Source organism: Cyphomyrmex costatus, unplaced genomic scaffold (assembly GCF_001594065.2).
Source record: "Cyphomyrmex costatus isolate MS0001 unplaced genomic scaffold, Ccosl1.0 scaffold123, whole genome shotgun sequence".
Classification (NCBI taxonomy): domain Eukaryota; kingdom Metazoa; phylum Arthropoda; class Insecta; order Hymenoptera; family Formicidae; genus Cyphomyrmex; species Cyphomyrmex costatus.
This window is the reverse complement of record NW_017275207.1, coordinates 5,938,108-6,003,090: the sequence shown is the minus strand read 5'-3', so window position 1 is coordinate 6,003,090 and position 64,983 is coordinate 5,938,108. Positions and strand designations below refer to the sequence as shown.

The window sequence follows — 64,983 nt, the reverse complement described above, 5'->3', positions numbered from 1 at the left end:
AGAGAGAGAGAGAGAGAGAGAGAGAGAGAGAGAGAGAGAGAGAGAGAGAGAGAGAGACGGGGTGGAGGAGGTTGGAGCGTGAAAAGGACACGGCGAGAAGGAGGAAAAGCAGGGAGGGAGGCAGGAGAGGGCGACTGCGAGGGAAGGGGAAGAGAGGAGCGAGGAGGGCGGGCTGGTGGAAGTCGAGGGGTCATCGGGAAACATAACCTCCGTGCTGTCGGAGTCACACGGAGTGAACGGGCCTTAATGTATGTTACACCCCGTCGCTGCTTTTTATCCTTTTTTCCAAAACAAACACACGGGAAACGCGCTCTTACCTCGTTCAACGCGCCTCGGCGCTCTTTCTCTCCTTTATCCGGCTGTGTGTGTACGTGTCTCTCTCTCTCTCTCTCTCTCTCTCTCTCTTGCTCGCTCCGTTCGGGATCTCGTGACGGGGATGGTGAACGTGTTCGTTTAGCCGTACGACACGTTGACAAATAATTCTCAATGGGGAAAGAAGTTAGTAAGGCACTCCTGACAGTCTTTTTCACGATGACGTTACGCGCGGCACCTATTCTGTCGCGCGCGGCACAGCGAAGGGCGATCCGCGAGTGAGAACGTATCACGTCGCACTGGTCGCACTGTACCGATCACACTCGCGTGTACGGGATAGAGAGAGAGAGAAAGAGGGAGAGAAGGTACGGAGGAACGGAGAACGAGAGGAAGAGGGAAAGAGGCAAAGAGAGCGAGAGAGCGCGCGCGCGCGCGAGAAAAAGGAGAACGAGAGGAGCGAGGATAGAGAGAGAGAGAGAGAGAGAGAGAGAGAGAGAGAGCAGCGGAGCACCTCGCGCCGTGTTGCTCCCGGTGGAGGCGGCTCACGACGGAGGTAGAACACGACCGGGCGAACGAACTCGCTCTGCGGGTTCGCGTATACGCGTCGCACGCACGCACGCACGCACCTCTTCACCGCACGCGTCACGTTACAACGGCGACGAGTTACAGCTCGGAGCCACGGGCGGTCACGGGTAGCCACAGGCACGGGCCACCTCCGACTCTCCGCTGTTACTCCGGCTGGTGGCACCTCCGCGCACACCACGAGTTCGCGCTCGGCCGTCTCTCTCTTTCTTTCTTTTTTCCCTCTCTCCCTCACCTCCTCTTCGTCTCGCTCTCTCGCCGCGGACCTTCCGTGTGTGTGGCCCCTCGTACCTGCGTCTCTCTCTCTCTCTCTCTCTCTCTCTCTCCCTTTCCTCCTTTCCTTCTCCCTCCCTCTCGCTCGCTCGTTCGCGAGTGCGTTCTCCCCCGTCTTCTTTCACCACCTCTTCTCGTTCTTTCTCGCTCCATCTTTCTTTCTCATGGGTGACCGTGCGCCGCGAAGCCAATGCCGATATAGTACAGTACACCGTCGCACGATGCCGACACCGCCGACGGCCGTTCCTTCCGAGTTCCGACGCGTCGACGTTGTCGACGTCGCCTTCGGCCGCTCGCCGGCCGACATGGCGGTCGGCTGGTTGCGGCGGTTAACGACTGGGGCTCCTACGCTGGAATGTTACCGGTTACGTATGTATCATACATTCCGCGTAACAAAGCGGCCACGTGAAGAAAAATGGAAAGTTTTCGCGATAACGCGCGCCGCGTCGCACGTTCGCGATAAATTCGAGCCGTATCGAATCGCGTGTATGATAATAATAAACGATAACGCGTGCAGTTTCCATTGAAAATTGTTACGGCGAATTGTAAAACCGTTTCGCGCCGCGAAACGTGGGGGGCTCGCGGCGTTTTTACCGTATACACCGCAAAAAGGGAAGCACCGTATCGCGCGCGATACTTCAATTATTTGATTCTCGGAAATTCTAGATTTGACAAAGCGCGAGTTTCATTTCCGAGAGAATTTCTCGTCGAATAGAGCGCCTACGAAGTTGATATGGATCAGTGTCGTCCAAAATTTGTAACTGTGCGCTGAAGAAAAACTAAATTTTCATATTCGTCTTTTTGCCAATAGTTTTAAATAAATATTTACTAAATGTAAACATTTATTTGTTTTAAATAAAAATCATTGATTTAACTATCATTTTCATTGAGTAAATACGTATTTATTTATTGCAAGTAAATGTTTACTTAATATACTATTCAAAGAAATATATATAATATTACGATTTAGTAAATTTTTTTTCAATATGTGCATGATGTGTAACGATGTTCCTATATTTATGTACCTTCCTTTTTTATACCTTTATTAAGGAAAAGAAGAGCAATAGAAATTTGACAACATATTTAATGTCCACGATTACAAATTTTAAATAGTACTGAGCCACGTATTATTGAACTGTTCGGAATAGATTTCAGTGTCGGAATTATATTTTGCTTCTCCTAGAAAATATGATAGAGATCTAGGCAATAATTAAGCGCAATTTCGATTGGAATTATTCCAAATCCTTTTTGAATAATTTTGTAATACGTACTATGAGAGATATGAATTACTAGGTTTGTTTCTTTCAGCTGAATTTCTTGTACAGTTTATCTTTCCTCTTTTTCCTTTAACATATTGAAGTAAAAGGAGGAAAGATGAGGACTGCAAAAAGAGTTCAGCTAAAAAGAACAGCCCTACAAGTTCCAATCGAGAGTGGTACTCGACTGCCTGCATTTTTCTTTTTTTGCGCGAAGCTCAAAGGCGCCCAATCCTCAAATGTAGGTTCGATGCAGCCGTAATCCGACTGCCAGTGAACTCTTGCAACGGAAAACACGTATTAAACAAACGAAAATCGCGTCACGGTTCAATGCTCGAGTTTGACCGGGGTCGCCGCGTAACATGCTTCCTCAAGCCACGATCGGCTTTTCGATTCGCACGAATCGATCGCGCGTCGAATTTATCGATGAAGAAAAAAAAGTTTAGAATCGACGATGGTCCTCGTGATGCAAACCCTTGATTTCTTCTCTCGATGACTTCCTCTTTATTTTTATATTTTCGAAAATACGAAAATTCAATGAGATTCTTATCAATTTGATACGTGATGTAATATTACTCCAATTCTATTCGTGTTTGCGCTTTAAACGTGAGAAAGGTTTTAGGTGTGCAAAATTACATGTGCATGTAAATTGAGACCGAAATATTTAAGCACTGAGATCCACTTTGACCGAAAATAACATTTCTCTTACTTAATTAGAAGATATGAAAATTAGATGCAATCTCATCGCGACGATCCCAAGAGAAAAAGGATATATTTTTATGTTTCTCTCACAAAGGACTACGTACTAATTATATAGAAAATTGGATCTCGGTGAAATGAGTTAATTTTCATATGTTAGCTCTGCTTTTCCTTTAGGAGACACAAGTGTCCCCCTATCTTTGTTATTCATTGAATGCAAAAAAGGATAGAATGACGTCTGTGTCTCCTAAAGCATTCATTATGTAGCTTATGTGATGAATAAAAAATGTCATAAACACAAGATTGAATAATGGCTAACTTTTGAACTATGGTATATCAAAAGTATACAACTTGTGCTTTAATACACCATAGCGCAAAAACTATACATCATTGAATTTTTTGTCCATTTTTGTTTATCTCATTATAAGCTATATTTTATGTGAAAAACTAACTCATTCAATTTTCCAAATATCTAGTTAATACGTAGTCCTCTAATTTTTCAGAAAATTTATACTATCGTGAACTTTGATGCAATACATAAAATGCGATTATACAATCACTCATATTATCGTTATCGAATCTAGATGTAACAATATGAAGTTAAGTTTTAAGTGAAGTTTATTTTAAGGAGTAATGATTCATCCAGCTGACACAACAGATCATATAGACATATATTTATAAAATATACGTGAAACAATCAAATTAGTTTGTCAAACAATGGATAAATACAATCTTAAATTTCTAGACTGAATAGTGTTCAATAGATGGATAGAGAAGGCGCGAGAAGTATTGAAAAAATACTGCTTATCGTTTTCGATGGAAATGCAACGGTAACATATATACTTTATTCGTTACTTTGTATTATATACACATGACGCGTAAACATCGACACTCATGTCGGAATAATTATGTTATATATCTCTTATTAAATAAAAATAAGTCCGGATGTGTGTAGCGTAGCCTGACGGTCTTAATCATCGGGGATCGATCAACCGTGCACAATCATCTTCGACAACATTCTCCGTGTGCCTCTTCTTTACATTCGAAGAAACGCGTGATTCATCGAGCTGACGCGCATCCGAAAAATGCCCTTTTTTACGTATTAAGTGCATGTTTAGTTTCCAGGTCAAGTCGTTAGAAATATTTTCGGCCATTGACCATTACAGTCGTTTGCCTGAATCTTATTGTTTAAAATTGGTTGAAACAATGATAGAAACTACACAATGTCATTTAGAACAGATTCAGAAGTAATTAGTATTGAAAATTCTCCTTATCACGCTATTAAGTTCCTAATTATGAACGACGCGAAATGAAATTTTAATTTAATACAGAGAATGGATATCTTGCGAGATATTTCTACGAATTCGGAGACTCTTGTTTTATGTATCGTACTATATATAGAAAAAAAATTAAAAGAAAAATCTAGCGAGATAAGAGGATCACCGTAGGACGCGAATTTGTTATCAAAATATTCGCAATTGTCTTTCTTAAAACAATTTGCATTTTAAACTTTTTTTTTTGTATTACATGAACTTGAGAACAAATAGAAACGTCACAACAAAGCGTTATTAAAATAACGCTTTGTAAGCGTTGTTAAAATAACAATAGCAGAATATCTAAATAAAGACATAAGAAGCGGAGAAAAATAATTATTATGTGACAGACTTCTCTGTAATTGAGACACTAATATGTCTTTGTCAAAATCTATACCAAACAATAACTCGTATGCGCGGTCGCACTTACATTCAAGTTATACAGCAGCACGACGCGCGCTAATAGCATAACAATGACAAAAAATTTCCGTGTGTTCTCTCGTACGAGGACAAGAGAAATCAGGTACGTGCGGTCGGTTTCTTTTTCTTTTTTAATCGATCCTGTTGAGATCACAATTAATGCAATCGATTGCCAGCAAGCGTCAAGAACTACGGTGTCTACTTTTTACATGGCGATGGCAAATTCGTGGTCGGTGTAGGTGTAGGACTGCTGCTGCAGGACCTGCTGTGTACACGTTGAGGTTCGACGCTCAGGAAGGTTCTGTCGGAGGTCGGTGGTGCGGAAACGATTTCCGGCTCCGCGGGACTCGGACATCTCCTCTGACTGCAGTTGGACGCCGTGCTTCTCGACAGTGTCTGCAGTGGTATCCGGTAGATCCTTATCGGCTTCCAATCACCTTGACTGTCTGCGAAAGGAAGATCCCCCACAAGATTTGGGGAGGATTGACCTCAATACGTTTGTCAAGCATTCAGAGATAGCGATCGGATCGATGAGGATTTCGAGGTTTAACGGAGGCAAAGGTATTAAAGATCACGTACTTTGACCACTGGATCGAGAGGAGGACGAAGACTGCGCGGTCAATGGTGGACTGCAAGGCATTTCCTCCTTCTCGAGAGGTTTCGAGTCCAATCGGATTCGCTCACATTTTCCTGGAAAAAATTCCGGCGCCGTGGTCGCGAAGAAGATGTCCCGTTTCGAGGTGATCAAGTTGAGGCTGGGCATGGCGATCGTGTGAACCAGGTTGCCGTTTATTATCAATCGAATTTCCATCGTGTCGTTAGTGAAGGCGATCACGTATGGAAAGGCACAGGCTGTTATAAACGAATGTAACATCTGTTTAGAAAGACGTCGATATCTGCTATTTAAGTAATGAAAAGATTAATGCACAATAGATTATTGCTGTTTTATTTTATTGTGATTATATTATGATATAGATTTTGTTAATAATATTTTAATTGTCTCACCTACGATTGTCGGCATCGAATTCCAAGTAAAATCGAATTCGGTTGCCGCAGTGTTCTCTTCTGCCAGCTTTTGAAAGTGACATGTATCTAAGGAAAGAAAAGAATATCGATTGGCATCTATAATATAATATATTAGATCATCTTTATATGCGTACATATTTATATTACATATATACTTACAGAAAAAGTATGAAGAGAAGGAAGTACAATGAAATTAATCTCAATTTAATTCTTTACAACACAAAAGTCGTATATAAAATATTTAAATATATTTATATAATTATACACTTTTAAATAATAAAAACAGATATATATGTTGGCAGTTCTATAGTGTTAAAAGTAAATGTTCTCTGAAATCTCTTAATGCATTTCTTGCAAACCAGTTATGAATCATCATTGAACTTGAGAGGCCGATGTCTCGGATTAAGCATTAAAATGGAACGTGACCTACTGTTGTAACAAAGTAACAGTTCCGGCTCCTCGTCCTCGCGAAGATCCAACGCCGCTACCAAGTGTGGCTTAGGCGTCGCTTCCATGTGGACTATCCTCGAAGTACCGGAAGCGGAGATCAATTCAAAGTGATGACGGGCACCGCAACACAGTGTCCACTCGTTCGACGGATCGACGCTCTCGATCATCGTTACTAATGAGGGCGTCTCGCTCGCGGTAAATTCCTTCACTAATAGAAAACCGTCGACGGTGTCGGTATCGGCTGACGAGCACCAGATGGTCCAGGCAGCATTGTGCTTCCATTGAAGGACCGTGAGTCGGCGACCGACGACCACGCACTGTTTCGTGCCATAATCATAGACTTGTCTCATAGATATAAATTTAAAATAGTAATAAAATAGAGGATAAAAAAGAAACGCGTGGACATTTAAGTGCGTTGCATGCGAGGAAAAATCGTGATAAATCGCGTTTGTCAGATTTTAATTTTCCGTACCAATTGCATGACTCAGTCTTCTTACCATGCGTAAATGCGATCCTCCGGGTCTCGTGATGCTGTACAAGTGGCATCCCCGGGTACGCCGCAGCTTCCTCTCCTTGATATGCGCTCGGCTTCGAACGGCCGGGGCGCGAACGCGCATCCGCGCTCGCGGACGTCCTACCGGCTGAAACTTGGCGGTGGCACGTGTGAAATTGTCACACTCCTCGGCGTCGTCCTCGTCGCAATCGTCATCGTCGTCTTCGACATCCTCGTCGTCGTCTTCTTCCTCCTTCCCTCGATCGCCGTTCTCGCGATCGTTGAACAGCTCAGCGCATCTCACGGAAGCGTCGCTTTCGAACTCTCGTAGCCGGAAAACGTAGACGCTACTCTCCTTACCTTTGTCGCCAGCACGGAATAGGAGTATACCGTGCTGCTCGATCACGTCCAGTTGCTTGATCTGCACTGACTCGTCGAAGAGCAATCTGTGCGAAACCCCATCTGGGAAAGAAATAAAAAAAAGGCAAATGTATATCTCGAATTGAAATTATGTGAATTTAAACCTTGAAATATTCGAAAATTATTAGAATTTATTTGGAAATTCTCGTAGCATTTTCGATAATAGCTTTTGTTATAATAATTTCATTCTTCGATAAATTATTAATTGCTACATTGAGAGAAAAGAGTGTTTGACACTTATAATTGAATGGTAAAATAATTATGGAATAAAATATTAGAAGCTCCATTTTTATAGTTATTACTGCTAATATTAATAATAATAGAAGAATGAATTCCCCGATCCTCAAGATTCAAAAGTGCAAATATTGTATTTAAGAATATAGGGCAAGTGAGAGTAACTCCACAGTAATTTTTGTGTAATCCTTTTACAGTATGTTCATATATTCCTTGCTTACCTGAGTTCGCAATGCTTACACAAACTTATGTAAGCACTACAAGAAATATGTGAACATACTGTAGGGATTACACAAAAATTACTATGGAGCTACGCTCAGTTGATCCGTGTGAAGCTGGCCTCCCAATATTAAAAAATCGATTTTTTTCTTCATGCATTCGTTTGCTCATCGTTTGCTCACAAATCTTTTGAACTAAGGGTGAGCAAACGAAAATTCCAACGGAGCATTCGTGAGCAAACGATGAGCAAACGATCGAATGCATGAAGAAAAAAATCGATTTTTTAATATTGGGGGGCCAGCTTCACACGGGTGCTCAGTTGCTCGATATTTTTTAAGTATTTGCACACTTTTAATAATAATTATTATATTTATTAGTATAATATAGTTGCATTTATAGTTCTATATATAAAAAATATATATGTTATCCAATAATTGATATCGAAAAGTGTTATATTCATCTAATATTAATAATATGTTAATGTGTTAATAATGTTACAGCCATCTAATGATGACTATAAAGCAGTAATAAAAAATAAAGCTCCTCTTACCATAATTATTTTATCATATTATAGTCAATTATAGTCACAGATACCAACTACTTTTCTCTCAATGGGCTTTTAATTACATTTTATTTTGCCATTATTTAGTACAAGAATCGAACTTTTCGATTATTCGACCGAAAGAGAAAATTGTGTCTCTCGGATAATCAAAATTGTGTTAGATCTCGAACAATTAGATTTTGAGATAATCTACGTCGTGCAGGATTACCTTCGATGAGAAACGTTCCATTGTCCGAGGCGAGGATCAGCCTGTTCTCCAGCCAGACATCACCGCAAACGACCTCGTGGGGAAAGTCGGGATAGATGCATCTCGGTTCCCATGGCCTGGGCTTCAAAGGACCGACAGTGGCGAGAGAGGTGGGTGCGAGGCCACGCATGATAGCTTCCAATTTCAGGGCTTGTCCGACTCGCACCATTTCGACAGCGCGTGTCTCTTCTCGCCGTCGACCTGGTGTCTCCACGACATCCGAGAGTGCTCGGCGATTTAGCATGCTCTGTCACGAAATCAAGTTGATTATTTTCTTTAACATGTCCTTTTCGCTATTAGACTATATACTTAAATAGAGGAATTATTTCTTCTTGCAACTTTTGAAAAGAGATATCATTTGAATATATTATGTATTTTAATTTTGTTCTTATTATATTATATTTTTTAAATATTGAATATTGATATTAATAATTATTACATTATTCCCTCGTAGAAATCTAACATTGGCCAATTTAATGTTGAAAGATAGTAATTATAATGATTTATTTGGAGTATTAAAAGCACTGTACAACTTTTAGTACTTAAAATATAAGTAATTAATTATACTGTCTTCCAGTATTAAATTGGCCAGTATTAAATTTCCTTAAGGGTTACGGCTTATCGAGATTATTGTAAGTAAAAATTAATGGAGCGCAGGAGAAATACAAACGAGAATAAGTGCTAGTCCGTGTAAAGCAGCTTACGTTGCTCTTGCTGTCTTGCGAGTGTTCCTGGTACATGTCTCGCAACAGGGCGTCGAGAGTTCTTTCCCTCTTTCTGGAGAATGTCGGCGTGTCAAAAGTAGCTTTCTCACCATTGATCAATTTAACAAGGAGAAATTCGCGAAGATTATACGGGTCCTCGAAAACTGGCGGGCAGGGAAGGCTCGGTCCGAACAAGGGTACGGTCTCGTCGCAATAAATAGCGACCCGCCAACCCTTACCGTCCGCCTCGGTCGTCACCACGGCAAACACGTCTAAGTAATAGGAATTAAACTGATATTGATCTAATGACTCTCTTAATTTATTTTAACTCTATAATATCATAATTTTTATATTAGCAGTTTTTTTTTACTGTACTTTTTTTTATGATTAATTTGTTACTAGTAATTAACAAAGGACGATCGATGGAAACTATGGAGAAATGATTTTAAAAGTAATATCTGAAATTATATTTGTATGGTAATCGGCGATATATAATGGAAATAGGCCAAGTGCGTGATATAACGTGTTAAAGTTTAAAAGAACGTGAACAAAATCTGTAGGCGTAACAAAAAGATTACAAGGAGATTGAGAATTACTACGTTACATCTTATTTTAACTCGAGTGCTCTTTATGTAAACAACGCAATGGACGAGGTTCAGTTCAATATATCGTTCGTGACCTTATCATGATATTTTTCTTAACTTACGGGTAAACTGGCTTCTTATACAGTTCGGATTGAAAGTATCTATGGCTGATGGATCGTCCGTGTAAATGATGTTAACAATATCGTTGCCAATGTGTCTTTTCCTTTCGAGCTGTTGCGGATTGTCTTTTGAATACGGTAGCATCGTGCTAACATGATACATAACTTCGTGACCTGCATAAACTGTGTAATAACTTTCCTTTCCCGTCATATCTCCTGAAAAACGACAGAACGTGCGAGTAGAAACGTGGACGTAAGAGAAAGATTTCCTCTGGGTTAGTACGAGTTTATTCAAGTCGTGAATGTAGTACAGAAAATCAAAGAAACAACAAAAAATTGAAAGAAAGGTTTGTTCAATCGGCAATGTGTTTATCGATACTTTAATAAATTTTCTGTAAATGTATCGATATAAGTTACAGTGATAAAAAATATGATAATGAAAAATAATCAAATTTTCGTTAATTGAAATTCGTCAGTTGGAAGAATTGGAGAGAGAGCGGAACATTGTTAAATTCTGGCAGAGTGTAACAATCTGAAGAGACAAGTGACGATTGCAGACCTTTTCTGATTGCAGATCTCGAGTTTGCACTGCCAATATTCATGTCATCAACGTACCTTTCACATCCAAGCCGCCCCTATATTTGTCCCAACCTTTGAGCCGTATTCTCTCACCCAGGATCTCCAAGAAGCTCTCGAAACCCGGGCTACCTCTTTCTACGAGCAATGAGAAACGTTTCTCAGAAATCGATAGCACATCTATTATCACTTAATTTCCCACCCCATCTAGACTTGTCTTTTGTTCTCAGCAATACTTCCGGGCTTACCATTAGACAACATTTCGTCGTCGGTGATCTGACCCTCTCTCGCGTAGATTACGCCAAACTTAAAGTTCACCGAGCCTTCTTGTTCCTCTAACAGTAATAGATCCTACGAAGGATTATTGAATTAATCCGTATCTCTTTTACAACTCCATATAGTTGAGTGGGTAAATGAGATCTTTGTAAATGTACCTTTTGCAGTTCGGGTGTGAAAACTTCACGGGGCGCTTTATCGAGTTTTTCCAGACTGAAGAAGTTGCTGAAACGTCAATAATAGATTGCACTCGTGTTTCTTTTAGTTTGTGGATATAGAGATAGTTACCTGAGAATTTGTCTGATAGTCATTGTTTTGTTCGCCGAATACGGCAACGATATTTTCTGCGCGCCCTACATAAAACATTTCTTAATTTATCACGATTAATTTCGTAACTAATAATTTTATCATTCGAGGTACGAGACTATCAAGGGATCGGTATATCAAATATATTACAATAAAAGTGGGAGTTGAGTTAAGTAAAATGTAAAATCTTATATCTCGTAATTGCATGTCATGTGCAAAATAATAACTGGGTATTACAAAGAGATATATAGATATCGATTCAACATGATACCTAAGTAAATTGCAGCAATAAATATTTCGTTTGTAAAATAAATTGAAGCTGAGTTTAACATAAGGGAACTTTCCAAAGGACCGATGTACATGAGGAAAAAAGAAGGGGAAAAAAAAGGAAAAGTTAGGAACATAAATAATTTCATGAATTTGTCTCTGGAGGGATCTTCCCTACTAAATAATACATTATCTACTCACAGTTCGCCTCCATAGAATAACTCTATAGTGTGGTACGCATTGATCACCGACTTCGCTCGTGACTACCGAGAGGAAGAGAGGATTTCTCTCTTGATCAGAAGCGATATAATTTTGATGCACTGTACATAAATAAAATTAATAGCCTTTTTATTTGACATCCTTGACTACATTAAATCGCATATTGTGAGTAACTCTTGCAGTAATTCTTACATCTAAGAGCTACTGCAAAAAATGCACAAAATATAATATTCTATGCATAAATTTTCATTAAACTTAACAATGATTAACTCGGTCGAGTGAATAAAGAACGTAAACCGATTTACATAAATGGAACGCTAATAAAATGTTCCATCATGTTTCCGCAATATTATGTGTATGAAAAGAAAATATGATTCAAAAATGTATATATGAGCAGAAATATTTTTAATATTACAAAATAATACATTATTACCTATATAATTGTTCTAATTACGATGGCAATATTGTGTTACAGATATACTCAACGTTCAACTTACGTTTGCCTAAGAAGTATTTAAAGTACCAACGCGTTTGGTATTCTGGATTTTCTAATATCGGCGTACTCGGCGAACCGAACATCTGTTAATGTAAAAATCGTTCATCGTTACAAACATAATCCGTGGCAGAAAGTGGGATACGATGAAAGAACGAAATGAGGTAAGAACGAGCAATTACGCGAAACGGGACGAATCTTTCGAGTGGTAGAAGAAAGAAGTTGATCGTTTGATCATTAAGCAACGCTTCCTCACCTCTTCTTTTTCCCCGAGAGAGTCTCCGTTCTCCACTCGAAATCTTCTTCCATTGTCGGCACCGTCCTGCTCGATCTGCGGCAGCTAGAAAGACATTTTTGAGTGTCGCAATTATCAAGTACATACATATAACATAAAATGTCAGTGTGAGTCAACATGCTCCAGTTTCAAATTTGCGAATTGTAATTCGTTTCGAACATGCGATTGAAATGGTAAAAATTGAATCTTAAATCTTTTCATGTAGATTTTATATAAATAATCTATTTCGAGAACTCGATTTCATTTCTACGAAATTCAGCGCAATCAAATTCTATTGAAAAATATTTACTCTTTCTTTTTCCCTTTCTCGCTTTATAAACCATTTCTAAAAAAAATTTAGGAGCTTTCCATTTGTGTTTGAAAGTTGCGACGGAATTGAAGGTAGACTGAACGTACGTTTCTTGAAATAGAAAAGTTGGATAATTAAGTAATAAAATTCGAATCCTTGAAAGAGAATTTTATGAAATAATTTAATAATTTAATAATTTCTTATTAAAATACACAAAGTATATAGTATATAATATATGCTTCACCCACGGATTTATCAAAGACGTACATTACATTTTCGATTGAAATTCTATTTGACAGACTTTTCACGCGATTTCGAAGAATTTTTCCTCCATATATCTTCCTATTTTAAACTGCCAGTTTTAAAACTGTGTCGCGTCCGAACATATTGTGACATGTCGTATATTAACACGAGCCAAGCACTGTCCGGATGCACCTTCGTCGAACTATACGATAAGCAAATCAATAGATAAACAGCAAGATAGAGGGAAACAATATAATCAGCTTACAGGACGTGTCATGAATTATCATAGGGCACTCATTCGTTTTATCGGAGTGATTAGCGTTTACCTTGCACAAGTACTTGTGCATACGGCTAAGAAGACCCTCGTAACAAGTAGAGCGAGGCTCTTACCTAGATATATATGTATATCTACTTTTCATTGTTTCCTTACCATTTCGACACTGCCGTAACATCGTCTCGATAGGACGCCTCGCCTCGCTATTGCGTCCGTGGTGGATCTGGAAATATAGTATGAAGCATGTTCAGATTTAACCCGAGCTTGTATACCGCGAGGATATATATTTTATCTTGAGAGATTTTTCACAAGACTTAATTAAACTTTACTCGTTCATATTCGCTGAAGACGTAGTTCCATAAATACGTTTGATTTTCTACGTGGTTTTTTTCTTTACGAAATGATTCGCACTATTCAGAAACAAATGTCCTCACTGCGCGCGTAAACATTTTTTAACAGTTCCTTTTTCTTACTTCTGTGTATACGCATTCTTACGGAATCGTTCTCACCAGGAAAGATACGCCTCGCGAGGAACAGCAATCTCGACCGAGAACACGTACCTATGTTTTTTTTCTAACAGCTTTATCGTGTCTCTTTTTGACGGTGCTTTCAACACGCGTCGTTTGCTATTTAAAAACTACACAGACTAAAAAAGAAAAACTGTTGAAATGTTTCTTAAATTGTCTACCTCCGAAATTAATCCTACGTTGCGAATTGATTTCTGTACTCATAGAGTGACCCACAATTTTGCCTTTAATTTTAATGACAGCGACTGACTGTTTTGTTCAATCTAAACTCCATTTTTCTTTAACTAAAATTATCGTGACGTAGATAAAAGTCTTTGCTCTCATTTTAAATCAAACAATTTTTTTTTTTAATTTTAATTTAAGAATAGAATTTAATTATCGAGAGAGGTTTAATATGGAAAAGTTAAAACAAAAAGATGATGTTTCCCTAGAAATTTCCCCTAAAACGCATTAATTACATTGGGCAAATAATCTATCATATTAAACGGTTGTGGAACCACGTTCCTCGATATTCTCTCTCGCGGATAGGAAGATTAAACGGTAAAATGCTATCGGCAGGATAATTATCATTGATTCACTAAATGTATCTCGATCAAATACAATCATCCCCCGGTAAGCGAATCGTATCTATCTCGTAGTGTGAACGTAATATACGATGGCACCCTTCGTCCACCGGCTCAATCCCTCTCTCGCGCTTCTCATTTTTCACGACATGAATATCTAGGTTAACGAGAAGCTACGTCGAGGTCGAATTGGCCGGGTAATCGGGAGAGGCCGTTACATGAAAGAGACAAAGAGAAACGGTTACTGTTCAAGATTCGGGATTCGCATGGGTCGCGAGTTTCGCACAGCGTTGCCCGTTAGATGTGTCGTTTCAGTGACAAGGTTTTATTGGTTCCTGAGTGAAGCAAATGGAAAAAGGTCAAGCAACAAGCAGCGTATTACTCGTTTTTTTTTTTTTTTTTTTTTTTTTTTCAATAAAAGGCAATAAATAAAAGGTAATAAAAAAACGAGAGTAAATTGGTATGGCATTTCACGCGGCAAATAGGAACGATAAGTCGAACAGCGAGAGAATAACGTGTTACATCTTCGAGGAAGACAGTAACGGGAATATAATTGATAGGCTAAATCAGTAACTTATTACTTGACTCGCAATTTTGGCTTCGCGTGATATCGTCGCTATAGAGTAGCAGAGATCACGCGTTAGAGTATAACGTACACATGACTGGCACGGCGATGTAGCTGCCTGAGCTGCGAAGAAGGCATGAGCGCCGCCACGCATACCGATCTGGATCTGTTCCTGCGTATCATCTCCTGGATATTCGAACTGGGTCGCAACGATTCCTCCTCGCTGTCGCTGGTCGTGGCCGAGCTGGCGACCTCGCCGCTCTCGTGGCGTTTCACTTTGCGGAACATGCTTTTCTCCGCGAAGCTCGTCCAGGATGACGAGGCTGAGGCCGTCGTCGTCGGATGCGTTGATGACGCGGTTGACGAGGCAGTCCCGGAGGAGACACCCCGCAGTCGCGAAACGAGTTTGATATCCAAGCATAGCATTTTCGCTGTCTTTTTTTTCTTCTTCTTTTTTTCTCTTTTGAATTGCGTGGCGATGTCTCTCTACGTATTATGTACAATTTAACAGTATGACTATGCACAACTACGCGATTTTATTTCACATACAGCATGCGCCACTAGCTTGGTATGTTCCCCTTTTGGTAGCATCATCATCATCATCATAATGTCGTTGAACAGCCGGCGAGTGTCGGCACCCGCATCGCTGTGCGACTTGTGCAAAACCAAATTGCCGCACGTTGCAACGCGGTGAGGGTCGGCCAGAAGAAACTGCAGCAGGTATCGTAAGATTATTTGACGAATCTCGATTATGCGGCGTGGCTCGTTGTTTTTGGATACCGTTATGCACCGCGGCTGATGCTTTATATCTCAACGTAGCTGAGGAATACCAATTACGGTGAACGCCTCTTGTGCCATGTGGTAATTTGAATTCTCTCTCTCTCTCTCTCTCTCAACGTTCGGGTCGATGTTGGGCGATGTCGAATAGGAGATCACCGGTATATACAGAACGAGAGGAATGAAATGCGATCTAACGTGGCTTACGTGTGTACGTTATTTATGCGCCACTTCTGTGATCCTTTAAATGCTTCGATAACGTAACGCTAGATGCACTTAATGCCTTACAATAAATACGTCGCAATTTGTAGATAATTATCGCATACACCTGTAGAAATAATTATATGTCACCGCAGATAATTGTATGTACATATCGCAATATTAAAAAGTCAAATAGATACGATAAACAAATGACAAAACATCTTTTTTAAGATATAATATATATATATATATATATAATGTTTTTTTAAAATAAAGTAAAAAATTGGAAAACTATTTTTAATTCTATAACTCTGAATAAAATAAGTAGTTTATTTCTTCAATTATTTGTTTTAAAATAAGTAGCTCTTTCGTAACAATTTTTTTTAATTGTGTATTATTTTTTAGTTGTATTTCTTAATTTTATTTAATTTCTTAATTTTATTTAATGACAACTCTCGGATCTGCGCTTTACATTATTTTTATTAATGTATTATTTTATTGTTATTCTTTACTCTCTAATAAGATAAAGCATTTTTTAATCATTAATTCAAAGTTTTTCAATTAAAGTCGAAATGTTTTAATTAATTACGGAGCGGTGTGTAAATTAGTGCACAGAAAGAACAGTTTTACTGAAGTATCAAAAATTTAGTTAATACAGATCTAAAAATAATTTTATTGAACTATCAAAATAATTATATAGGACGCTTAAGCTGGTTGTTAGAATGTTAAAATTTTTTGCAGTGCTGCTCATCACGCTTGAGTTTTTTACATAATTATTTTGATGGTTCGATAAATTTTCAGATCTATATTTAATTTTAGATACTTCAGCATAATTGTTTTTTCCATGTATAATTTTTATTTAACACAGTACTAATCCAATATTTATACACGAAAAAATCCGCTAATTAATAACATTATCTAATTTTATACGTTTATTTGTTAAGAATTTTTTTATATTGGTAGATATTTTTTTTCTGCACAAGAGCGTTAATAAAAGATTAATAAACCTACGTATATGCAGGATATATTTTTATCGGACGATATTAATGAAAAACTTTCACGTTCTTTAATTAAGCAAATTTAACCAAGAAAAACGCGTAGAATCATCCCGTATTAAAATTATTCTCAGGATAATGACATTGACATAAGTAATAATGACAACTCATTTCGAACTTCAAGATATACTTTTTTGCTAACACGGCAGAAAAGCGTGATACATACGGCACGACCTTTACTTGAAGTTTTTACTTCGAATGCAAAAGATGAATTCAACAACTCCGAAATCTAATTAAAATTCTACTGACAGAATCGGATTCAAAATAACAGGATAAAATGAGTTGAGGAACTAGCATTTCTTAACAGTTGAAACAAGTATCGAACACTGGTATAACATGATAACAAGAAAGATTTGTACTGAAAATGAGGTAAGAGAATGAAGCGCCTACGCCAAGAATAGCATAAATGGCTAGATGTGATGAATGAATAACTGAATTGAGTTCATGGATAGACGACTCTACGCGTGCACGGTCGTTCGTCTCATAGATACTTTATCGGACATTGGACGAAGACATCGATACCATTGAAACGACCTTTTACCTTGCCGAAGCGTCCAATATCCGTGATATCAGAGGCCTTCGTGATAAGCGATGCGTGTCAAAGATACGTCCCGACACGTATTCAAGTAGGTCTTATTACTGTTAAATTCGTAATGTCAAATTATACCCAATTTGAGTTACTTTTAATTATTTCTGCGGGTCGCCATTATTCCTACTCAATATATCGTTAATTTAACTAAACCAATGGACTATTAGATATCAAAATAACAATGGTAACCCAATCTCTTAAGTTAAATAACATTTTGTTATTTTTAATTTCCATGTGTGTTAAAATGTAAATTAATCCATTTTTTGTGGTTAGTTTTAAAGCAAAGCATGTCCATATTAATGTACGCACTTAATAATAAATTCAAATTTAATACATCTTCTTCAGTTAAATTTTCGAATTAATTTCGGGACAAAATTTTTAATTCATGCAGACAAATTCAAATTTATCGGAGACGAGTCATTGACTTAAAAATACGGTGTTTTATATCTATTTCTACTAATTTAGATTAACTTTTATTTTCGTTTAATTTTTCTCTCTTTTTCTAATCTTAAAACTGCAAAAAGTTAAAAAGTATAATAAATTAAACTAATGCTGCTAAATTCACAATGCCAAATTATATCCTATTTGAGTTACTTTGGTTAATTATTTTTATAGGTCACCACTGCTTTTATTCAATATGTTAATTCAACTACGAAGTTAAATAATTTAACTCGAGGAAATGTATTAAATTTAATTCAAATTTAGTTTACTATTTACTAAATGCGTTAATATACATTGTTTATTTTGGAGCTGAAAAAATGGATTGATACACCTTTTCATACACACAGAAATTAAAAATAACAAAATGTTATTTTACTCAAGGAATTGGGTTACCATTGCTATTTAGATATATAATAGTCCTATCTTCGACAAACAGCAGTATGGATTTCTTTCTATCAATTTTTCGGCTCTATCGAAGAGTCGTTCGTATGGCCGATATTTCACATTTATGTATTCACGATATCGGCGATAACGATAGAAAAATGGCAGCTATCGATTATTTTTCTTTGATCTCACGGATCTTGCGAATCTCCAGCTGAGGGACAACGGATGTTGTCGGACGGATACGGTGATTCGATAACCGAGCCTGTGAAGTGTACTGTTGTGTATATAGACAAGACATGTAGAGAAGTTACGCTAACACGAGTCTTGCATTCTGTAAATTCTACGGGCAAGTGTCGGGTCGTGGAACATTCGCGTGGGAAATATCTAAGGTGTATCCAATACGCTTTCTTTTGCTCCTGCATTGAATCGCAAATTTTTCGAGAAAATCCACAAGCGAGCGGAGATGCTCTTTCGAGACGCGCGTTATCGCGCGGAAAAAGCGGATATTTAAATCTATTTCATAAATTAAATCAAGATTTGTTTAGGAACCGATTTGCTAGCTCAGAAGGAAAATCTTTTGTCGCGTGTAAATAGTGAAAATATATGAGAATGTCATCGAGCTTCTATTCTTCTTAACAGCGATTCCATAGAGACTTGAGATTTACGGAACCGTAGATATACGTATAAGAATAAGATATGTTCGCGTGTCACGTTCTCGAACAAGATCAGCCCTTTTTCGCTTCCGAGTGCGAAAAGAAGCGTTTCACTATTCTCAAAACGAATCAGAAGTTTCTTCAGAAACAACCTCGCTATTCAAGCCAAAGTCTTCTCTAGCATCAACTTTCTATAAACTTAACTTCCCTCCTTCTAAAAGGGAGTTAGAAGATAAAAACTTCACTTCGTAAAACACTTAGCTTAATTATAGTTTAACCTTTCTTAGAATAATTTACTGCACTAGTGCGATATTAAATTATGATTAACGTCAAACAGACGTTCCTTGAATGAATTGCTTTTGATATTTCTCTGTTTTCCTCAAAAGTTGTGTTTTCAAGTCTTCTGAGCAAAGTTAACTGAATACGTAAATTTTGTTTTATACAATAAATCTTAATTAAAAAATTAATTTGCTAAGTAAAAATTGGATCCTATCGATACTTTACTCTGCGAAGCGTCGATGTCGTTGATAGATGATACTTCTTCTCTTTTTTTTTTTATTTTACAGTTATGATTAAGTTGTTACCAACGTTTTATGTAGCATTTTAAATAGCGAGCCAATTAAATGTTGTGCATTTAGTCATTGAAAAAATCAAATTACTCCGATCGCGAGACCATATCATACTTTTTTAATGTAGCTTCACAATGCCATTGTGAGGCTACACAGTTAACTTGATTACGAATTACTGCCATGTACATACAATAATTGTTGACAAGTTACATCTATTTAAAGAATGAAGATTGTGAAGATTTAGATTTAGACAGTCACATGCAGTCGTTAGTTTTCTAAATTAAGTCCCTGCGACACTGGAAATACAACGGACTGCTTGGTCGGTCCGGACGCGAGGAATACCACTTGCGGAACTCTATACAGCACTGAACTACTTCGCGTCTTGGGTCTGCAACCCCTACTGGCCGTATTGCCGCCGCCGCCACCGCCGTCGCCGCCGCCGCCGTCACCACCGCCACCGTCCCGTGGCAAACCTTTACAACCCGGCGCGTAGCGCAGCAGCCCCCGCGAGATAGTGGCAAGTTCCTCGCAGTGACATGGCGACTCGACGACTGGCGCCGCGTCGACGAGTTCGTCGGTCCCCACGTCCACCTTCGTCTCTTGCTCCCCTGTCTCCTTCTATTTGTCGTCGTCCACTGTCTCTCCTTCTCCTCTGTTACCATATATCCCTCCCTCTTATCCACCACCACCTCTTCCTCTTCCTCACTTCTCGTTCATTTATCTATTTGTTCCTCCGTGTATGTACGCGTATACGGGGTCCGAGTGCCTTATCGCGGCACACGGTGACGTATGTCACCGCCGTTATTCGTGCCCGGCATAGCATATCGATGCGCGACCCTTCGCCACGATTCGGTATATAGGGTCTCGCGGTACGGTGACCCGTATTCTCGCCGGCACCAGGTCGACGCGGCGCTCCTTCAATCTCCATCGTTGTCCTGGCGACACCTCCCCCTCCCCGCTCCCTCTCTCGCTCCCTCTCTCGCACACCACCATCAAATTTTGGCACTCGAACGCCCGTTCGAACGGGGTGAGATTAGGGCGCGACTGTGCGTATCGGACCGACGAATTAGCACAGCCCGAACGTTAATCAGATTCTCTTACCGCCATCGGCAACGTCCTCGTGAATTGTAAATAGCCAGAGAATTAACCTGGATTTTTTTACATGAGATAACGCGATAAACCCTACGCGGCGTTTCCTACATAGAGAATGTTTGAGAATTGCTAAACTCATGGGAAAGTATCCCTTTTTTTTTTATGAACTCAAAACATTTCGAAAATTTTACGACAGAACTGTTTAACGTAGTCGGTGGCGAGTTAAACGGTATTGTCAACTTCAAAGGCTTGAATTAATGTAAAGAGAAAACTTTTTCCCCTCAATTTAATTGGAATGAATATTACTTTGATAGAATTTTAATTTAAAATGTTTTATATTAAATTATGTATATACATTGTTAAATTCATGTCAATAGAATGTCATGTCAACTCAATCTGAATTATTTTTTTATTATTTTTATACGTCGCCGCTACTCCTATATTATTTTTTTTAATACATCTTTAATTTAATTAAAACAATCGTGTTCAATAATTTAACTCGAAAAAATGTATTTATTAAATTTGATTTATATATATATATAATAAATTAAAGTATTAATTATTAAATAATTAAAGTTTAATTTATTATTTACTAAGTGTAATATACGTTAATATAACATAACGTACATACGTATATACATATTATAACTTAACATACGTTAATATAATGTTGTTTATGCTGAAACTAACCACAGAAATGAAAAGATTTATATTTTGATACATATGAAAGTTAAAAATAACAAAATATTTAACTCAAGGAAGATTAAGAAGAGACGAAAAACAGAGAGAGAGAGAGAGAAAGAGAGAAACTAAAAGATGTTCATAAATTTTTTCTTATTTTTACAAGAACTCCACAAATTTAAACAATTTACAACATTTATCATTTACTTTATAGAGTAAAATACGTATACCATTAATCACCATTTAAGTGTCGAGAAACAGAAACCTCGTAAATCAGTATATCATTCTGATATTAAATATTATTAATAAATTTTTATTTTAATATAATATTTGAAATTGTATACATAAACAATAAAAGTAATAAATAAGTGTGTTATAAATATATTAACAAATATTAAAATCTTTTTACGACCGTACATGTGATAGACACAAACAAGAAGAAGACATCCTATAACGGTCAAAACTAGATCACAGTGCTTATTGTAATTATGTGTGAATTTTATATACTGCGTATGCAGTCCTCCCAAAAATTGCGGTAGCAAGTATGCGTCAATGCTGAAATTTAACAGCGTCGCAATTTTTGGGGGGACTACATACGCAGTATATAAAATTCACACATAATTACAATAAACACTGTTATCTAGCTTTGATCGTTATAGGATAAATATATTGATTATATGATATATTATTTATCACACATTTATTTTTGTAAATACTTACATTTCTTATAGCTTCGTAATATATTATACATACATTACAAATTTGCGTCATTACATGAGAAATTTAAAGCGAAGTTTCTGAAAATTAAAGAATAAAAGTCCTTTGATAAACATATTCTTTTCTAGTGTAAAAAGCCCTACAAGAAGCAACCATTACTTGTTAAGAAACAAAACGTTAATCAAAATTTATTCAGTAGTTAAATATTTTATTAAGAAGCTAAATATATTTTATCTTCTTTTCGTGTGGCAGTGCAGCGGCTGAATTTGTATCGTCCACAGAGTGCTGACGTATTTACTCTTGTTTCTTTTGCTCAACTTTGCATTCTACATTGCAGCTGTCCTGCTTTCTGCATTGTTCGCATTCGAAACCTGCATGTGGTTCTTGCATGCGCATGTGTGCGATATTTCGTATTCAAACTTGCATGCAGTTCTTGCATTGTGAGATTACGTTAATATCGAAGTTGAAATGTATAAATATTTTCATTGTGTGTATTTTAGTTAGCGATAACGCGTTATTTTATTGTAATATCAATTATCGCTCCGATTTCATTTTGATAGGTTTTAGCATTACTGGATGCTCCACCAATTGTGTATTCATACGTTTTTGCGTGTATCCCTCTGTGTGTATAATTTAACTGAATGAATTAAATTAAATTAATAATTTCTAATAGAAATTATTTATATCGCTAAAGGTCGATTGTTTGTTGCCGGATAAAATATAATGCAGTAATTTGTTTAATGGACAAAAAAGAACGAAAGAGAGAAAAAGGAAAAAAGCGGGTGATTGAATAAACTGAAATTTATCAAAAGGTGGAACACGTACACAACCCAGTCTAAAGAAAAAGTATGCAATATATTTAAAAATAATATCGTAAAATATATCTTTGTATATCAATCTATTTTTTATCTCATACACATTACATATATATCTACGTTAATAGCGTGAAATGATGCATAATTGAATTATATCGTAATAATTTTTCTTCGCGATCGCCACAACTTATTGTGACTTTTATCAGTCGCTGATCTTATTTTTTGCTTTATGGAAAAGCAAATTGGATTGCCTATAGTATGGCAAAACGCCAAAAAATATAATATTTTCTCTATGATATACATTCTCGTACATTCCGTTTTATACGCCACACACGTGTATAGTGAAAAGATATTTTTGCATCAATTCATAAATTTAACTCGAAAATTTATACATAAATGTCGATAAAAGTTAACGAACGTTTTTTCGATCAGTTGTATGAAGAATAAATGACGGACGTGTAGGTAATGACAGGCTCATCCAATGTTTTCTCTCATCAGAGAACGAGTTTTCCGAGATGCGTGTACCAAGTCTTTCGCTGTAATAATGGTTTATCGACTCCCGATAAACTCTCCCAGGTGGCTCGTCCAGCCGGTGCATTCTTATCGACGACTACAAAGATGGTATAGGATTTCATCTCGCACAACCACAAAGCGGTAACCGATAAGCTTGCACCAAACTGGTGCGCGAGACAGTTTAAAATTGAAAATTCGCTCGTATAAGATTTGCGAATAGGATGAATGGACTTTATTTATCAAGTTTGTATTCGTCGTTTACCATTCAGGCTAATTCGCCAATGGTTCTTTAGACGAAATCAAAGAGTACGAATCACTCATGAAAAAATCATTTGATTTTAATATTGATTTTAATCGCGCTGAAATACGTCGGCGACGCTGCGAGATGCGCGCGCTGCGTATTTTAAGTGTGGAAAAGAAATCGAGAGTGACAGATGATCGGCATTATAGTTATCGCGTAGAATCCACAGACTGGCGCTACAAAAAAAAAAAAAGGGAAAAGCGATTAAAGTCGCTGCTTCCACGGCGCTATAAATAATAGAAATGGATAGAGCGATTATTGATTGCATGAACATAACTGCGCTTTCTATGAAGGGGTTGCACGAACGAGTGGATCGCTATATGTATACAGAATGTTCTTGAAAGTTGACGGTACATATTTTTAAAGTACTCGGATTTATTTTTAACTCATCGTAAAAAACGTTCGTGAAAACGTATGTGTACTTATACTCGTAAAGCCAAAGGAACAGCCGCACAGAATTCACCGCTGCATAGTGTATAATATATATAATTACAATACTATATATACTATTTTCATAAAGAGAGCTTTTAAACTGTGCGACGATCATTAAAGCAAAAGCCTTTTTAAATCAAAGGCGAGAGAGGAGGAAATTGTGCTCATTACAATGATGGCCGCTCATTAAAATAGCGAAGATTGTGCGATTTTTTGCAGGCGCGTCCTGTGCATTAATTGCATGCAATTTTGACTTCGTATCGATCTTTTCCATTGAATTTATTATAAGCACACAGCTCAGTTCAAACAAGGAGCCTTATTCTTTTCATGCGATAGTTCGTGCAAAACATGCAACAAATAGACCCATTTTCCGACAGTGATGCAATTGTAAAATTTGTTAAGAGAATTCTTTTAATACACATTGCTCAACACATGTAATGCCACTCTGTTATCTAACTTGAAACGCAATAATCTAACACAACTAATAATAGATATACCTATGCAGGCAGTCGTCTCGTGTTGTATAATTATAAAATGTTTCAGAGACAACTGTTGCATTACACTCGTAGAAAGTAACATCGAAACACTTTTAACTTAATAGCTGGATGTGTGTTGCAAACATTTACGTATACAATATATTTTTATCATAATTAGCGATTGCAAAGTACGCATCTTTCCGTTTGCGGAAAGAATACAGAGAGAAGGTTTATATACAGAAAGAGAATGATTTAGATAGATATATTCTGAAAATCATTTCGTTCACTATCAGATATCAGAGGAGCAATAGAGATCCCAATCCCTTGAGGTAAATAACACATTTTGTTATTTTTAACTTCCACACTGAAAGAAAAGATTGGCTGTTGCAGCCAATTTTTGGTTACATTAACCTAAACACTGTTAAATCTATAGTGTGCCAAATTTAACCTAGTATGAGTCGTCACTGCTCCTACTAAATTATTATGTATCGTTATTTTGTACTAAAACATTGGTTATATTTGACACTATGTAGTCAAATCAGACACGATATATTGTCAACTTTAATTATCGTTTTAATTAGTATATAATAACGATATATTTAGTAGCAACAGCGAGACTCACATTTAGTTAAATTTGACATTATACATTTAATAATATATTCGCAATATCAATATAGAATTTCGATAAGCTAATGCAACCAAAAATTAATTGCTGCAACTAATTAAAAATGCTATGCCATATTCAACCAATCTTTTTTTTTCATATGAGTGCATATGTATGTCACTCAATTCATTTTTACGTTTAGTTTCAACTTAAAACAACGTCTATATTAATATATGCTTAGTAAATAAACTTTTAAAAGTTTAAAAAAGAAGGTGTATAAAATTTTAGTCAAATTTAATGCACTTTCTTGAATTAAAGTGTATAATTATAAATTGTTTTAATTAAATTAATGACATATTGAATAGAAGTAGTGATAATCTATAGAAATGATTAAAAATAAGTCTAACTTGACATTATGAATTTAACAACGTTGGACTATCAAAATAATTATGCAGGATGATGAACAATACTATATAAAGTTTTAACATTCTAGCAACCAGCTTGAGCATCCTACATAATTATTTTAACGGTTCAACAAAATTACTTCCAGATACTTCTGTATGTAGTTAAATTTTTAGACATTTCAGCAAAACTATTTTTTCCGTGTAATTCTATTAAATTTGATTAATTTCGCGGTACATCCTAGATTTCACTCGAATAATACTAAATTTCAAGAACACTTCAATTTATAGAGAAAGAACAAACAGAATTCTCAGAGATGATTTTCATTATATCTTATCCAAATGAACAGTTGATATTAAACTCATTTCCTCAAATTTTCCGTATCAAATATGGTACATATCGACACGGCTGATTTCCACGAAAATACCGATATATTACCGAGAGATTTAATCGAGTACCGCGAAAATATTGATATAGTTAATAGATTTACACGATTTCCACGAAAACGGTGAAGAGGACACATATTTACATATATTGCGCAGTTACGAATTAAAAACAGATGGCGTGCCAAAAAGGTAGAGTAATCCGCAGTTAACGCGATTATACATATTTAACACACGCGGCAAACTCGTTCAGTATACGAAGCAATGTTTTCCGACGATTAAGTTAACAGACATCATTTTCGCTAATTATAGAATATTTAGGAGTCTCGGAAACTTTTCATCAGATTTCAGTCATCGATCATTTGCGCTCGAGTTTGGAACATTATTCACGCACGAAAAGTACGGTAAAGCCAAATGTGTGTCGCTGATTACGTAAATTGAAACCCGTATACGGTTACAGAGATACTTGCGAAAGGAGGACGCATCTCGAGTGCGCATGGCCAGTTTGCGGCGATAACAGCGCTGACCAATGTGGTTTCGCGGATAATGCGTGTGTAAAAATAGACATAGCAAGGTTTGTATGACTTGGAAACTATTAGTAATTTATATAGCAATTCTCTCTTTCTTTGTATACTTCGGTACGTCGTTATAGTTACCTTTAGTAGATGTACAGTGCTTCGTTAATTAAATCAGTTATTTTGGAAAAAAGATACAGATTGTAAAATCGAATTTATTTAACTAAGACATTGCGAATAAGAGGAAGAATCCTATTTTCGGTCAAAGCAGATGGTGTTTGATAACAATCGTATATGAATTAATTCGTATTCAAACACATTTAATTTTTCAGTTCTATAAACTGCGCGTCGATTCAGTTTGTCTGGGATGTCAAATGCAAATATAAACCGAAACTAGAAATAACATCACAAATTATATTGGTCATCGAAATTTAATAATTATATTAATAAGCATTTTTAAAACAAGCAACTACAAAATTGGAATTTTCATAACATTGCAGTTATATTTGCAAAAGAAACGCGAGCAACAATCGAATGTCTTTCGCATTGAAAAATATAAGACGATGGAGAATATTATCGTTGGGATGGAACGACTTTGTGAAGAAGACAGGAGAGTAACAAAGGTGTCCTCTATACACGTCCATCTTAATCAGGCTGACAAATGAAAAACATACGCGGAACTTTCCTCCACAAAGAAAGGAGCAGAGGCGGTGTCTTTATGACATACCGTCGTAGTTTTGCAGCTTTGCACAAACGTATACTGTTGCGTTAGACGCAACAGTATAGTATTTTCGCATTATTACGACTGAGAAAAAGCGCGCGATATAGGTGGAAAGTACGTTTTTAGGAAGTGGTATATACGACCGCAGCGGTTTTTTTTTTTGCGCATAAAGATGATTAGTGCATATATGTACATGTATACGTTAAACAAACTCACGAGGAACCACGGCGCACTGGTTAACGCGTATTACACACTCGTTTCGGTACAGAAACCAGTCGAGTCTTTCGACGTTAGCGCGAAAAGACTGCGATTTCGCTTCCCTCAGGGTTGATAAAAAAAAAAAAAAAAGAGAGAGAATTACTTACATCATCGAGAATTAACCTCGATATTTCGTTCTTGAGGTTGACATTAATGTAAAGAAAAAGTAGTAAAAACAAAAGGAAAATTTAGAGCAAACGCGTACAATCTTCAATGATAAAATAAAGTGTATAATAAAAATTTTTTAATTTTGTTTTGTAATCGGTCAGCTGAAAACTGTATTCGATTATCAATTTTTTGTAGGTACTTATTTCTGATATTATTCCTTCGCAAAGAAAGTAGTATAAATAAAAAATTCATACTACATGTATGATAAAATAAAATGTAAAAAAACTTTCAACATTTTTTTCGTAGTCTGTTATTAAGATGTTGGATTATCAACTTCGATATATATTTTTTCATAAATAATTAATTCTGATATTATTTCTTAAATATTATGTTCTTTATTTTTTATATTTAAATGCTACTTTTAAATTAAAGTTTTATATATATATATATATATATATATTAATTCTTGAGAGCTGCAATTTTAATATTTTTATATTCGTTTCGTATTTATTTACTTGTTGTTTACTCTGTAAATTATGTTATCCATATCTGGAATACTTGTAACATATATTATACGTTGTATATTATATATCTAGCAGGCTCGCGTGTAAAACCTATATTTACAGCCGCAGTACAGCCCCGTGAGAAGCGCGACAAATTCTGACGTATAAATATTTACCTTCGACATCAAACACACATCTATCGGCCGAAAGGGTTAACGACCCTGAGAGTCATTGAAGCTACTGAAGTAGCAAAGGGCATATTAGCTCGCGTGTCAAAGCATCGGCATTTCTCAGTATCCTCCGTCCGCGACGGTCAGGATGGCGCGTCGCCGCTACCTACGAAAGTCTTGTTATGCATCGACAAAATCGATATACCGTGCTTTCGAATGCGGGCCACCAGCGCGCGGTGACGTAATTGAACGATATACTCGCGGACATCGAAAACGCCCGAGTTCTTCCGCGACCATAATGCCATCGGCTTAACACCCGATACCGACTATCCACCTGGCTAACCGTGTAATGCCGTTTTTCCTCGCGGATTTTTCCCCCCCTCTCTCACCCCGCATCCCTTTACCGCCGTCTCATCTCGTCTCCCTTATGTGCTCCATATTTCCACCTCGCCCCGGTGCCCCTACGCTCGCCATCGAGATGCCTCGGTCGACTTCCACTCGATCGAGCGTGATCGAGATTGATCGGCTTGACACAAAAGAGCGGCAACGAACACTCGGTCCAGAGTCCAATAGCAAAAGGGTTAATTATAAAGAGCGAGGCACCGAAATCCGATATCGCGGAGCCACTCGCCGCGTTGTTGCTGCTGATATAATTCCTCTTGGATTAATATCAGTAATGGAATTGCCTCCAGACTGGTCTCTTTTATAACTATAGTATACTTTATGGACTGCTGACGTGTCTCGCGAGTACGTGGTTCTGCGAAGATTTTCACTGCAAGCTATCAATATTCTCACAGTTTTAGGGTTATTCAAATGAAATGAATTCGCGTGTGTTTAAACATTGCAATTGTTAAGATAATAATATTAGAAAAAAATAAACACACATACTGAGATTTTTTTAATTTAACTTTGTCCTTCTCTCATCTTTTTACTATGCTTTACAACAAAGCGTATAAGCAAAGTATTCTTAAAGTAGACTAAGAAATATTCCTCTAGATAATAATACCACAAATCGATGTCTCGAGAAACATTTCCGAAGCTCTATCGATTAAGGGTAATATCAACGGAATTTCGATGAGTCGAGTTTTTCGCAATATCTTCGCACAAATTATCAGAAATATGTGATAAGAATAGATGTAATGATATATACAGAATAGCTGTATATATAGACTGGGCATTCCATGATCTATAACATCTATGCTCCATTAGAAAGAATTGAACAGCGTCTCTTTTCAACTCGATATTTAAGAGAGAGAAAGAGATCGACAAAGAGAAGAAAGGAGGTGGGTGGAGAGAGAGAGAGAGAGAGAGAGAGAGAGAGAAAAGGATTCATGCTTCAGCACTTGACCCTTTTTAAATCGATAGACAACTTCATTGAAATGGCTGTTTTTATTGGATCTATGATGATAAGCGCACGTATGCGAAAGGAATTTTTTCCGATGACATTATATAATAGCATCGTGACGCCAGGAGGAACCTTTTATGGCGAAACATACCTGCTTTCGGTAGTTCATGCGTCTTTGCAGGGGAGGTTAATCTCATTATCCAGTAGAGAAACGAAGTGGATCATAAAGAAGGCAGTGTCTCGCTTGAACGCTCCGTTGCCAGATAAAGCAATTAAATTTCGAACGATTCAAATACGATACTATCCTCTGTGCAACATAGTGATCGAAAATATAATAGAATTTGTTGGAACACAAGCGAGGGAATATCTTGTCACTGCGATCTCGTAACGTGATATCCTAATTGTAATGTACATCCAGACGTAATTGAATAAACATGAATCATAAAACGTTATTGTGTAAATAATGTAAATTATAGCTAATTACATCAACGGGACCGCAGTAACGTCGCTGTTGAATATTCATACGTTTGTTTAATAACAAAATTTATTAATAATATCTCTTTTCATACTATATCTGTTTGTTATATGGAACTGTATATACATTTCTCCAATGTGTTCGAAAATTAGTGTTTAACTTTGTGGATATCTCTTCACCCCCGAAATACAGCATTGCGCACAATTTTCTCTTTCCTTTGTTTTCCATTTAACTGCGAGACTTCCTTTCCACTTGAGAGATAAATCGAAGATTATGTGACACATAAAATATAACAGCCGAACGCGACGTCGCTGTTCGATTACATCACGAAAACCATCCGACGCGGAATTAATTCAGCTACGCTTGAGTCGTTAAGAGGAGCTAATTAACGCGCTTGTAGCTAACGTATTAAAAATCGATGTCGGAGATGCGAACGCTCCAACGCCGCGCGACCTCGCGTTGGACTCGAACGATAACGCGACAGTCTTTGCATGTTAACTTTGCAAATTGATCTGAAATAATGGGGTGGATCCCCCCGAGGGAAGAGGTCGTCTATCGTTTCGGTATATCTTTACGGTACACTGTATCTGGCACGTGCCTGCTCGACCGCGTGCAGTCGAACGATACGCCAAGAATAATAATTTGCACAATGCCACGTATCGTTCTCGTTTTCTCTCTTTGTCTCTTTTCTCCAAGATGCAAGACCCCCTTTCAGATTGTTTTGAAATATTTTCAACCAGCTGCTCGTAAATTGTATGGGCATTATATGGGCATAAGTTCGCGTTCGCAATCATTTAATACCGTTTAATGTATCGCAGATTTACGTACGTTGTTCGGGAGATTAAAGAGCGTCCGCCTCGATTTTTGCATGCTGCAATCTGCGCGCTCATTGCCGATTATCGCAGTCGGCTTTATCGTGCACTGATCGCATTCGCACGATCGGCTGACTTTGACTCAATTAATTAAGAAGCACGGTTAACATCCCATTCGATACTCCTCAATCGAGATTACGAAACTAATTAAGTTCTAAAGTCATCACTCGCTTGAATGCTCACTAATTAAAAGTTTCCGCCGAATTCCTTTCGAGACATTGTTTATCAAACAGTGTTATCGCACGAATGCACGATGACGTTTTGGGAGCGGAAACAAGTAACAACCGACACTGCTCGCAAAAGTTGAGCAAAGTAGAAATGTATGATGCATTATGTAATTTTTTTTAGTAAAATAAAACGTAATATTGAGCATATATTATTATCGGCAATTCCAGCAACTCTCTATTAAACTTCCAAGCAAACTCCAGTCACTGACAATATATACGTTCTTATTACGAGAAAAAATAAATCGGTAAGTTTCTTAGCGGGACAATAATATTACGATTGAACGTACTTCCGTAATTCGAATGCAAGCTTTTATTCACATTATATGATTATATCGATTATATTAAGTTTAACATGTAAATAATTAAATAAAGTAATCCAAACAAAATTTAAAAATCTGATAAAAGCGTCTTATCGGTTAACACGAATAACAAATTTATTTGGTATAGTTGCAATACAGTTAATATTATACAATAATCATAAATATCTAAGGAGAGCACAATAAAAATTATATCGCTAAAGAAACATTGTTTCAATGACGAGAATGTGACATGATAAAAGTTGCAAAATAAATTTCACATTCTCGACTCAAGTAATAATGTAAATGTTTAATGTTACTTTGATGATCAACAATTAATATACAATTTACAATTCTGGAGCGGAGGGCTTGGAAATTTGTCTCTACGATTAAATAATTAAGCGGAAGCGGACTTGTATGTATCGCTCACTGGGGATCGAAACCTTCTTGCTCATCAATCAATATCAGCGAGCGACAGCGGCGGTCGCGGTAAACCAATTGCAAAGACCGCGATTGTTCGGCTTTATACTGGATTGATTGGTTCGCTTGTGGCTTGGTGCTGTCTTTAATGCCCTAATCTCAGAACCATTAAATTCTCAAGTCGCAGCAGTATCTGTTCCGAATACAAGGCAACTCAAGGTGAAGCACACAAAATTGATTTCGCTGAAGAGACTATTATACGATACACACGCTTCTGCGAACTCACGCTGTATAGACGACTGCATCAAGCGAGCCAGTTCTTTGGATTAAGACTGAAAGTTTCAATCTCTTATTCTTCGAAGTTTTTCTCCGTCGTAAGCTGTTTTTTTACTCTTGAATAACTCACGGATAAGATTTATCAAGAGCAACAACTTATTTTCTCCTTGATCGTACAAATTACGTTTAAAAAAAAAAAAAAAACTTCTGATGTTGTATCTATTTTTTTTATATCATGTCGTGTTTTTTTTTCTAAAATGTTAAAACTTTTTACAGCATTGTCATCAACATTTAAGAATGTTCTACATTATATTTTAATAGCCTAAAAAAAATTATTTTCGAGTCTGTGAATATGTTCTATATTCACAGACAGTATTTAAGAAAATTGATGAATCATACGCTTACCTTGCAGTCCATGGTAGCACCTTGTTGCCCTCCAAACTGATACTCCGCAACTCGTATTTGGTCCTGTATCGCATTGGCGAAGCGGGCACCGCGTTAGTATGAGCGACGTTTTTCATGCTCTTGGTGGTGGGTCCGGAGAGCGCGTGTCTTCTCGTGGACGTGCCCTCCTTCATTGATTGATTGATCGTCCGTCGTAGAGAACTCATCTTCGATATCACTCTGTCACGTTAACGCTGTTCACGATCCAGTTACGCGACCGTTCTCCATGTTTTTTAATCGCGTCAGACGAAACCGAATTGGAGCGATGCTCTATACGCTTCGGACGACAGTAACACGTACCCTCTTGATTTTCGTATTCGCGTACCGGCGGAAATTTTCCACTGAATAGTCGCGTGTCCCAAGAGCAGCTAGTCCTTTCGCAACGAGAGGACTCTCCATTCAACTGGCGTAATCTCCACCTACGAGGAAATTTATCCTCGCTGGATCCGGTTCTCCGTCGCAGAGATCTTCGACGACTTCGCTCGGCGCAGGCGGCAGCATCCCAGCTCGAGTTTCTCCAACAAACATTTATGGGATAAACACGGATCTCTCTCAATTACACACGCAAGACTCTTCGAAACTTTTCATTTAAGGAAAGCCCTATCCGTTCTATCACGCATAAACGGACGATTTTTCTCCGTTACTTCGCGGAAGTGGCTCGCAGAACTTCGTCGGAAGAGATTAGAGTTCGTTAATCGAATCCCCTCCGTCCGTCACGGGGCAAGACACCGTTCGCCTCGGCCGGTGATCGTATTCCCCTCGCGTCCGATCTCTTCGCGGTAACTCGTTAAGAGCGGCGCCATCGTCTCGGAGGGCTTCTTCCGGTTCTCCGCGATGCGACCGTTCCGGTATTCTCGTCGAATCTACTTTCCGCCGCTCTCCCGACCGATCGCAGGTGCACCGTAACTGGCCGCGCCGCTTTTCAACCCCACCATCCACCGGCGTCGTTTGCCACCATAACTCGCGTCGTCCGTTGCCGCTTTTGCTCACCACCTAGCCCCACTATCGTTTCTCGGCACCCCACGTAGACGTGTCGTCATCCCTTGCCGTAGGTATTCTCTTCTCTCTTTGTCCCTTCTCACCGCAGTACCCTCTATTCGCGCGCGAACGCGTGGCTATTAGACTATCGCTCGCGCCTCGCCGAGTCAATTAACGGCCGTCACGGATGCTGCGAACGCTCTGTCACTCCATATTGCGATTATTGTCACTGGAAGAGAATCTTCCGTACGTCCCACTTAATGTTCCTTCTTGAAAGCGAATACCGGTATCTAACGATAAAGTATCGTACCGTTGAAATTATTAGATTTGCTACAACCTCTTTGTGCGCACCGCACTCTTTTCTTCGACGGTAGACGATAATGGAATAAAAGGGACAGATGGCCACCTTATTGTTGGATCTAAAGGAGAATGATCAGGCACTTCGTTGACATATATATTAGCATTACCCGTCCAACGTTTCTATCGGAATTATTTGGGTTTTGAGAAGAGAATTTTTACGTTGCATGTACTTTATGTCAACATCGGAAACATTCTACCGAAATTATTCGGACCGAAAGGAGATCCTTATCCCGTTTTTCCACTTGCGTGACAAATATCAATATTATTTTAAATCCTATAAGAGAAAGAAGTTCCCCGTCGCGCGACAGAGGGATATCAAGATTAACGGGTTTAATCTCGCAAATTCACAAAGTTATTCCTCGGTCCGTAGTCATTTGAAGCCTGCAGTGTCGGGACTCGCATAAACAGTGTGCGACGCGAACGTATAACTTGGAAATTTATTCGCGAGATCTTCCATGTTTCGAGTGCTCGGCACGTAGTGTCTATGCGTCGCGAAGTTACCCGTGCGTGAACGATTGCCTACCCTTTAAACGAAGTAATCGTGCACGAGCCCTTACTGCGCGTCAGTTATGCACGAGCTCACGCACCTGGGGATTCTCGCAGAGTCACAAGTTTGCGCCAAGAAGCGGCGCCTTTTTTTTTTTTTTTTTTATTATTTTTCGCTATTTATTCTTCCGTAAATGTGGAATAATACGTTTAATTAAAGCCCTGCAGAAATACGCGATATTTCGGATCTCGCGCGATCATTAGAATTGCGAAATTTATTAGAGTGAATTAGATGATTGATGAATAGATGATTGATACGTTCCCCCCCCCCATCCTCCAATTCGGAGATTGATTTGTTTCTCTGAGAAGATTTCCATGTTGATCCATCACGTTCATTTCGCAACGACCTTGCAACACTCGATGATAAACGTCTTGCTAATTAAACTGTGTGTTGATTGTCTAAATGAAATTTTAATTGGCGTTACGTAAAAATAGATCGGCCATTTGCGATCGCCGCTTCACTGACGGTGGCAATTAATTGAAACTTTTTATTTAAAATATGCAAAATGTCATAAAGTTTAATTAATATTAAAATTCTTACGCACCACAGCTTCGGCACGAGACGGTGTAGCTGTTTGCGTTAAGCTATTGATCGTTAAACTTAGTTTTTGCACGCCTCACGTGTACGTGTTATAAAGATATAATCGTTAGTCGTGCAGGCTGATTGCAATCCGCGTTTTGTGCTCCAGCTTTAATATATGAAAGTATAGAAGTACAAGGCCTAATGAAAATTTTCATTCAAATCTCGAAACATGTTGATTCGAGCTACTCGTTAAAAAAATTTGTCTAACGTGCTTTGTGTACAATTATAGTCATTAATCACGGAATAACTTTTTGAATGCAATTACTCGTCGCTGTGAAACTCCGTGTTGCAAGCGAGTTTCCGTGTATGGAATACATCTCGTATAACTTGTAATTAACATGCATACGCTTTAAGCATCTATTCCATCCTTTTAAATAGTTCAGACGCGGCACCAGTGTCGCGCGACGGTAAAATATATCTCGCAACGAGTACATACGCTTTGAATAAACGTAACTAGTTTGCGACGCGGCGAGAAGGCCATTGTGTATCGTATATCGTTTTGATGACAATAATCGGACACAACGTCGCGACAAATAGAAATTGTGCTCGTACGATTGATTGTCAATGCGCGCCGCACGTATTTGCGACGTGTTTGAATTTTCGATAAATTAAACAGCGTTTCATATCAAGCTGACAACATTAAAACGAAGACTCGCTCGACAGAGAGACATAACGTTTAACTCGTCACGATTCTCGCTTACCTTTAAACGGCACGTGTCCCACGAATAACATCGCGCGCTAACCTTCCGGAATCATTTTATTGACGATTGATGTACTTCCTTCCGGAATCGTTATTTTATATTATCGACGTATCGCGTTATACGTATATCGGTACACGTATACGCTGTGATGTGACACCGCAACGAGTGTGTCCCGAAGTGCGGCTCGCGCGATCCTCTCGGGAGGAAAACGTGCGCCCCCGCGGATCGGGAGCAAGCTCGGGAACGACCGTGGAAGACTGCTCGATTCACGGCCAAGATAATCCCGCGAAGGGTACACGGGCGCGAGAGAAAAACGCATGCGTCGATCCGCCCCGCATGGTCGAAGAAGGAAAGTACGTACGTACGTACTCGGTACTCGGACAAGCGAACTTGTTTTCGGAAAAACAAGAGCGTATATATATGTATATATATATCTCGTCACGAGTGAGAGCGAGACCGAACTGGGTGGCGCGCCTCGTCACGTCTTTTTCCACTGGGGGATCGATCAAGGAGGACATCACGAAGCAATTATAGAGATTCCCTCATGTGATCTATCTCTCCCTCCCTCCACCCATTTTCTCTCTCTCTCTCTCTCTCTCTCTTTCTCTATCATCTCTTTTCAATGTGACCTCAGGATCATTCGCCGTAATCGCTCGAGGCTGCTGTCGATGTTGATGAATCAGCCGTTGTCCTTCTCTTTGCGGAATTCTTTCCTCTGCCCATAATTAATTTAGACGTCTCCTCCGATTGTTCCGGGCGAGCAACTCGGACGAGTTCTCGAGTGCATTCTGATTATCGTGAAAAATTCTGCGCCTCTCGCATCTTTCCGCATGCTATTCCTTACCTTTTCCTTTTCTCCGACATGAAATGATGAATATATTATTTGATAGTGTTGTGAGAATTTTACATGAACGTGTATTTTAAAAATGTATTGAATATAGGTTCAATTTTCCATGTACTGAATATACATCCAATTTTAATTAAAAGCTATGCATTTCCCGTTTTTACGCATTACATTTTATGCATTCATTGAAATTGAAATTTAGATTACTTAATGATTTTCCGAACAATTTGGCCGTGTGGGTTTATTTAATATTGCTTAAGTAAAATTATAATGCACATCGCGGAAGAAAGTGTGTTCCCCTGAAATTGGAACATTAATCCCTTTCGCGAACAAGATGGATGCTCTGTATAGATACACTGGATTTCTCCGCAGTAAAGTGTAAAGTGACACTGTGTTTATTCGGTAATAAAAGGAATGTACAAATCTTTTTTTAGTAATCAATTTTATTAATAGCCATGCTCTCCGAACTCGCTCAAAGATCGTATTACAGTTTCCATTTATTCGCGTGGACCTGATTGAACTTGCGCTATTTTATCATAACTTCGACAACACGTCGAACCGTGTAAATTAATCTCCCACAGAGTAATATGAAGCGACGAGGGTTACATGATTTACAACGCACTCAGACACGCGGTTCGTGGACTGTCAATATTTATTAGGAATTATAATTTAGAAGTTTAGTTCGAACTTGTACATCCTTCGCTTATCGATCAGTGACAACGAATGTATCGTCCTTCGCCAGGCAATTCCCTCTCTTCAGCTTCAATCTGATCCGTTTCGTTACGTCCCATTTCCAGTAGCACTCATTTCACTCGCACTTCCGCTCGAACTTTCGGCTGAAATATTGTATTACACAGTCATATCCGTGTCGAGAACGATCGGATGATCCATTACAAAATTCGATATAAAAATATATATAGATATAAGGCATCTATATAGGAGTTATCAGTTACGTTAATTTCTAACAATATAGCGCGCTATGCCACCCAATAAAAGCTTTCAACGCGTCGCTTTAATACTCCCATTTCACGTTAACCGTATTTCCGTAAGTTAAGTACAAGCGTTTCATTAATTTCTCTTATCTCAGGCGTCCTTTTCTCTTTTCTTCGACATCGAATCCTGCTCGCGACAGCGATTCTTTGTTAGAAAGATGTCCTGAAAACTCGATGTAACCGGGAGACGCCGAGATAAAAACTTCGCCATTGATAACACTTGTTACAATGTAATTTCTCGATATGATTTATTACTCCATTATCCGCGCTTAATATATTCTTTTCATGCGCATTTATGTTTTATTCATCGTTTTACATGTGCGCTTTACGCCGGTCTCGCTATTCCTTTCGGCGTTCGAAATATTCAAACTTTATTATCGATTTTGATTTACAGTTACATATACATATAAAAAAAAGCGCCTACCGTGTGACTGTTTTCTATCGTATCACGCTCTATAAAATTCGTAGAAAATTACGCACTTAATGTAATATCATGTAGTATCGACTCCTTGAATTTTGGACGGATATATTTTGTCACCAAACAATTGTTTCGAGCTTGAATTACTGAATATGCAAAATGAGCTCTTTATTCATGTGCCGATTGCACTGAATAGCAAATAGTCAATCAATTATTTTGACACTAGCAGGATTGTTAAAAAACATGTTTTAAACAGTTGATGTTTATAATCGATGTTTTAAATATGCTTTTTTCATAATACGATTTAAAACGTATTTGAAGCGTCAAGAACATATTTAAAAAAAACATAATATTCTTTAAAAAAATATTAGCCTTTGTCAACTCTGGCCACTGGTATTATTAGTTTTGCATTACAATTAAACGTTATATAAATTATAACATAACGTGTACAGTTAATTACTTCCTGTGAAAATAATACAAATGGTCTCCATCGAGAATTTTGAATACCACAAGAAACTATATGAATAGAGAACTGTTACGTTACGACTTGCGATACACATTATTGCATTAAACATTTGCGTAAATAAATATCTTTCTAAAGATAAGCTCTCGAAGAGAGTTTGACGTTTATTCCAATCTTCCTCGCTTACGATTGGCGTCTGATAATTTTAATAAGCATTCGCTTGTGATTGGCATTTGATAATTTTAATAAGCAAAGCGTAGAATAATATCATTGCTTGGTGGTAATGTTTCGAAAATGACGATCGCCGAGGCGAACGAATTAGGAAATTTCGAAGCGATTTACGTATATTATTGCGAGAACTATGTATAATCACGCTGTGATATATTAATGGAACCTGCAAGTTCCAATTTCTCTCTCTCTATCTCCCTCCTGTCTCGCAGCTCAAAGATTCGGAGGATTTCATAAGCTTCTAATGACTGCACGAGGATAGCGCGGAGAGAATTACGCATGACGTGTGAATATACATTAGCCATAAAAGTACATAATTACAAATATATACCTATCTACGTACCGTGTCGGTCGATACGTATCTCGACCGATCCCAGGTACTCCGGACGAAATACATTAAATCGGAAGAGATGTTTGAGGGGTGAGGAGGAGCGAGGACGGGGTTTAGGTAAATGTTCGCGAAGAGAGAGTTCTAGCTATCGTTTGAAGCGTATAACCCAGCACCGTGTGTTTCGTTACTTATTTAAGTAGACTATTATCGCAGTTGTACCGCAAAACGGGGGCGTTTTAGTCGTGAGAGCTATATGTGTTGTTCCCTGCGATCTTCAAAAGAGATCTTCCGATTCATCAAACGTTAGGAAGCTGAGGACTGGCTGCGTCGCCGTAGGCGATAAGTCTTCTCATATATGCGATTACACTATATTATTTATCGTTTTTCCCATTCTGTAATTTTTTTTCCTTGCATTAGTCCCCTGTGGATTGTTTGCCGATTAATCCATTGAAGCCCGTAACTTTTGAAAATTTTCAAATATTAAGTATTCTCGATATGTATTTTGCCATGAAATCTCTTTGACAATACATTCTATTCATGGAACGGGCAAATTAACGTTACGAATTAAGAATTGCTCACGTAATTGAATTATTAATAATACAACTACCGATGTTAAACAAAAGTGACGACAATATAGGCTTGAATGGTTTAATTTCTGCAAACTGTCCGTATATTTATTGTATTCTCGCCAGAATCTGCAGACCCACTCGCGCCGATATCGAGACCGGGTAACCAACACGATCCCATGTCTCGCGCTATGAGTGACGTGTGAAGAGAGTGGCGGCTGAATTCCCCGAGTTTCGGGATATCGTGAGATCTTGACGTCGGAGGGACGGAGACGGATTCCCGAAAATGGGACAATTCTACATTCGCGCGGTTGAGCTTGAGTCGTCGAGCTATCGGGCCCGAGGACGAAATCGGCAGTGAATGGCCATGAGCCACGAAGAAAGTAGAGCAGCGGTATGACCGATGTAAGAACGGAAGAAAGAAACGGCGGGCTAGTCGCTACAAATAAAGTGCATTTTACACTGACGTCTGCGGAACGTTATCCCGTCGCCGTCGCGGGGTGTGCATTGCGCCTCGTTCTTGGCAAGATATCGATCATGTAGTAGAACGTCCCGAGTTGAAACTGTTGCAAGCAAAACAAACGCGGCACATACACACGTAATGCGCGAGTCACGTAGATCCTACTGACCGAAATAGTGCCTACAAGAAAAATACGAATGGATGCCAGTATAAATCATAATCCATTATATTGTGGCATTGCAATAGAATAGAGAGAACATGTGAAGCTGCGAAGGATTAAAATAAAAACTCCGCTGATCCCTCGACGAATCTTTTTCAAGTTCGTGATGTTCTTTTGACTTTTCCGGACAACACAAATTTTTCGATTTGAATAATATACGAGATGAATATTTAAATTTAAATAAAAACATTAAAATTTATAGGAACGGATTTTTTTTAATTTAAAATCTGAAACTCAGAATTAAAATTTAAATTGCCTATTAAGAATTTGTTAAAAAATTGTCAATTTTTCGAAATTACATGTTAACTTATTATGTCGATATAATTCGTGTTTTCGCTATTTATAGCGCTAAAAATTGGCTCAATTGAACTCAACCGATTCAAATAACCGATTTATTGTATAATATATTAAAAGATTCACTGCTCAAAAAATTTTCAAAGAGACAATGCTCAAAGCTTAATTTTATAAATTGCAAGTGTCGATTCTATTACCGACTTTCATCCCTAATAATTCTATTCAGACCTTCGTCAAGATTTAGGAGTGTCATCTCCGTATCTAAAGGATTTGAGGTAAAAACCGAGAATCTCTCTGTGATATGTTTTGGAAGCGCTCAGATTTGCATCTCCGGTTCGGAACTGTTGTCGTTAAACCAATCCGAGGCCCTCTGACTTTCTGTCACGCGTACGTTGAGTTCCCTTTCGGTGTATCGACTCGATCTCGTGATGGACGGACCTCGTCTGTGCTCATCGAAGGAGGCGAGGACCTCCAGCCTGTCACCTCTTCTGATCGCTCTCGGCGTCGTTTCCACGGAGCTGACGCCATCATCCGCGTGTTCGGACGCCCATGGTGGCAGAATACCAGAAGGCATTCCCCAGTGCTCGGTGAATTCCGAGCCCGATCTGGCCAAGCTGGGTTGGCTGAGCGATCGGACCAGCGAGTCCGCACCTTCGAAGGAGCTCAAGCTGGTCAGGTCGTCTCTGTCCATCCGAGCAAAATCACGGACGGTTATTTCGGACATCGATCTCAAGTCGGCCTCGCTACCAACTCCGGCTCCACGCGAACGAATAGAACCGCCTAGTCGACGTGGACGGCCGACGATCTGTCCACCGGTCATGGTCGTGGCGGATTGCGATGTCTGTAGATGATGACTCTGGGTACCTAGGGTGCGCGCCGAGCTGCCTCCGTCGCTTTCGTATTCGTACAGGGTAGGAAGGGAAGATCGTCTGGACCTAGTGTCCCATTCCGACGATTTAGACCGTTTGTATCGCTGCCCGTGATTCTTGCCGTGACTGGAAGACGAGGTGGAACCGGTATGCATCAATGATGGGCTCAAGATTCGGATGATCACATCCCACTTCGCTGGCGGGAACAAGTTGACGTATCTCGCATCCTTGCGTATCAGCTCGTAATCCTCTTTAACCACTGCCTCAGTCAGTAAAGTCCGCAGCGTGCTTTCCGTCGTGATGATTTCACGCCACTTGACACGCTCCTCGTCTGTTAATTCGGTGGCGTAACGCGGCTCTAAAACGCGCGCCAACCTAGTGTACCAATCAGCATCAGCGTCGTCGAGGGATCGGCGCGTAGGTGGCGGCCGGCACGGGATCTCAGCGCGCGTGGTGTAAGTCGGTTCGATGTTTACATCCGGTTCGTCGTCTGCCAGATGATTCGTTGGCTCATTCGTGATGGTCAAGTTGGAGGCCGAGCTAACGTCGGAGAAGTTCTCCCATTCCGGCGGTGGCGGTGGCAAATTCTCCGTCGGATAGTTCCTAATGGTGACATCCCATTTGAGATCCGGCGGCGGTTGAGATCTGGCGCGATACTCGGTGATTTGACGACTGTGACGTTCCACATCCTCGATCGTTTTCTTCTCCGTAACGGTACGCAGGAATACATCGTCCACTTCGTGAGTCGTGATTTCCGGACGACGAGGCGCGACTACCTGCGCCTCGACCAACGGCTCGGTCATTTCCTCGCGTAACAAACGGTGCTCGCGGTGCTGAACGGCGGTGTGAGTGGTGGTGGTGGACGTGGTAGGCACGATTGGCGGCGGCGGCGGTGGAGTCGGCGCTAGGATGCTCGCTACCCGGTACTTGGCATGCGAGGCGTCCGTCACCTCCGTCAACGAGCGTGTCTCGGTGAGCTCGGTGTTCAGGGAAGTTAGTGATCTCGGCCGACGGATCTCGTGGTGCAGCGGCGGTTGCTCGGTCGTCGGCGATGGGAGTTTCTCTTGAATCACGGTGGTCTCTCTTTCCGCTTGTTTGCGCAGAATTCTGGAGTAGACTGGCGGCGTCTGCTGCCGAGAGATGGTCGAGACAGGTGATACGCCTCCTGGCGGTCTGTGAAGCTCGGGTACGTAGGAGAAGGTCGTCATTCGATAGGGCGCGCTCTCGAGAGAGCGAGAAGTCTCTTCTCTTTCCAGAATGGTCGTTAGATTTCTCTCGAGGGCGATACTCGCAACGTCAGATTCCGACGGCAATGGACTTGGCGGCGGCGGCGGTGCTCTCTTGACTCTCATCTGTACGTCGAACTTGGGCTCAATCGGAACGGCTACAGGATGTCGCGGCACCATGACCCTCGAAGCATTTGCAGCTGTCATGGAGGAAGTCTCTACTTCGGCAGCAACTGTCTCTGAATATAAGGAGCTCGAAGCACGCATTTCCACTTGACGTTGGACCTCATGATGGTCCACGAATGCCTTATTATCATAAGATCCGGCGGAGGATACAGGTAACGAACGTTCCTCATCCACCTATAAAAACAGATGATCAAACAAATCATAACGTATTATGTCGATTGTGCAACTGTCTTCTTTTATTTGACATTTTTTACTTAGAGGCGCTATTCAGAAATTGATATCTTTTTTTTAATCAATCAGATAAGAGAGAAAAAATTCTGTTTTCGGTCGAGGCGAAATTTTTGGTGCATTTTTTAGTTCTATAAACTATGCGATTGTGTTTGTTGCTTGAAACGCAATCATAAACTGAAACTAGAAATAAAACACGAATTATATATTAATTGTTAATTTAATAATCATAATATACAATTGCAAAGAATTTATTACAAGAAATATCAGAGTTGAACCTGGGACTTTTTTAAAAAATGTTTTTCATATATAGTGAAATAATGTATATTTTTATTAAATTTTATTAAAATGCACATTATTCAATTTGCAGTGGAGTGATAATAAAACCAACATTATGTCTCATTAAAAAAAAATGAATAGGTATTAAATACTTTATTCAAACAAATTTTGTTAACTTGTACAATTTGTTTAAACAAATTTAAATAATTTGTATACCGTTTAATTAAGACAACGAAAACATTTTAGGAGCTTTATACATACAGTTCGCTGTTAAAAGGATTGGTACGAGCGATGTGCTCTGCTTTGATATTTTTCTAACATACTCTGTGCAATCATCCGTCTTGTTAGACAATTATTGGGACTCACCTCAGAGTGGCTCTCGCTTGGATAATCACTCGGCAATGTGTCCGAATGATCGATCACCAGATTCGCCTCGCTACCGGAAGTAGACACGGCGGTCGCGTGAAGAAGGGCGTGTGCGCGTGGTATCTTCAGACCCTCGAACATCGTGATGTTGCTCAGAGATGAGCCGGAGAGTTTCGTTATCTCAGAACCAGTGGCGCTTTCGAACGGATGTCGATGGACCACACGCACATTTCGGCGTTTCAAGCACATGTAGGAACAGCCAAGACCGAGCAGGAGCAACGAGAGGAACAGAATAGCGCAGATAATCAACAAGATTTGGAAGCCTTTCAGCGGTGGTTCGGTCACCGACGCAGGCGTCAGAGTAGCCATTCTGCGGACGGAAATCAGATTAGAGTGGGGTGTACGCGATTACCAGATGAGAGGAGACTGCTGCAAACGGCATCGATATTAGATGCCGCAGTTAACCGTGCACGGAGTATATCTCACATCTATCCGGATGCGTAACTGGATTGCGAGAGACAAAGGCGTGCATCGTCACAGCACGTTCTGAATGCAGAATTACTTTTTTATCCACTTTGTTCGACGCAGTGAGAAGGCAAACTCAGCGATATTGAACGCGTTTTTCGCAAATGTTTAAAAGATTAGGTAGTGGAAAAAGGACTCTCATTAAATGTCAATAATACGTGTCAAGCTTTCCATTTGGATTTTCACGTTAGTGATAACAACAGTCAATGTGAATAATATAACGATAGTAATGATTTTTTTTTTTTTTAGCAACAAGAGATTATTTTGAAAGCGTTAATCATAAATGGAGATTACTTTATAATCATTTTAAGTATAATATATATGTATGTATCATTAGAGATACTCATTCTTTTTATCAAATTATATTTTTAATTACGATGAGATATAATATAAAAAAATAATTACCTTTATATATCTTTTAAAAAATATATTTGAAAGATACCGTATTTTGTGATAAATTCGATATCGTTTATTATAATATCTACTTCAGTCAGAAACTTACTTAAAGAACATTAACTCGATATATAAATAACTTATGCATGTAATTTGATAAATTAAAAATTATAATATTCGCGGTAAAGAAATATTCCAATAAATTTAATTGTTAGTTTTTACAAAAACACTGTACTTGATAATAAATTTTTTTCGCGAAAATATTAACAAAAAAAAATATCAACAAAGAATTCTTACATGCTTTCTGGCGGCTTAGGAGGCGCTGGTGCCACGGGTGGAGGATATCTACAAACTATAGTGATAACCTCATCTCCATCCATTTCTAATCCGGGATGAAAGCGAACAACTACATTATTGGTGAACACGCGCAGAGGATCCTGCTTTGTACCGCATCCTGAAATATAGATCAATTTCTCGATAAGAAGTTAAATCCGTTTCGTAGAAATGAGAACGGTCTAAACGAGCAACAACTACAACGATTATATTATATTATAAATGAATCAAAAACAGATAATCCGTAGAAGTAAAATAAAACCGAAACAACTAAATTAGTTTTAAATTGTCGGACATCAATCTACTTGTCTTAAATTATAAATAAAAATTACATTACATTATAAAATCATTTAACATAAATCGAATTTAGAGCAATCACATTACTATTACATCTTATGATTTACTATATTAATTCTTTTCTTAATTGAGAAATAATGTAGAAGCTTCGTTTATATCTGCACTCTATTTATATAAACAAGTTTGTGCTTAGTTTCAAATGTATGAATTCAGCTAAGCTCTTATTATCCAAATAATTCGGATAATAAGAGCTCGACGTACACGATCGTAGTTTCCTAAACTCAACTTTTATTATCAAAATTATTAAACATTGATGGAAAAAATGAGTCTATTATTCCAGTCATTCAGAACTATCTTGTCCCCCAAGTTCGGATAAAATTTTACTGTACCATAAATCTAAAAATGATAAATTTGTTTATCCTTCTTATCATCATTTCCATGAAATAAATAATGCTATCCTACGCGCGAGATTAAATGTTGAATTTAATGCAGGGACGTACCTTTCAGAGGCAGTTCCAATTTAGCGGTCGTCGCACCTCGTCCTTTGAATATGCAGGCACTGTTACGATCAAAGTCGGCATAAGCCACTCCGTAAAATGGTTCCTCAAACTTGAGCTCGACCTCCATGCTACCCTGGCCGCAGTTCAGATAGGCTTTCGTTCGATTCAAAAATATAATCGGTGAGATGTCATCCAATTTGGTAACCTTGCCGTCGAGGACTGTGCTCGGCGGAAGTCCCGGCTGATACTCGATGCTGTTGCCTTGCGACGCATAGTTGCTCTGGGACAACGCAATCGGAATTGCCGCCCAGAGCAGGAGTATCAATTTTGGCAGCATCTACGACGAAAAGACATAAGATCAATTTTTTTCAAAAAATTTAATACGAATAGTTACAAAATTATTATACTAATATTACCAATGAATAAAATCCCCATAATTAATTGCAAGTACTTTAATTAAACAAAATATTATAGAATGGTTTTATTCAGCAGAGAAAATTATCAATGAACAGTCAATGATTCTTTAACATGATTTGTTCTGGTTTTCAGTTCTTTGATCTAAATGTAGAAACCAATTATATTAATGAGAGAATCAGTGAGTGTTCATTGACGAGTTTTCTTTGTTAAACGCAGCTAATGTCATATATTATTTGATCTAAATAGTAAAAAATTTGTGCTTTCTCATTATTTTATATAAATATTCCTTTCTATAAAGCACACAATGAAATTATATACTATATGTATTATAACGTGATGTATGTATATATAATGTCACGATATCCTTCAAGAATAATAAGCCAGAAATCATTATTTCTAAGATTCTCCTACGACCTAAAAAAAATTAACGGTTATAAACCTGTAATAATTTTATGATGACTGGATTTTTCATTATATCGTAAGATGTGGCATCACATCCATTTCGTGATTAGTCTAATTGATGTTCTAATGAACTCTAATAATAAATACGACATTGCATGTATAATATGTACTACAAAGATCGGTATCGTTGTTTTCTCAGGTATCATCTAAGAAACATGAGGAAACAACTTAGCTATCCACATTCCCACGAACGACTTCTAGAACGTAAGTTTTCCTTTGTATATCTCAGCTACGTCATTGTTTGTATGCATCGCTCGATTCACGTGGGACTGTACACATAGATAGTCTGACCATCGCATCGTAACGCATGTCTCATTCTCTGTGTAATCAGAACTCGCACATTCTCTTTAAATTACAAATACTACACAGAAAAATGATTTCACTATTTAAAAATTTAGCTAGATACAAATCTGAAAATAATATTGTTGGATTATCGAAATAAATTGTGCAGGATACTCAAGCTGATTACTAGAACATTACAACTTTATAGCCTTATTTGTCTTGCTTGAGTTTCCTTATATAATTAATTTGAGGATTCAAAATTATTCTTATTTTTTATCTAGCTTAATTACAGCAAAATAATTTTTTCTGTGTAAACATCAAGATTAATACTGATCTTTTTTGTGTTACGCCGATATCTTTTTTAATTGCAAAAGTTTAAAATACACTCATAAAACTAACGTAAAACGATTTGCTATATTTCTTTTTGAGAAACATTATTTAACTTGAAATACACTTTGCCGTCGTATAATTTTGATTTAAAGCTCGATTATGTAGATATTTAACTTTTTAAAAGTCGTGAAAAGCCATGATAGCATCCAATCGAATATTCACTAGACAAAGATTAATTTATGGAAAAAGTTACGGCTAATGGAAAAAAAAGAACCAACGATTTTTTTTCAGTACACCTTATACAATATCACGCGACTGTCGTCCTTCTCGAGTTAGACTGTAGTTCTACTCAACTAGAGCGGAGAGAAAGCCGTTATCCGTCACGATATCTCCTTTCGAGATATAAAAGGGATAAACGTGGGTTGTGATCTTCAATGTTCGACGTACCGATATAATCTCAATCGCGCGTCGAAATTCCGCTACCAGACGATAAAGTTAAACGTTCCGCGAGGTTACTGGCAAGTAATTGTCGAACGGTAACCGTCGCAATTTTCTTTTCTTTTATAACGCAAACGTGCGTCCTTCGTTAGAAACAAAAATACAGATGACATATTACAAGTGTAATGATATACGAAGCGATTATATCCGGCTAGTCGCTGCCCCTCACTTCAAGTGCTCACTTTAAGATACTGTTACACTCACCGCCGGTAATTGCAACTAAGCAAACGTACAAATTACAGACATTACTGCACTTGCGTATAAAAATGTATATCGTGCGCCTTCGTTCGCGTTGCTACGCCACAATGCCTGTGTCTACACGGCGTGAATGCGGCACGCATGTCGTAAACGCCACCAGACGACGATACTCGCGCAGCGATAATAGATTCACGCGGAAATGCGTGAATCATTTGACTGCCGTTGCCGGGAGAATTCGCGATTTCGCGTGCACCGGGCATTACCGCCGGTTCGCTGAAAACTGGACACGCGGTAAATTATTCGCCGTACATTGCTCCGACGCTGTTTAACTGCGCGTGAGAAACTCTCGTATATATAACTTATGTCGCATCGTCTTGCACGCTCGTCGAATTGAGTGAGAAAATGTCTAAAAAATGATCGTCAAAACTACATTTCCTCTTAATGTACTTCCTCTTAAATTTATAACGAAACTCCTATCTCGGTGTAGTTGTAGCAAGAACAGACGTGCAATTTTCCGACGTTGAAGATAAAAATTATGGAGCAAATATACTCGGGAAGAACGATTTTGCTTAAGTTAAAATGTAGATAGATACACAACTAAAAATAATTTCGTTAGGTCATTAAAATAATTACGTAGAACGCTTAAGTAATAATAATGATAACGTTGCAAAAAGTTTCGACATTCTTAACAGACAGTGTGAATGTCCTACATAATTATTTTAATAATTCAACAAAATTATTTTTAGACTTATATCTAACTAATTTTTAAATATTCTTTTCGTGTATATCATGTACGGTTTAATAGTGTATTTTAGAAGTTAATTAGAGAATCAAAAATATATTATTATTACGTAAATATTAAAATGCGATATTATTTTTTAATTTTAAGCGAAAATTGACAAAAGAATATTGCATAAAATACGCATATCGAAGTCTTTAACAATATTTATACACGTGCCGGGTCTATTGTTGATTTTCACAGTTCAGATGATATTGATTTTTATCGTTTGACTGACTATTTTTTTATATCTTATGTATAATATAATTATATACATAATAATTAGCTAATACTGATTATTAACAACAAATTTTAATAAATACATAAACTCTTTTGCTTGCAAATTATTACATTTAATAATGTTTGTAATAAAAATTTAAATAATGAAATAATTATTCCATTTCGAAATAATGTATCTACGCGTAAATTTAAATATAAAAAGAAAATTTATTTTCATTTTATGAAAAATCGCGATTATAATTTATTATGATTACTTTTTTGTCAAATTTTTATAACACCAGAATAATGAAATTGCGTGACTTTATAAAGGTCAGAAAAAAATGCATCACATTTTTCACGGCGACGTTATTTCATTTTCCTTTTTGACTTATTAAAATTACAAAAACAGTTCTTAGTTTATTAACATCTCGCAATATTGTTTTTTTTCGTAAAAATTTAGCAAACAGTAACAATAAATAATGCACGTATTACTTTAAATAGTAATAAATTAGTATGTTACATAACAGTAATTAACGTAATTTTCAAAGTCAATTAGAAGACTCATATTTTTCGGACAAACGTAGACATTAATGCGCGATAATCCATGAATCAAGAATTTAAAATGCAAAAAACAGATATTTACGTTAAAACGTTAAAAATTTTATTTAGTTAACGGATTGCCTAGCACGTCCTTCGCATCATATGGCTCACTATTTACACGCGATTACCTTGTGTCATTCGTGCGGCGATACTCTAGCCGGCAAGCAACGATCCACTCGGTGCATTATTATCTCTCGAAATCCGATTATCCCTTGCAAATAATTACAACGTGAATACAAAGCAAATAATAAACTTGCTTAATTAAGACGACTATAACAGCTGTGCCGACAAGACGATTATCTAAGCAAACATTCAGCGCGATTTATTCGTTCAAAATAGAAATCGTAGTGACACAAAATTGCAATTACAAATTGTTTTACTGTGAGATTTATGACGTCAAATATTTCCTTGATGTCTACATCGGAATATAATTTCTTTATTAACCTTTTGCCAATCTGATTTGCATATGTTCTCTATTATTCAGATCGAGTCATCATTCCAGTAGCCATATCATATCGATTATTAATAACTAATCTGTAAGGATATTAATAATTATTTAAGAATTATTAATAATTAATCTGGTAAGCAATACTCTCTTGGTGTTTATTTAGTGATGTAGGTGCTATGCATTATTATTGCAAAATTAACTATGAATGTATATATCGTATTATCGGTTTTATATAACCAGTCGTGTTTACGGTTGTTACTTTTCAACTGGTGTTTCCTGCCAGAGATCGATTATATTATCATTACTGAAATTATTACTTTGTTGTAGTCCATGCTTAAAAAAGTGGTTATCAGATAACCTTCTTGAAGTTTTTTTTTTCGAAACCGGAGGGAAATCGATGCACATATTTCGAGAAAAAAAATAAATATATCCTAAAACACTCTCGAAATTGTAAAAAATTAAAACGTAAAGATAAGGATTTTAGTTACAACGTAGTAATTGGAGCGCTAAGCAATTTGTGTAAAAATGTTCTTTATTCAAATTACTTGGTTGAACGTTTCGACTTTGCTTTGAGCCATCTTCAGCAACAAAATAAAAGGTCAAACGTTCCCTGGAATAAATATCCTCCTATAAGTTATATTTTTGACACATTGTATCGTTGGCACATGATTGGTCAGTCAAGTACAAAATAAAAACCGATTGTGTGGGGGATCTATTAATACTCTACAAAATTTGACAATATATTTAATAATTTTTTAGTGATCAAACAAAATAATTAAGTTTAGAGAGAACTCTCTAGCGAGAGATAATTCACTCAATAATCTGAGAGAGTGAGATCTAAAACAATGTAATATATCCAAATTTAGAATGGCGTTAATCGAAAATTGTATCCATCTACCTAGGAAATTTGTTCAAAGAAACCGGAAAATCTCCGGCTGAAAATCAAAGAGCTGACCCGCGGCAATCGGTGGTTGTCATTCGTGCGATAAGACTCGAGCGAGTAAGTCGCTCCGCATCATTACTCCTCGATTAGGCAATTGCGACAGGTATATATATAAACAGAGAACGCGAGCAAATAGCGATTATCGTCTCATGATAAAGCGTATCGATTCATTCACTTGCGGAAGGAAACGGGGAATTCGAACCATAAATTATCGTCTCGCGATATTTACGGGCAATAATTGTTCCTCCCGCGACTCTCGGATTCGAATATATCTCGCGTTGCGCTTCTAATTTTTCGCAATTAAACATAATTGCATTTTGAGATATAAATCACTGCATCCGACTCACCGGCTCGCGCGAGTGATTTAAACGTAACGGAAAACCATATTTTAACTGTTTATTAATAATACATGTACCTCGTAGAATTTATGCGTTTGATTTTCGATCCGTATCTCATTTAATCATTATTTCAGTTTTATCAATCGCGCCGTATTACGTAATATCAAGCGGACGAATTTCTTGATTGTTAGCGAAATTAAATAGACCGACTCCGAATCAAGTGATATTACGACGCGTTTTGATCAGTATACGTTGTCGTGATTTACAAAGTTTGGTATATCATTACTTGGCGTGTATTATTTGTTAAAATAAAAATTCTCATTCCTCATTCGTTGCAGTACGTCGCTAGAAAACATTTAATTTGCTGTTCATTCACGGGATATTCTTAAATCGTAATTTGGTATTGTCATAGTGTTGTTACATGTTATTCATCTCAATATAATAAAACATATATCTATCGATGTTGAAAGTGCCGCGCAAAGTGTAGCATTACAATTTAATAATTGTAATTAATTTCTTTTATGTTTTTGCAAATTAGCGTTATAGATATTGCTAGAAAACAACGAAAGAACGGATGATCAAGAGAGGAAGGAAAGCACGGAAAGGCATTGAGCGTCGGTGGAGCAATCTACAGAAAGTGAATAATTTATTATTTATTATTTCATTTGTTTTACTGTCGGATTTAATCATTTATAAACGCTTTATGCGCGTGATATACAATTATCTCTCGAAATATTGGTTATTTTCGGAGTTGCATTTTAATTTAGTATTCGTTCTTTACAGATCAACGTAGCCATACAATTCTGTTGTTGCGCATCGTATCGGTGAGTGACGTATTTTATATTCTTTTGACTCGAGGTAATGGATTTGTGAAAGTTTATCAGATATACGTAAAATATATATATACACAATCAAAAGTAATACAAATAAATATAATACACTTTTATAATACAATCATTACTTTTTTAAAATAATTATACTAAAACAAATATTTTGCACTACACATTTAATTCTGAAACTTATCGTTATGAGATAGAATATTTCACAAAACCAATAATCTCGATAAAAAGTGGTAACAAGATAAAGTAATTCTCTATCGATAAAAATATTATCATCCTTTTTTGTTAAGTATCATATATTGCACAAGAATATTTTCAGGAAACATTATTGAACACCATAAGTACTTTAATTAAATTTTTTTTTGGTTACTATGTAGATAAATAATGAAAAATCGAGAAAAAGAGAAAGAAATGAAAATAGAATAGCGCTAAAATATAATATTTTAGAGTTTAAAATCTTCATTTAAATTTTTCCATGTTCTATTTCATTCCTCGATACGGAGAAATCTCAACTCTCATTGTGGAAATGGACTTGGCAAGTGTTAGTGACTTGATAAATGTTGCAACACGCGTCTAAAATTTTAAACAATCTTCGTCCAATATCAGTCGCAGTCAGATACCATCTAACCTTCCCTTATCTTATCATTTGAAATAAATTGAAATGTGAGATGCAATTAAAAAATTGATAGCATATCTACATAAAAATATTAATCGACACAATATTCGTTTATAACTCGAGCATAATTATAATGACAATCTTGATAATTTCATATTGAAATCTTTATCTTCAATTCTTAATTTTAATTCTAAATATGTTATTAGAATATCGTACGATGGTTATGAAACATCTTGTATAAAAAAGTATAAAGTAACATGTAAAAGTGAAAGACGTAGTTCGAAGGAGCATTATCGTGTTATAAATATGCAGAACGGCAACTTAAATGTCGAACTGACTATCAATCGTTAGTAAAAAGTAAAAATAGATTCGGATTATTTATGCCAGTACCCATCCTTGTTCTCAAAATAAAACTTGCTATAGGCTTAAGTTGCGGTGAGTGCATAATTCAAGGGTAATCGATTAAAGTGACGGGTAGAATGGGCCATTTATTAGTGCCTGCAGATTCACGTTCGATAGAGATAGTTACATTAATTAATGCGGTAGATTCGCTATATATAAACTACATCGAAATCGAAAGCGATTAACAAAATACTTTGAGATACATGATGGGCGTTATAATATTTATAACATACTAGAATATTTATAAATCAAGAAAAAATCACAACCTACAGGCTATCTTATATTTATTGGCTCTTATTTATTGATGAATTATTCGAAAAATCGATTCACAAATTCAGGCAAGTATTCAAGCTTTTATAATTTTATATAACTAATTAAAAATTAATAATTTTTTACAAATAGATAAAATTCCTTCTAAGTAAATATTCGCAATATATTTGATTTAAAAAATTATATATTTTGGGAAGAAAATCTAATTGCCAAGAGGCTTAATTTATCAGCTAAGATATCAAGTATTAAATATTCAACATTTATAATGATAATATTTATTTAATTTTTTCTACTATCATATTTTTTGTACTTATCACCTTTATCAGATGACACATTTAGTAATAATCGCGCGAGTTGTTCCGTAAAATCGCAAATGGCAGGCTTTCGAAGAGCGGTTTGTTAAAGCTCGTTAAAGACTTTACAGCTTCCTACTCAGTCGGAGAGGATCCGAGTCCTCAATTGTGAACACGCGGAAAGTAACGCGCGAGAAATCACAGAAGAATCCCATGGCAATTGTAGCGTTTCCTACTTCCTGCGTTTCCTTTCTCCGAACGTGCTGCAGCGGATCGCACGTTTACTTAATTATTTAATTGATGCGTTATGCAAGTGGAAAAAGAACAGTTAATAGGAAATAACAGTGTGCGATTTAATTGGCAATGCACCACCGCGATATTATCCGCTCGTGTCGTCTTGCACTTTGCATTAACATATCGGCTATCGCGTACGGGAAGATATGTGCATATATATTTATATATATACAATATATAGTGTACACTTACATATATATATGTATGCATATATACTATGTGTATGTGTGTAATAAAAGAGTCGAAAAAAAGAAAAAACTCTTAATGTAGAACCGTAGGATAAGAGCGCGCTAAATCACATTATAGTCCCTCTCTTCAGTAATATTACACTTCCTAACCTCCCGTGGCTGCTGAGAAACGAGGTATACTCGCACGATGCTTTAAGAAGCCCATTACGCAAATAATTTTATGATCCTTAATTATTCTCGTCCTCCTCGAACGTTTGTCTTCGACGGCATCTCGAAATTGGAAATAACAGCCCTATTACTAAAGCTTCAATCATGTCTTTAATTCTATTCGCGACGATGGGAATGCAAGAATGAATCCCTAACTAAGAACACAAATTATCTATATCTTCACACATTGCAGAAAAAAATTATACGAACAACAAACACGCAACAAGAATCACACGATTTAAGGGTAAAATGAGAACAGAACAGATGCAATGAGAACAAAGTTTCATATTCTCTCCTTAAAATATTCCCCATAGAAACAAATATTTCAGTTTAATTTAATTTTTGTATTTAATGCTGTAAAATTTTTAAAGATATAGAAACAGAATTTTTTTTTATCGTTTACTTTAATTTTTTTATTTTTATTTTTATTTTTTGGTATAACATTTGAAACAATATTAAAATAAAAATATCTTGATCGTCATAATAAAGTACGTATGCAAACAATTTAAAAAACAAAATTTTAATAGGAGTAATCAAATGAGATTGTCTTTAATCATTGTGAAAAGATATGATCATTTTTAATTATTAATTATCAGCGGTCAATGCTGATATAATATCATATTATTGCATCGTAAAAGATAAATTTTTCAATAACAAAAGATATTCTTGCGAAACGACGTCTTTTTTAAAATCGAACGTAATTAAGAATAAAATTGCGTAGAGGAGTCTTGTCTTAAGCGACTCTCCGAGACTTTCCTGCGCGAATCGCCGAGGCTACCCTAACGGTATAGTGTTCCCCTCTGATAGAACTTATTTTCGTAGAAAAGTTAAGTCATGCCCTTTCTGCAACGACTCGCTTGCGTTCCGATGCAACGTGCGGGATTTTATTGCGACTCTATCGTGTTTATCCATCAGCCTCAACCCTTTCACGTCACTGTGCGATGTTGAGATACGTTTGGCACAGCCATTATCCGCTCAGCAGCGAGACCATTAAAAAAGATGCGATTGATATCCGGTCTTCCGTTGGCGCAATCTCAACGCTTTCTCATGCGGTCGACTACCGTGTCCGGTGAAAAAAAAAAAAAGGCCGTAAGAAATTTTCTAGCGGCATTATTCCTCAACAATAAGCTAAATTGTCGATTTAGCAGGATAATAACTTCATTATAGTTTACTCACTATTATCGCGCCGCACATTAATGCGTTATGTGATTACAAAATGGAATCTAAAGCTGCTTTTACATAATTCGCAAATCGCAAAAATGTAGTTCGTAAACGCAGACGCAAAATAAAGATCCACGTTTTGCGAATATACGTCTCAGACTCGACTGGACTGTCACGTTAACTTTTACGCTACGGCGACTGCATTGATCAATGACAGAAACAGCAAAAAGTATATAGCCGGAACGAATTTTATATTTGCACCATTTATCAGAACCCTTTTTATAAATTTCCGTGATACGGAAAATATCAGATGCATAATAAATTCCTCTAATCCGACTTAAATTAAAACGTCAACGCTTTAGAATGTCACTCTACTATCGCAGTTTAATTGCGTAAACGGTTAATTTTATCTGAATGTATCTTTCATAAGACGCTAAAAAATATCGATGTGTGTGTGCCTATATAACTCTATCTCTTTACATTAATATTAACACACCAACATGATGTGGATTTCAAACCTCTGGTGTGTATATCAGTATTATCATGGACTTAAAATCTATATGGTGTTGAATCCACATCATATTGACGTGAAAATTATACGTATATATGTATATAAACACCGCTATTTTTCTAGAATGTACATTATTCTCCGTCTGTGTTTGCGAATTACGTTTTGTGGTTAGTGAATCATGTAGAAGCAGCTTTAACTTTCCGTGCGCCACGTGTCGATACAATTCCCCCAAGAGCGAATTATAATTTCTTCGCTAAAAGGATACGCTCGTCATGCTCGCGCATATTGTGCGCCGCTCGCGTTGGCGGAAACGAGCGGGGAAAACGCGCGAGAAATCGTTATAGGGAAACGTCCCGTGGTCTTTCCCTTCTCGCCGGATCTCTCTCTCGCGCGTCTAACGATGACTGCGGCAAACCGTGATGCAGGACCGCGAACGAAGGAGAGTCTCGGCACGCTTCGATGCGCTCGCGCCGGACCGGCTGCACCGTTACTCTACGCTGCGCGGTAATACGCGCGCGCGCGCGCGCGATGGTACATGGTAACAAAATACCCGGTTATACTGACCGCCGCGCCGCGGTATCGTTGTTTATCCTGGAACGCGAATTTTCTATGAAACGCGACGAATGTTTTGCCAGACCCAAAGAACGTCCCAAGAACGATCACGATGACAGGTGATTAGCTGGAATTCCTGCGTCTATTTGATATTGCAGAAATCTCCAGCAGAAATGGAGTATCTGCAGACTATAACGCGAATAAATTTATAGAAATGAGAGAATTTATATTTTAAATCCGAGTAACTCGCAGGGCAGACGCGAGGCCAACTCTGAAAGTCACTCTTCGTTCCGCTTTTACTAAAAAGTTTGCTCTCATCATTTACTCTTGAGATTCAGCATCTCTTTTGAATTCTTGAGATTAATCATAATTACTCCGGAAGTTATTTGAGGTCGGTTTTTCCTGTATGTATATATGTATGTGTAGCGACTTAAAATGTACTTAAAAATAAATGATCAGCGTATCGAAGTAACTCGAAATATTCAGTACGTACCTTCAACATTTAGCCGCTCACTGATTGCAGATCCCGTCCCGATCCTCGTCCCTCGTGAAATATTAAGATTGACGCATGGCGCGCTGTCCTGAAATGACCGAAGTAACATTACGGGGATTGTTTAGTGAAAGCTATCTCGACGAAGCGTGAAATATGCGGACGTCGCGGATGAGACGCGTGCGCGCAAAAGACCGCGATTGACGGCTGATAATACACGGTGAGTACAAACTCGCGACACGCTCTTATACGACTTAAGTGTGCGAATTTGTGGTCATCCCGCGTAATCAATCGGAAATGAATAAGGAATAAGGAGGCTGGGATGCTCCGTTTTCACGCTTCGTCTGAATGCAATCTCGAATGGGGGCCGCGTCAGTTCGGTTTTGGAATCTCACCCGATAGCAATTCAGCTTCGTCTGTTATTTTATGGATGAACTATCACGAATCATAAGTCAGAGAGCAGGAACTTCTGCCGTGAGGATTAATTGATGTAAAACCATTGATCCGAATCGCTATGTTGCGTGCTTTCACAGTTTCCTTATTCGGAGTAATTAAAGGCATATGAGATTTTTTTTTCACCACCGAAACATATTATCAGAAATACATGAGTTAACACCTTATCGTTATTGCATTCAGCGTGCACTCCAGCATTCTTTATGGCCTTCAGGGTGAGTTTCATTAGGCCGTACTCTATAATTGCACCTGAGAATGCACTCTAGCCAAACGTAAAAAGAAGAAGATGGCTCGGTGAAGATAGATGAAGAGTGAGATTAAAAAGATATCAAAAGATTTATGATGAGACGCCTAAGAAATCCTGTGGCTAGATCGAACTTGACTTCACTATATCATCAGCGCAAAAAGCGTGCTGGTACTGTCTTAAAAATTTGCGAAAACGACAAGGAAAAAGCTTGTAAAACTTTCAAAGTTACAGTGTCAAATTTAATGTAACTTTTTACACCATCCGGCACACTTTTCTCTAGCGAGAAACTACTTGATGTAATCGATTCTATGACAAAGTACGACGCGTCGCCAACCTTGGCCGCTTCCTGTCATATAAACACACGCGCGTAGTCACGTACACTAATGTGCATTTGTTGACTCTCGTCGACCAATTTTTTTAAAGTCAGCCACCATGTGGCATCGACATTGTTTCGGACAATGGCACGTGATCGTCGTACCAATTACGCCTTTGCGTGGATACACGGTTTGATTATATTCGTGTAAGTCGCGCGCGTACGTTCCCCCGTACTTCGCGATATAATGAGGATCATCAGCGAAAGAATTCACGAAGGCTTTCGATGACGGTCATCAGATCGAGAGATGTCCCACGCGATAACGCCAACGCGATCCTGCATCGCGTCGCCTTGTTGGCGGAATGTAAAGCAAACTCTTACATATTAGAGATACAAAAAGATTTAAATTTCATTAAATGGGAACGTAGATAACAAAATTCCCGGAGTATCAAGTGATAATTTTAATTCGGTGAATGTTAAGTAAATTTGTATTTTAACTTTCGGATTTAATTATCAAAATAAATATATAAAATTGAAACCTCACTCCAAAAAAAAAAAACTCTTAAGAATCTTATTAGTATTTTATTATGATCTAGAAATTTTATTACTGTTATATTTGATTAAAAAAGTAAAGTTCTAAACTTTCAAGAAAATCTATGAGAAGAAAGAAAGTCGTTTCTTTCTCGGACAGAAATATTCTGTAATCTTCTGAAAGTTTATGCATCTAAATCTAATTCGCGAACTAAGCACAAATTACAAATTTGATTAGTGTCTGAAAATAGAATTGAATCTAAAAAAAGATTTTTATAAAATTGTATGTTTAAAAAATTGTTTCTCGCTTTCTCCTTCGTTCTCTTTGTTATTTTTTTTTACTATATGTATAGACATAACAAGAAATCATATTTATATAATACAAAGCTGTGTGTTACGTAAACTATAATCTTAATGTAACGCGTTTTAAAAGATATGTAAAAATTAATTTTTCCATTAAAGTTTCGATAACAGATTTATAATTTTATTTTATTTAAACAGTATAATTATCTAAAGTTTGTTTGAAAAAAAAATCGAGAGAAGATAAATTAAAAAAATATTATTAAGAGTAGAAAAAAGAGACGAGAATTAACTTAACAAGTATTCGCTACGAATACTTTATTTAAAGAGACTTTCTCTATAAATGCGTTTATGTAAATGTGGAGAAACTTTCCCAAACTAATCAGTCAAGCGAAGTACTACTATTTCGAAATAACGTAACGCATCTTCTAGAAGTAAGCGATAATTTTCGAGAGCTTTTCTTCAGGAAATTTTTAACTAAACATATATATATATAATGCACACGTATGCCTGTGATAAATGCTGAGATAAGAAGTATAATAATCAGTTTAAGAGCGTAAAATGTAAAGTAAAAAAAAGATTGATTGCGTCGATAATTTGCAGGTAAATCACGCGTACGTATTAATCATCGCTTTTCCTCTTAAAATAATTCCCAAGAGCTATTTAAATAATTGAAGGTCTACGTGTTGTCCGAGTTTATTTCTGCTAGGAAACGATGACAAAACTTTTCTCATGTACTTATAAACACATCGCGTCGCTGACGGGATTACTCACGGATGTCGTGTTGCAGCAGGGTGACTTATACTTTTCTATGGAACTATTACATAAAAGTATCACCGGGGCGGCGACGATTCCGCACGGAATGGAAAAGAGAGATATGCTATGCGTTCCATCACGTTGGATACTACAAAAACGGAAACGCGTGCGTAGAGATGAAAGAAGAAATAGAAAAAAAAAAAGAAGAAGAGAGGATGACAGATTTATATTCGTTAGCAAGAATCTCTTTTCGAAGACGGATGGAGGGACTCGTATATTATGGTAGAGGCAACGATGCGAAACAACGACTTTGGAAAAACAAAGCGACGAAAAAACCTCGAGAGAGAGACGTAATCATTTCATAATCTCGACCTCGATGTCATCGTGATTTTCATTTTTTTTCTTTTAATGAAAACATTACGTTTTTCGAGGAGAAAATTGTTATTTTTTTATTACATTATTAATGTAATTTCATTATATTAACAAAGTAAGGAAGAAAATTATATGATACAAGACAAAATAAAAAGATTATCGTTACAATTCGGAAGTCAGTAATATTTAATGTTAGTCGTTTGCTCGCATTTCACAAATGTCTTAAGAGTCTATTTTATTTACTATGCTTTAACAGATTCATGCTTAAATGTAGCGGGAAAAAATATAAAAATATAAATATATAGTAAGAAAGTATGAAAATATAAAGTGTCAAGGTTAACCAAGAATATAATTAAAACATTTTGAAATCAGAGGCATCATAGGCATTTATTCTTTTACTTCTAGAACGACTCACTGCAGACTTTTTTTTATTGGCATTAATTTAAGATAAAACGATCATATTAACATATCTAGAAAAAATATATAATGTTCACATAAATATCTAAACATAAATAAAATTGTCTCACTTTGCGCGAATAGAAATTAAACATGTTTATATGTGTTATATAATGTTAAAGGAAATATTGACGTTCAGTTGCAAAGATTTCTAAATATTTTTTTTTGCTTTCCAACTTTGTTAATTTTATTGTGTTCTCTTTACTGATTACAACATTAATTACGAAACGATAGATTTGCATTTTATGCAAAAAAAATTAAGATGAAAAAAGTAGATATTGATCCAGGCCTGCTAAAGCCATCTCTAGCATCACTATTTTTCAATCGATTACGAGATGCTAGTAAGTGCGAGCTTCCTCCGTATCTCGTTCTTGGAAACAAGGTATGACGTGAACGCCCAGTCACGCCGAATGTCTCGATGCCTTTCTGCGATCGAGCCTTTTAAAGTCGAACCAGTATCCGATGGAGACAACAGAGATCTCGTTGCGCAAAAGCCGCGCGCTAAGTCTCGACTTTCACTGGTCGCACCGCGCGCGGATACGCGTGCGCGCACGTGCGTGTGCCCTTGCACGCCGCCGCGCACACGCGCGCGGGTACACGAGCGCTCGCGCACTTGCGTTCGTTGCGCATCACTGAACGCACGAAAAGTAGGAGGATAAACGTAACCGGCGGATTAAAGGACCGCGACCGAGAGGCGAATCGAGAATTATACCGCAGCTTGTTCACCTCTATGCTAGCGTGCGCCGTAGAGCCTCTTTGATTGGTCGCTCTTGATACGATACGGGCTTACAGAATTCGATTTTTCCTTTTTAAGCGTGCAGATGTTCAGCTAAAATATCAAGTTAATTAACATGAAACGAGAAATTATTGCTTCGACAGCGAGAAGCTGGCTCTTTCTGGTCTCACGAAGGGATTAACTGAATTTTAAACGACAAATGGATACTCAATATTCAATACTTAATCCTTTATTTATTCGAGGTACGCAGAAAGTAAGTAAAGTATGGCGATTTTAAATTAAGAACGATTTTACTGCGTTATAATCGACTGCTGTTATGAACGATGAAATATCTCACGGAGAATTATTTCCTATTATTAAATTAAATTCATATTTTATTTATACGCAAGAAAAAGAATCGTAACATCTCTCGATTTGAGACGGAGAAATAAAAATTGTCTCAACAGAATAGTACGTATGGATAGATGTAAAAATAATAAAATATAATTGAGAAGAATCCGCTGTGTCCATGCGGAACAACAAGAGGCCAGAATAACCAACAGGTTAAGAAAGACAAAAAAGAGAAACGGAAATAACACGGATTATTCTGAGTGAGTAAAATTGCAGTTTCCTTTTTCCAGAATCGCGAAACAGCCTACAACTTCTTCCACTCCATGACAAAAAAGGAATGACACGCGAAGATGCATTCTGTGATGCATAACAATGCACAATTTCTTGCGTGTAGTTTTAAATAAATATAATATCGAAATATTCCCGTAAGTGTGCTTGGAAAAAAAGAATAAAAATACAGTAATGCGTTGCTACGTTAAAAAGAGAAAATAAAAGAAAATGATGATAATATATGTTATAATTTTTTATCAATTATATCTTGAACCGTCAATCATATAATCAATTGTAGTAAATTAATAGAAAGAAAAAAATTTTATGTATATAAGTTTACTTAAATTCGTACATTTATCTCTGGTACGTTAAAGTATATATCAAATGTATAAAAATTAATTAAAACACGGGTACACAGCACAAATAAATTTGTCATATTATCAAATAACAAATATATAATATATGAGAAATCGTTACTTTTGTAGCCAGCTTTCTCAAAAGTTACTTAATACGATCAGGAAGTTATCGTCCTTAATAATTAACCGCGATTTTTATATATATCGTTACCGATAATCAATGACGATTAATAAAACAGGCAATAGATATCATTTAAAACATTTTCCTTCTGGAGCAAAAACATTGAAATCAGGATATTGCCATTATCGATCTTTGCAGCAATAATAAGCACGTTTGTAACGCCTTGTAGAATAAATACAAAAAGCCTATTACATTCTCGATATTTCTTTGAAGGCGAGAGGACGGATAAAATCAGAGCATGAATTATACATCGGTTTTTCAGAATTGTAAGTACGTCGACAATAAAACAAATATAACAAGTTATCACTTGAAAGTTGTTTCTTGAAAGCAGCAAAAATCACTTGAAAGGGTTGAAACATTACTCCATTATCGAACCTTCCAGCCGGTCGTGTATCAACGGCCGCTGCATAACGATCGCGCCGATCTTGTCTCGCGTCTTGTCGTGTACGTCAGCGAAACGGATATATAAACGGGATCAGATATAGGAGAAAAGAAAACCGAAATATCAGAGCTGTGGACTGTGCTGTCTCGCTGCAGCCGGGGATTATAGCAATCACACTTTTGCTATTGCGAAAGTGTGTTCTATAGCTCGAAGTGAATGGTTGCAAAGCTGCTGCGTCAGGGACGTAGTATGATGTACGTATAGAAAGAAAATAGATCGCATTTACGCGATCACCAATTATGAACTGAACAAGTTGCCTCTAGAAATCGAATAGATTTCGAGCCTTGCGTATCTAATCATTTTCGACTGACTGACATATTTAAAACGAAAGTGAAGCACAAAACTCTATCATCCTCTTACACCATATGTTATGCGAAGTATATCAAATATGTAAAATTAATTAAAACAAATTGCAGCGCGGTAAACTTTTCTTACTGATCTGATATGAAAAATATATCGTTGTACACTTATGACAGCTTTCTCGAAAGTGATTACAGAATATATGCGGTAAAATGATAATAAATCTCATGAAATTTTGGTAATAATGAATTTGCTTTAATCTATTTTAATAGAGGATATAATTAAAACGAAATTGATCATCAATAATCGTATTCATGATGTCTGTCGATTATTATCCTCCATTTCAATTACGTCCTATTAAATATGATAAAATAAATTTATTATCACAAAAATCATGAAATTTATTATCATTTTGCATATATTTTGTAGTAAATAATAATAGTCTACGGGAATAAGATTAAGTCCATCCTCTCGCCATATTGATGCATAAATTTCGAAATGAGAGACATGTAAAATTATCTTGGCCGCAGAAAGATAGTTTTCCATATTTATGCGTTTGCAAATAGGTCGCTGCACAGCAAAAACGAAGAGTAACGCACGATAGGCATATAATAACATATATTAATACATTTCAAGCATACGATTAACTAAGTCTAACAGCAGAAGTCTTGCAGTTTCCGTCGGATTGCGTACGACAACCAAAGGGAATGTGAGCTGGGAATTATGAAACATAAGCTATTGATAAGATTCGCATAACAGTCGCCAAAGGGAAAAATATTTATTACCGCGAGCGCAACGTGCACGGTGGCCATTTTCTGTGCAATTTTTTTGAATTCATATTAATGATATGCTATTAAAATCTTTTACGGTGCTTATACGCAGAAAGTCACTATTACATGCGAATCGCAACGGTCGCACGCGCCTCCGCGAACTTAATAATTTCATCGCAAATACTTTACCCACGAACATCTATATTATACGTCATGGGAATCTGCCTATCGAGCTTACGGATCTTACAGTGGCGAAGTTGTACCCTTGTTGAATCAATTATCCACGATTGCGTCTACTGCGATTTCCAGTCTGCATTTATCGACGTTAAAATCAACCTGCTATCACACACACACACACACACACACACACACACACATCTATTAATGACTCGTATATATACTTGTTCTGAAAAAAAATTGATTTCAATAGGAGTATGTGTGCGAGAGAATTAAAATTAATTACATTCTACCATTGCCTTGAATAAATGTGTAATATTATAGAAAAGTTAAAACACATTGATAAATTTTAGAGTAATTAAATTGCGGCACTCATATATATTCTTATATTATAAAACAAATTTCAAATTGAAGGAATTGTTTGGATCTTTTATGTCGCAACGTTAATTTTGTATTTTAAAAATTCAGAAGTAAAAAGTAATTTCTACTAATTATCGCCTCTTGAATCTTATATAAACTAAATAAAATTTCATAAATAAAATTTCATAAATTGAGCAACGTAAATTAACAGCAATTTAACTTGGTTTCTCTTATTTATTTATTTAAATCGTCGATAAATAGACACCAGAAGAAGAAACAAAAAATTACAGTTTTTTTAATTATGCAATGTATTCCGAGTATAAAAGTAAATGTATGTAAATATCGTGATTAAATGCAATGACTGTTTATTAATAACACATCTTGCTATATTATTAATAAATCGTACTTCTCGTTATATTGCATCGATGTTATTTACGTTACCGATTAAAAGAAAAAACAGTTAATCACAAAAGTAGTATTGTAAAAAAATAATAAAATTTTGTTCGATATATATATATTTTATGAAAATTAATCCGAATGTAAAAAGAAGCTTAATGTTTTGCATTACAGAAGGAGAGATATTTCTGTAA

General features: G+C 37.2%; 2 protein-coding genes across 5 annotated transcripts; both read right to left on the bottom strand.

The window, feature by feature from the left end:
* Positions 1-4,760: 4,760 nt before the first annotated feature.
* LOC108782295 (GTPase-activating Rap/Ran-GAP domain-like protein 3) lies at positions 4,761-32,812 on the bottom strand. Of its 4 annotated transcripts, none has more exons than XM_018550537.1 (18): positions 19,686-19,726; positions 14,898-15,866; positions 13,308-13,374; positions 12,307-12,390; positions 12,055-12,136; positions 11,540-11,658; positions 11,054-11,118; positions 10,924-10,990; positions 10,738-10,840; positions 10,529-10,627; positions 9,917-10,129; positions 9,211-9,482; positions 8,468-8,753; positions 6,829-7,286; positions 6,312-6,648; positions 5,861-5,947; positions 5,435-5,707; positions 4,761-5,301 (listed from the first exon to the last, which is right to left on the bottom strand). In XM_018550537.1, exons 2-18 carry the CDS (start codon positions 15,230-15,232, stop codon positions 5,054-5,056), a joined length of 3,195 nt encoding a protein of 1,064 aa, XP_018406039.1. In that variant the 5' UTR covers positions 15,233-15,866; positions 19,686-19,726; the 3' UTR covers positions 4,761-5,053. The 4 variants fall into 4 exon arrangements, with proteins under 4 accessions (XP_018406039.1, XP_018406041.1, XP_018406042.1 ...); XM_018550539.1 differs by lacking the exon at positions 19,686-19,726 and having other exon boundaries at positions 14,898-15,517; positions 15,587-15,974; XM_018550540.1 differs by lacking the exons at positions 14,898-15,866; positions 19,686-19,726 and adding an exon at positions 32,483-32,812.
* Positions 32,813-40,759: 7,947 nt separating this feature from the next.
* pot (zona pellucida domain protein papillote) lies at positions 40,760-46,044 on the bottom strand. Its single transcript, XM_018550582.1, has 4 exons — positions 45,708-46,044; positions 44,875-45,031; positions 43,660-44,029; positions 40,760-42,960 (listed from the first exon to the last, which is right to left on the bottom strand). The coding sequence occupies exons 1-4, from the start codon at positions 46,042-46,044 to the stop codon at positions 40,822-40,824; spliced, it is 3,003 nt and encodes a 1,000-aa protein (XP_018406084.1). The 3' UTR covers positions 40,760-40,821.
* Positions 46,045-64,983: the final 18,939 nt, after the last annotated feature.

What these genes read in the sequence shown, in the direction of transcription:
- LOC108782295 (XM_018550537.1), bottom strand. Translation starts at nt 15,232, where the DNA reads ATGCTATGCTTGGATATCAAACTCGTTTCGCGACTGCGGGGTGTCTCC. An exon ending in TATAAGAAGCCAGTTTACCC is followed by an intron (nt 9,483 to 9,916) that starts GTAAGTTAAGAA and finishes CCTATTACTTAG; the next exon opens with ACGTGTTTGCCGTGGTGACG. An exon ending in ACTGTTACTTTGTTACAACA is followed by an intron (nt 5,948 to 6,311) that starts GTAGGTCACGTT and finishes TTCTTTCCTTAG; the next exon opens with ATACATGTCACTTTCAAAAG.
- pot (XM_018550582.1), bottom strand. Translation starts at nt 46,044, where the DNA reads ATGCTGCCAAAATTGATACTCCTGCTCTGGGCGGCAATTCCGATTGCG. An exon ending in CCTAAGCCGCCAGAAAGCAT is followed by an intron (nt 44,030 to 44,874) that starts GTAAGAATTCTT and finishes TTCCGTCCGCAG; the next exon opens with AATGGCTACTCTGACGCCTG. An exon ending in CAAGCGAGAGCCACTCTGAG is followed by an intron (nt 42,961 to 43,659) that starts GTGAGTCCCAAT and finishes CTGTTTTTATAG; the next exon opens with GTGGATGAGGAACGTTCGTT.